This window comes from Phocoena phocoena, chromosome 5, assembly GCF_963924675.1.
Source record: "Phocoena phocoena chromosome 5, mPhoPho1.1, whole genome shotgun sequence".
Classification (NCBI taxonomy): Eukaryota; Metazoa; Chordata; class Mammalia; order Artiodactyla; family Phocoenidae; genus Phocoena; species Phocoena phocoena.
The window spans coordinates 117,099,380-117,168,313 of NC_089223.1; the positions used below are offsets into that span (position 1 = coordinate 117,099,380).

Consider the following 68,934-nt stretch of genomic DNA (forward strand, 5'->3'; position numbering starts at 1 on the left):
TTGTGATTAAAAGGAACTGTTTCCTTGTGGCGTATCCTACTAACTTTGTCTTGGACTTTTTGTCCTTTGTTTACTTTCTTTGGCCACACTGTTTTTTGTTTTGTTTTTATTGTTGGTGTTGTTGATTTTGTCCACCAGTGTATCAAGTTCATTGCTATGTCAGGCCTCTTGTACTTGCTACCCCCTCTTCAAAGAATGCCCTTCCTCTGGGTTTTCACAGGGCAACTCTTCAACTCTTAGATCTCAATCAAATCTACCTGCCCAGGTAGTCTCTGCCCTCCGTACCTAAAACACTCGCCGTCAACCTCCCCCCAGGTCACTTTTCATCCCATTAAACTGTTCTCCTTCCTCCATAGCACCTATTACTATCTTTATCTTTTACTATGTTTGTCATCTGACTCCACACGCTGGAAGGTAAGCTCCATATAAAGCAGGAACCTTGTCGCTTTTGCTCTCCACAAAATCCCTGGTGTTTCGCACAGTTCCCATAGAGGCTTCATGACTAATTTCTTGAAGGAATAGATGAACGAATCTATGACTGTCTTCATCCTCTTCTCCACCTATTTAATGTTGCCAATTAATCAAGGTCCAGGGACTTCCCTGGTGGCACAGTGGTTAAGAATCTGCCTGCCGAGGCACGGGACATGGGTTCGATTCCTGGTCGGGGAAGATCCCACATCCTGAGAAGCAACTAAGCCCGTGTGCCATAAGTACTGAGCCTGTGTGCCACAATGAATGAAGCCCGCACACCTGGAGCCCATGCTCTGCAAAAAGAGAAGCCAGCCCAATGAAAACATGTGCACTGCAATGAAGAGTAGCCCCGCTCGTGTCAACTAGAGAAAGCCCGCGCACAGCAACGAAGACCCAACGCAGCCGACAGTAAATAAATAAAATAAATAAATCTATTAAAAAAAAATCAAGGGGCTTCCCTGATGGCGCAGTGGTTGAGAGTCTGCCTGCCGATGCAGGGCACGCGGGTTCGTGCCCCAGTCCAGGAAGATCCCACATGCCGCCGAGCAGCTGGGCGCGTGAGCCATGGCCGCTGAGCCTGCGCGTCCGGAGCCCATGCTCCGCAATGGGAGAGGCCACAACAGTGAGAGGCCCGCATACCGCAAAAAAAAAAAAAATCACGGTCCATTTTTTTTCCCTATAAATATCCTTTCAGAGGACTCTCGTCCACAATGTTGATTAAAACAATGGCCTTCATTTAAAAAATATTAGACTACCTGTTAGAATTCCTCACGACTCTGCCCTAAGTTTCAATGGCTAGTCAACTCACCCGAATGATTGCCCTTGATTTAGGTTGGAATTGATCAGTTTTCATCCCAATCAGTTCTGGGAGACTGTTTGGTGAGTCTGTAACCCCTGAAGGCATTAGCCCAGGATTCTCAAGACTGCCCCCAGACACTATTCCTATTCCAGACAGTAAATTTTAGGAAGGAGAGCAGTGTAATCCCTACTTTTTCGTACCAGCCTGCTCAAGACAGTAAGGACCCCACTGAGGTCCATTCCAATCTTGGTTGTTAACTGACAGCAAACCAAGTTAAGCCCTATAGAAAATAGATAAGTTAAAAAGAAATAACTAAACCCTGTACTTCTTGTTTTACCATATTCTTCACTTTGGGCACTCTCTGCCCTCTGTAGGAGTATGCCTCCTGAACGGGATTCCGGGGCCTGCATTCCCAGGTCTGGCACTTTCCAGCCATTCGTACCCAGAGGTGTACAAGCTGCAAACTCTCCTCTCCCTGCAAGTCCCTTATCACAAAAACTGTCTTATGGACAACATCAGGCCCTCAGTGTTTGCCTGCTGTTGATTTGATACATTCCTTTGTGCTAGACTAAAAGAACCCTCGGGGCCTCTTCTCCACCTCCAGCAGTCTTAATTGTAGCTTTTTAAGATAACCATCCACTTTGGTGTGTCACCTAAAGGAATGAAAGAAGAGGTTAAAATTCTAGACCAGGTAAGGGGCGAAGGCAAGTAACAGGTTGAGACAGATGCTTCTGATGAGTAGTTTGTTGAACAGCTCAAATTCTGCTGGTTATGTGGTCAACGACTTTCTCTCACAGCCTTCCAGACCTGGATAAAGAATCAACTTGAGCACATTCTTCGGGGAAAAAATAAAATGATCCACTTGATGCTTTAGATTTTCTATAGTAATTTTTAAACATCTACATTCCCAATTGTTCTCCCCTCAGCCACTTTCCCCCTGAATGTTCTCTTTGCCTCTTCCCATGTCCATATCTGTGATATTTTTTTTCTCCATAGCTTACTCAGCCTGAAATTTTTCTATCCCTACACCGTTTGTATTTTCCTCGTTCCTATATAAGCTCTATCATTAAAAAAAAAAAAAATCCCTCTTTTGGGATCTGTTACATGTATAATGGACATACCAGCTCTGAAATTTTCCCCTCAGGAATGGAATAAAGGGAAAAACAGAGGAAGAAAGATGAAAGAAGCCTGGATCAGTTTCTCATCTTCCTCTGTGGGGCAAAGGGAAAAACAGAAACCAGGCCCTCCCTCTACAAAAAACCTTGGAGGTTTCTTCATCTCCCTTGATGGATTGAAACCTTAATTATCTGTCTCAAGTCATTAGGCTGCTAAATAATTATTTTGCCTTTTATTTATGCTCTACTCAATTAATATTATCATTATTAATATTGATCATAAGAAAAACAATGAAATTACCTATATTCTTTGTTATTTAACCTTCTCTAATATCTAAGTCGGTCATTAAGTTTTTGCTATCATTAAAATAGGGTAGTGTAAAATATCAACATATTAAAAGATTAAGAAAACTATTGCATCTTTCAATTAAGCATCCAGTGGATATTTTAACATAATAGAAGAGAAATATAAGATTTTCTATAAAATTAATTAATTACAGTATAACTTTTCACACAAACAAAATGAAATTTACAATTTCAGCTTTTTGAATGAAACAAAACCTCTCTGAGATTTAAATTATAAAATATGAGTGGTGTGACTATAAGATTTTATCTCGACTTTTCTAGAAAGCGTGAAAAAATGCAGCTACATTTTTTACCACAGTAACATTACATTCACTAGGTCTGTTGAAATTACAATCAGGAAGATGCCTTTTGTCTCTGTCTATAAATGAACTCTGTAGAGCTGCAGTGTATTTCTTCAAGCTACTGAGGATGGGCTTGTTGCTAAAGAGATTTAGGTTACTATTTAGGGAGCTTTAGTTAGTGTGATAATGAGGGCACAAGGGAGATTTTCAAAAAACGTTGGGTTTTAAATAGACAATGTGAAATTAGCTGGGAAGAGGCAGACATCAAAAAACAGGAGTTAGTACTGTGTTCTAACAGCACAGTGGTGAAAGGTAGCAAGAAATGAACAATGAACACAAATGTGGACCAATTCAACCCAGAGTGCCGAATCAGTACTCAAATTTCTCCGTTTAATTAAGGTGTCAACTAAAAAGATAGGGAATCACTTATTTTTTAGGCAAATGATGACTATGAATACATAAATAAATTCTAGTGGAGAAATCACATGCACTCTATTCTGACTTGTGGCTTTTTGTCTGCTTTTTGTTTTGTGCCATTTGGACAGTAACAGTTCCCATAACGTGATTAATTCTTAGCAATGATAAGTGAATTTAATATGCTATCTCAGTTTAATCAATCTGGCAACCCTTGCATGATAGCCATTTTACATGAGGATACCGAGGTTTGGTGAGGTTAAGTAATGTGCTGGACCTTAAGAGGTGACCCAGGTCTTACCAGATGCCAAAGCACTTGCCCTTCACCACTGCCCTGTGCAGCCTCTTGTGTTGGTAGCTTGCAGGCAGTGAGAAGGACACAAGATTTCTTCTGACTTTCAAACAGATATGTACAGTACTTTGTGAGCTCACTAGTGAAAAACTAAACCAAAGCAAAAATATGACAGCCCTAAGGTTTAAGAAAACCTAAACATAGCCCATGGATTTCAGAGTCTGAGCTTTGGTTTCTTTGATTGGTGATGAAATATGGTTGAACCTGTGAGCCTCTCAGTAAAATGGAGTTGTTCGTGGGAGAAGGTATGCAAAACATGATAATCCCTTGAATTGCTGTTCTTATAAAATATAGCCATCTCTTTCAGACAGCAACAAAATTAGTTCATGACTTACACGTTATTTTTAAAATATATGAGAGTCCATTTAAAGTTCCAAAATGTAGTACTCAGCACAGAAATATAATAACAGATGTTATAACCAAATTAAGGGCTCTTCTCAGACATCTTTTATGGATAGTAGATTGGTACAGAGGCACATTAAAGCCTTTGAATAACGTACTCCACTGTCAACCTAGAGGATTTGGTGGGAAATAACTTCTGGAATTGATGTTTCAACTTCAACGATTCAATCCAAATTGATGTTTCAAACAAGTGGCATTCTAGTTAGTGAATATGTTTACAGATACTTTAACTCTTGCTTAATGCCTTGTTTCCACTCTATTCTAGAATTGATCACATTCCTGAAATTATTTGCCTACTCTCTCTCCCTCACTAGACTGTGAGCCACTGAGGTGCAGGTGCTGTGTGTGAACCGTCTTTGCATACCCAGGGCCTTGATAATGCCTAGGAACAAAATCTTTACTTTTTAAAGCACATGCATAGAATGGAGTTTCTCAGCCTCAACACCATTGACATTTGGGGTCATATAATCCTTAATTGGGGGATGTGGACTATTCCATACATCAGTGGTCCCCAACCATTTTGGCACCAGGGGCCGGTTTCGTGGAAGACAGTTTTTCCACGAATGGGGTGGGGGGATGTCGGGGGAGGATGGTTCAGGTGGTAATGCGAGCGACGGGGAGGGCAGATGAAGCTTCGCTCCCTCGCCTGCCGCTCACCTCCTGCTCTGTGGCCTGGTCTGCCATCCGGGGATTGGGGACCCCTGCCACACATAGTAGGATATATAATAGCACTCCTGACATCTACTCACTAGATGCCGGTAGTCCCCACCCACCTACCCAAAATATCTCCAGACATTGTCAAATGTCCCCTGGGGAGGGGGGAATCACCCCCAGTTGAAAACCACTGACATGGAAGAATGCACACACATGCACAGATAAAAACATGATGCTTTTAATTTATTAATTCATTTTTTCAATTCTCTTTGTGTAGGCAACAAGTACACAGAACACAAGAATCAAAATTACAAAAGTATATATAGTAAAAGATAAATCTCTTTCCTTCTCCCATCTCCCACCCAGTTTTTTGTATATTATTCTAGACCCTAGATGTCCAATGGATGCCCCTAGATACATGTGACTATTGTAAACTTAAGATGTGGCTTGTTCTAACTGAGATGTGCTAAGTATAAAATACACAATGGATTTTGAAGACAATATAGAAAGTGTAAAATATATCATTAATAACTGTTTTACATTTACATGTAAGAATGACAATATCTTGGATATATTAGATGAAATAAAATATGTAATTAAAATTAATTAGTCCTTTAATAAAGCCATTTTACTATGGCTACTGGGAAATTCAAAATTACATCTTTGACTTACATTATATTTCTGTTGAACAGCACTTTATTTTATTTGTTTATTTTTCTTTTTGCGGTATGCGGGCCTCTCACTGTTGTGGCCTCTCCCGCTGCGGAGCACAGTCTCCGGACGCGCAGGCTCAGCGGCCATGGCTCACGGGCCCAGCCGCTCCGCGGCATGTGGGATCTTCCCAGACCGGGGCACGCACCCATGTCCCCTGCAACGGCAGGCGGGCTCTCAACCACTGTGCCACCAGGGAAGCCCTGAACAGCACTTTAAAAGAAATATTCCATGGGGTTATAAACATATAAATATGTATATATAATGTTAAACTTAATACATATATGTTGTTTTATTTTATACTTAGCATAAACATTGCGTATGGTACTTAGTAGATGCTCACCGATTGACTCAATAAGTAATCGAGTGATTATATGTATACATATACAGTTGACTCTTGAACAACGTGGGGATTTAGTCCGAAACTGTGTATAATTTATAGTTGGCCCTCCAACTATGCTGTTCCTCTGAATCCGAGGTTCCAGATCCCCAGATGAAACCAGCTTTGTATTGTGTAGTACTGTAGTATTTACTGTTGAAGAAAATCAGCATATGAGCGAACCCGAACAGTTCAAATCCATGTCGTTCAAGGGTCAACTGTATAAATATTCACATAAATAACTATCATATACATTTGTAGTGCTTTTTACATAGGACTTTCACATACTTCATTTTATATGATCCTCATAACCTCACGATACAAATATTTTATTATGATCCTCATTTATCTCATCTGTAAAATGGTTATAATAATCATATTGTTTGAAAATTAAATATATTTATATAAGAACTTAGAACAGTACCCATCGGATTACAATAACCATATATCATTATCCTTCTCTTCTTTGTTATCATTATTGTTTTTGTTGTTACTATTTTTTTTAAAGATGAGGAAGCCAAACATCAGAGAGGATAATGCCCCTAGGTTACACATCTGGCAACACAGCTGCTCAAAACTGGAAGCTTGTGCTTTGACTTACAAATTCATGCACTCATCTCCATCTTATGCCACGTCATTATATTCATTTAAAAAACACAAAAAAGGGGCTTCCCTGGTGGCGCGGTGGTCGGGAGTCCGCCTGCCGATGCAGGGGACACGGGTTCGTGCCCCGGTCCGGGAAGATCCCACGTGCCGCGGAGCGGCTGGGCCCGTGAGCCATGGCCGCTGAGCCTGCGCGTCCGGAGCCTGTGCTCTGCAACGGGAGAGGCCACAACAGTGAGAGGCCCGCGTACCGCAAAAAAAACAACAAAAAACACAAAAAAGAAAACATGTAGTGCCCAGATCCTGTTTTTAAATTCCATTACCTTATAAAAGGGACCAAGATCCTTGGAATATTGTCTATTTCAGGGTCAGGATTAGCAAAGTACAAGCCTGAAATACTTTGATGTGTCAGTAAGGAAGTGCTCAAAAACTGTAGGTATATGGGATGTTTGCATACATTTCTGAAACTTTTAGGTAAATTTCCAATTATTTCAAAATATAAAGTTTAAAAAATAACAAAACCAGGGCTTCCCTGGTGGCGCAGTGGTTGAAAGTCCGCCTGCCGATGCAGGGGACACGGGTTCGTGCCCTGGTCCGGGAAGATCCCACATGCCGCGGAGCGGCTGGGCGCGTGAGCCATGGCCGCTGAGCCTGCGCGTCCGGAGCCTGTGCTCTGCAACGGGAGAGGCCACAACAGTGAGAGGCCGCGTACAGCAAAAACAACAACAACAACAACAAAAAGATTGAGCAGTTTGTGGATCATTGTTCTCAAGTAACCTTGTCTCACCTGCAACGTAGTCTCCTTTCGTCCACCCCATTGCTACTCCAAGTGTCCTCTCCTGCTTGCCTGTCACCTTTCTATGCCTGCCCCATTGCTAGCGTCCATTAAATACTAATAAATCTAGACAGACATTGATGTCCTGATTCCAAATATAAATCATTACTACTACTACTACTAGTAAGTAGTCTCCAGATATTTTCCCTGAGTCTTCCCTACTCTTTGAAGGGCCATACAACTTATTATCTTTTATTCCTTCTTTCTGTATAAAAGAGGAGGTCTCACTATGTTCTAGAACTAATCTTACCTCTGGAGGCTGGAAAAGAAGTTCTTTCTTTTGAAAAATTTCAAAGCATTAATTCAGAGCTTTCCAGTTGGGTTGCTGGAGCACAAATATGTGTTAAGTGTGTAGGAAATAGCTCCCCCTTCAGCTTCAGGGTGGTGGGGCAAGACGTCCAGGGCAGGGCAGTTACCTCTGGCTACAAGCAGCTTCACAGGGCTTTCTCTGGGTGTTTTATAAATATTATCATATTTTATGTTGCCAGGGCATGAAAAACATTAGAAAGAAGAACATTAATATGCTCAGAACACTTGTACACTGATCCACTTTTCAGTGAGTTAGAAAAGAACATGAAATATTGAATAAGAATCACAAAATTCTGAAACAATAAGAAATATATATACATATATATAACATTATTAGGAATATTTTTGATAAGGTCCAAGACATTTTAGTAGAGATATTTAACTCTGATTAGAGAATATTGTTTAAAATATTAATAATGAAAATCATATTATTTCTAAAATGTGAAACAATCGTAGGAAAAGATGGTTATATTGAAAACTTTCTATTTAACCAAGAAAAACATCCATGAAAGCTTCTAAATGAGGTAGGACTATCAAAAAGAAGCGCTCTTTGAATATTACAGTCCATAGAATTTAACCTTCATTTCATTATATAGAGGACATGGCTATGATTTATTAAGTACAATGTGGACAGAAGTGACACTATATCCAGGAGACATTAAAGAATCTAAGATTAATACCAAGAATACCAAAGCAATTGAATAATGCAATATGCGAAGCATGACAGAGCAGCATCTACAAGCTATAATTTGTAGTATATTGTTCACACAAGAATAAATGATAGGGAAAATTTTATTATGAATAAAAGGTTTAGTCAATGAGTATGTGGAATGAGATAATACCATCAGAAGAAAACAAACTGATGCTTTTTAAACTACTACCTGACAGATTACATGAAACTCAACAAAAGGTGAACTTTTTACAGAGTATTTTGCATTTTCCAGTTTACAGAGCAATTCTCTTCGAATACTAAAAAAATCACATTTTCAAATTTCTACTCCTTTCCCAGACTGATTGCTGGAGGCAAATTTCAGATTAATTTCTAACACTTTTGATGGAGGAATATATTTAAAGCAAGAATTTATACTAATCGGATAGCCATCTGTCTTCTACATAAGACCACTCAAATCTTCCAAGAATCTGTTTTTAAACATGTGCATCCTTTTGCTTGGAACATTATTTATTCCTCTCCCAAATTAGGACAAATATGCTAATTATCCATGAGTCATGTGGCTCTCAAATACACAGATTTCATTTTCTGCTATTATAAGTCCATGCAACACCCTTCTCATTTTATTTCATTATTCTTTCCCCTTTGTCCTACCCATTCTCATTTACATTGTCCTTCCCATCAGAGATGTTTACAATAGTATATTCAATATATGTCCTTAGGCATCTGAAAATATAACCCTGAGAAATAATATATTATTTTCTATGCGTGTATTTTTTTTTTTTTTTTCCGATACGCGGGCCTCTCACTGTTGTGGCCTCTCCCGTTGCGGAGCAGAGGCTGCGGACGCGCAGGCTCATGCTTGCGCGGCCCAGCCGCTCCGCGGCATGTGGGATCTTCCCGGACCGGGGCACAAACCCGCGTCCCCTGCATCAGCAGGCGGACTCTCAACCACTGCGCCACCAGGGAAGCCCTATGCATGTATGTTTTGAATGTACATAAATTGTTTTGCCCTATAGAATTCATTCTATATTTCTAAGATCTATCTATATTGCTTAAAATGATTAACTACTTCTTATTGCTGTACTGTATTCCATTGCATGTATACACCACACATTCTTGTTATTCATTTCTCTAGGGACAGATATCAAGGCTTCTTGTAACTTCTTAATAACACAAATAATGCAATGATATTTACCTCATAAATGTCCCCTTAAAAACTTGTACACAGTATAAACCCAGATGAAGGAATGATGTATACTGAATATATGGCTAATTAATTTCACTCAGTGTTATGAGTTTGCTCTCCCACCAATAGTGCATAAAGTTTCTCATGCCTCCTCATTCTAGCCAACATTTGGTATTAGCTGACTTAAAAATTTTTCCCAATACTATGTTGACTTAATTTGAATTTCTCTGACTTCATGTGAAGTTGAGCATCTCTTCATACACATTTTGGCTAGATAGAATTCCTCTTCCATGAATTGTCTATTTTTACTCCTGTCCAATTATTGTTTCCCTGTAGATTTTAGTAGTTCCTTTTGTACTCTATTTGTTAATAATCAGTTTTAAGATTTAAATTCTGAAAACATCTTTTAATCTGCCACCAGCCTGTTAAATTTGTCTATCATATCCTCTTCATACAGAAATACTTAATTTTAATATGAACACATTCATCAATTTCTACCACCCACCCTTAAAGTTTATACTTTTTTAGTCTTGTTTAAACATCCTTTCCCATCCTAAGTTCACAAAGATAGCCTCATATATTTTATTACTTTATATACTGCCTTTTATAATTAGGTTTTTAATCTATTTGGAATTTATTTCTGTATTTGGAGTGAGGTAAGAATCTAAATTTACTTTTCAGCTGGTGGAAAGCAGCTGCATAGCACAGGGAGATCAGCTCGGTGCTTTGTGACCACCTAGAGGGGTGGGATAGGGAGGGTGGGAGGGAGACGCAAGAGGGAAGAGATGTGGGAACGTGTGTATATGTATGGCTGATTCACTTTGTTATGGAGCAGAAGCTGACACACCATTGTAAAGCAATTATACTCCAATAAAGATGTAAAATAAATAAATAAATTTACTTTTCCCTATGTATTGAGCCATATACTAAATAATCCCTCTTTTCCCCTCTGATTTGTGATGCTAATTTCTGCTACATTCCACATCCTCATATATAACAGGCACTGTCCATTGCTTTTGTATTCTGTTGCATCTATTTTTTTTTATCTGTTCCTATACTAGTACCATACTGTTTTTATTGCTATGGTTTTATAAGATGTCTTAATATATCCAATAAGACAAGTTCCCTTTCTTTAGTCCATTATTCTTCCATGCACAGAAACTATTTTTCTAGTTCCTCACAAAACCCTGCTAAAATTTTCATCAAAACTGCATTGAATTTATAAGTTCATTTATGGAGAATGATATTTCTACAGTGTAGTTTTTCCCGTCCATGAACATGTTATTTTTCTCTTCTTACCTAAATCTTATTTTATGTCATTTAATACAATTTGAAAAGTACTTTGTAAAGGATTAGTACTTCTTCACTAGGTTATATCTTATGTACATTGTAGTTTTTGTTGCTAATGTGAGTGAAGCCATATTCTCCATACTTATTTCTAGTTGGGTGCTGCTAATACAGGAGACTGTTTTGATATTTACATGAAACCTAAATACATTAGTATAAGTAAAATATTTATAAAGTTTCTTATATAGTACTTAGTAAGTGCTTACATGTTACTTTTGCTATTATTATTGTTGTTGCCTATTATTGATCCTGCATCTGCACAATCTTTCTGAACTCTATTAGTTCTTTTTTTTAAAATAAATTTTAATTAATTTAGTTTTGGTTGCACTGGGTCTTCGTTGCTGCGCACGGGCTTTCTCATCGAGCGGGGGTTACTCTTTGTTGCAGTGCATGGGCTTCTCATTGAGGTGGCTTCTCTTGTTGCAGAGCACGAGCTCTAGGAGAGTAGGCTTCAGTAGTTGTGGCACACGGGCTCAGTAGTTGTGGCCCACGGGCTGTAGAGTGCAGGCTCAGTATTTGTGGCGCATGGGCTTAGTTGCTCTGTGGCATGTGGAATCTTCCCAGACCAGGACTCAAACCCGTGTCCACTGCATTGGCAGGTGGATTCCCAACCACTGTGCCACCAGGGAAGTCCCTCTCCTATTAGTTCTAATAGTTTGCCTATTGATACAGTTAGGTCTTCTAATAGAAGATCACCCCATAATCTGCAGTGACAGACTTATCCATTCTATCCTATCCTTATACATCTACTACTTTTTTCTTGTCTTATTTTATTTGCTAAGAACTCCTCACTATGGGAGCTGTGATAACAAGCCTCTCTTCCCTGTTCATAATGTGTCATAATCTTTTCATAGGTTTTTGTTAAAAGCTTTTATCAAGTTAAGGAAAATATCTTTCATTCCTAATTTTTTAACACTTAAAAATATAAATAAGTTTTAAACTTTACCAAATATTCTTTCTGCGTATGCTGAAGTAATTTTTTCCCCTTTAGGTCATTCATGTACTAAATTGTATTGCTATCTTTCCTGGTGATGAACCTCCTTACGTTTCTAGAATGAAATTTACATCACCATGCTTTATTTATTAAAACACTGTTGAACTCAACTAATATTGATTTAGGGTCTCACATTTTGTTCATAAGTGAAATGGGCTAATAGATTATTTTCTTGTACTGATCTAATCTAGTATTGGTCTGAAGATTATAATTAATAAGTTAATTTGAATTGAGACCTAAAATGAGTTGCACAGCTTTTCCTCATTTTCTTTTTTCTGGAACACTTTATATCAGTTGGAATTATCTTTACTTTGAAAGTTTTGAAGAACTCAGAAAATTGTATGATCCTATGGATTAATTTTTCAATCTCATTCTAAACATTTTATAACATGCAGAAACTGAAAGTAAAATCTACATGTTTCAAATTCCCTGACAGTTAGAATTCTGAATGTGATTTAAGGTCTGGCAATAAGATTCACTTGTGGGAGATTTTTTTTTTTTTTTGCTGTACGCGGCCTCTCACTGTTGTGGCCTCTCCCGTTGCGGATCACAGGCTCTGGACGCGCAGGCTCAGTGGCCATGGCTCACGGGCCCAGCCACTCCACGGCATGTGGGATCTTCCCGGACTGGGACATGAACCCGTGTCCCATGCATCGGCAGGCGGACTCTCAACCACTGCGCCACCAGGGAAGCCCTTGTGGGAGATTTTGATTCAAGATTGAGTCACGTGGAAACAGGGTACAGTGCATTCATTTCTTTTTCTTCCAGTTTTGCTGGGATATAATTGACATACAGCACTGTAAGTTTAAGGTATACAGCATAATGATTCAACTTAAATACATCATGAAATGATTACCACATAGAAATCTCTTTCATGGTTAGCACATTATCCACGTTTTCTATTTCTTCTCAGGCAACTTTTTTGCCTGAAAATTATATTTTTATTTAGATTTTTGATATTATTGTTGTATAGTTTTTGTTGTTTTTAAAATCTCTATTATTTCTATAGTTAATTCTCTTTTGGGGGTTAAATTTAATTTATACTCTCTTTTATTTGGTTGATCAGCTTTGTCAGATATTTGTACTTTATCTCTTCAGAGAAATAGGTTTTGATTGTTTATCATCTCTATTGATTTCTTTCTTTCTTATTGATTTTTCCTCATTTGTATTATCTCCTCCCTTCTTATTTCTGTATGTTTTCTATTGTTTCCTTTTCCAGTTCTTTGAGCTTAATTCTTTCTTTATTTTTCTCAATCTTTCGTGTTTTCTGATAAATGTATTTAAAGTTATTCATTCACCTAAAAGAATTTTTAAATTTCCCTTAAATTTTTTCCTCTTCTTTTTAATCCAGGGGCTATTAATCATTTTTAGTTCCTAGAATTATAGGATTTTTTTCCAGACATCTTTTTAGTTTTTATTCCTAATTAAATTGTTAAATGATGAAAGAAAATAATCTATATTTCATGGATTCTTTGAAATACATAAAGCTATCTTTATGACTTAATCCCAGTTAATTTTTGTGGATGTTCCATATGTATTTGAAAATAATATGTATACTCTGTTAAGTGTAAGATTCTACATCTTCATTTCAGTTTATAAATCATGTTATAATTTTGTATAATTTTGATTTTTTTGAAAGCTTCTTCAATCAGTTTTTTTAGAGGGATGACAAAATCTCCAGCTTAAATTGATTTATGAATTTCTCTCAGTAGTGCTTTCTGCTTCCTTATATAATTCAAAGCCGTATTGTTTGTTGCTAATTTATTCATATCATTACAGTTTACTGGTATATGATTATTTAAAGATTAACTTTAGCCTTAAATTCTATTTTGCTATCATGGCTTCTTTTAAAGAGATTTGTTCATATTTACCTGATATCTCTTTTTCTATCCCTTAACATATGACCTTTATAAAATATCTCAGGTATGTTACTGAATTTTTTCTCACCACATAAAGCCACAGGAGGTCTTGCTTACAAAGACCTTAAGGTCTACCTTGTAAGTATATAGCTTCATGGAGAAAGATGAGATAACATAACAATACTGAGCCAGACACAAAATCTATATACTTCCAACACGTTCCAGATGCAAGCTTAGTTTCCAGTTTAGCAGTGGGCATATCAAAAGGTAAATGGGCAAAAGAGGTATTTATACTATCTTGGGCTGCCTGCTTTTAGAATAGCAGCAGAGGTCCTCCTCAGCTTAGTAATGCTTATCTAAGGAATTTTTGGTTTCTTTGTTGCCTGATTGTACTTGGCCAAGCACTTAGATTGGAAGAGGGATGGTCTTGTTTTGTCCATGTTGACAATAATAATATCTCAGTATCTATAGAATTATGGGAAACAATGAGAATTTACCTTTTGGACTGAACCAAATGCCACACCTGAAAAGACTCAGTTGCAGAGCTGATCTGGTTCACTGTGAGCAGAAGGCAATGGCATGGGACTTCCCTGGTGGCGCAGTGGTTAAGAATCTGCCTGCCAATGCAGGGACATGGGTTTGAGCCCTGATCTGGGAAGATGCCGTGGAGCAACTAAGCCCATGCGCCACAACTACTGAGCCTGTGCTCTAGAGCCCATGAGCCACAACTACTGAACCTCCGCTCTAGGGCCTGTGGGCCACAGCTACTGAGCCTTCGCTCTAGGGCCCATGTGCCACAACTACTGAGTCTGTGCTCTAGAGCCCGCGAGCCACAACTACTGAGACCATGTGCCACAACTACTGAAGCCCACGTGCCTAGAGCCCGTGCTCCACAAGAGAAGCCACCGCAGTGAGCAGCCCGTGCACTGCAACCAAGAGTAGGCCCCGCTAACCGCAGCTAGAGAAAAGCCCACGTGCAGCAGTGAAGACCCAATGCAGCCAAAAATAAATGAATAAATTTATTTAAAAAAAAAAAGAATGCAATGGCATGACTTCTCATCATAACCTTGGAAATTTGCTTTGGGTTTGTCACTATGAGATCAACTCCTACAACCTGGAAAACTGTATGCTGGGGAACTTCTTTCAAGTTTCCCAATCATCCTTGTCAAAAGGATGTTAAATACATAACAGCACTACACCACCAAATCATCCTTGATGAAAGACTTGTACATGTTTGATAACTAGTCAGATATGATATGCCAGCTAGAGTTAACAGAGGACTTGAAATCCAGGTGCTATTTCCAACCCTGGAAGAACCAGAGGTACTTTCATCTATGTCAGCGACTTTATCCATGTATGCAGCCTTTCCAATGATATTCTTTAGCAGCTCCAGGGCTTCACCATTCTCTAGGACATTTAGAGAAAACCCCCTATGCCCCGAATTGGCAGCATCTTTCCTTATTCCTCTTTGATGACATTCTTTTGTTTTGTTAGACCTCAGCTCTGGTGCATGTGGATTATCTGAAGTTTGCAGCACCGATAGGGAAGGATTATGAAATGCTGCATTGTGAGCTTGTTGCTGGTGTAAGATCCATTCTTGAGCACACTGAAAACTGGAACTGACTAGATGACATCTGAATGGCCAGATAAGTTGGTAATGAGATAGGAGAGGGAGTCCCTTTTTCAGCAGTTTCAGCCTTGACAGCAAGGGGAATGCCTAGTTTGACAATTTTTCTATTTAAATTCCTTCTCAGTGCCAATTTGTCATCAGTTTGTCAATCTCCTATTCATAAAACTCAGCCCCTTGTTTACTAGGCAGTCCCGATAGTTTCATTGATGTGTTTGACAGCTTTTGTGGCACTTTTCCTCATTGTTTCCCAGAGCTTGAGGGCCTTATATACACTGATTGACATGCTATTAGAAGAGCTCTGAAGAGAAATTTTCTGATGTAAAGCTTAACCTCAACACCAAGCTTTCTAGGAAGCTTTGGCAATGATCTTGAAAACAGATATGGTGAAGATCTGGCTGTAGGTTCTTGATGTCCAGTAATGAGGGAGGACAGTGCTGCCGATGCCAATGAGGATACAAAGCTCACCCATGTATCTCTCTGAGAAAAAAAAAAGTCTCTTTTACGAAATTTTTTTTTCAGAAATTGTTATATTTTTAATCCAATCTGAACATTTCTGCCTTGTAATCTGTAAATTTAACCCACTGACATTGATTTAAATTATTGTAATATTTGGAATCTTTTCTGATCCCTTACTTAGAGTTTTGCAATTGCCATATCCTTTTCTTCCTTTCCTACTTCCTGTAGGATAATGCATATTATCTTTTGCTAATTTAAAAGTTATGTATTGTGTTATTTTTGTTCTTTATTATCTCTTCCTAAAACCCAAAGGGTTAGAATCAATTTTTCCTGTAAATTGGTTAAGCTTATCAACAAATATGTCTCGCCTCAAACAAGATAAGGACCTTAGCATCAGCCCATTTCTTTTCTTTTTTTTTTTCTTTTTCTTTTTTGCGGTACACGGGCCTCTCACTGTTGTGGCCTCTCCCGTTGCGGAGCACAGGCTCCGGACGCGCAGGCTCAGTGGCCATGGCTCACGGGCCCAGCCGCTCCACAGCATGTGGGATCTTCCTGGACCGGGGCACGAACCCATGTCCCCTGCATCGGCAGGCGGACTCTCAACCACTGCGCCACCAGGGAAGCCCCAATCAGCCCATTTCTTTCTGTTCTGGCCCGGCCCTTCACCAGGCCATATTGGTGCCATCTAGCACTTTTGTTCCGAATTGGTATGAATATATTTTAAGTGTTTATTTTGTGTTCTTTTCCTTGAGTCAATGCTTAATTAACTTACTGTTCACCTTTAAATATAAATATATAGTTGTTTTCTCTAGGATTTATTTCTCTCTTGATGGAGTATTTCTTCCAAGAGTGCTCTCAAAGAAGAATTTTGAGGGATAAACTTTTGCCTCCTTGTATTATCAAGCCCTTACACACAAATGTAGTTTACCTACATTGTACAGCAGAAAGTAACATAACATTGTAAAGCAATTATACCCCAATAAATGTTAAAAAAAAAATCTCGGGAAAAAACAAACAAACAAAATATAGTTTACCTAGAAGTGAAAATCTAGGTTAAAAGTTGTTTTGCTAAAATCCTTTGAAAGAAAATATTACTACATTATCTTCCTGCATCTAGAGTTGATAATGAAAGGCTGATGTCAATCTGATTTTTGTTTCTTTTTTTTTTTTTTTTTTTTTTTTTGCGGTACGCGGGCCTCTTACTGCTGTGGTCTCTCCAGACGCACAGGCTCAGCAGCCATGGCTCACGGGCCCAGCCGCTCCGCGGCATGTGGGATCCTCCCGGACCGGGGCACGAACCCATGTCCCCTGCATTAGCAGGCAGACTCTCAATCACTGCGCCACCAGGGAAGCCCTGATTTTTGTTTCTTTATAGGTGATATGCATTGTCTCTCAGAAATCTTCTAAAATGTTTTCTTTGTCTTTGATGTTGCAATGTGGACTGACCACTCCCATTGCCACACTTTCCATGATCTACCAGGCAATCCTATCCCTTAGGAGACCTTCTAACAGGTTTACCAACCTGGGCACTGCTCTTTCCAGCAACTGTTTCCTTCAGCTGTAATTATCTGGCCGAAGAGTTGGGGTGAAGGGGATGAAGTGGTAGAATGAATGCTCAGGGCATAGCCAGCTTGCCTGCATTAGCTGTTATATGCTACCATGTCATTACCCTGGGCTGGCACTGAGCTGATGCCACTGTTTTTAGGCCCTGAAGAGGCAATGGGATGGGGAATAATTGGCCAGAACAATGTAAGAGAGAGAAAAGGGCAACTTTTCCTTCAACCAAACTTCCATTCCTAATGCCTAGCTCTCTTCATCTGTAGGTCACCATTCCCTGTCATCACCTCCTTCCTCTTCCAGGCACATACACACAGCCTTTGTATCTCAAAAGAGGTAGACACAGCCTTAGAATAAAACTTTTGTAAATATCCTCGGATGATTCTGAGACACAGAGAAGTGTTTAAACCTTTGGAGCATGGATCAAATTTACTTGCTTATGATTAAGCAAGTAATAATTGGGCTAGAGAGAGTGAGAGAATGCAGGCACAGGAGTATGAGAGACTGAGAGAAAATAAAATCAAGAGAGAGAGCAAGGTAGACCAAAATTCTGGGCAGGAAGTTTCCCAGAATGAGGTCCAAAGCATGTACCACTTGTGTATCCACTAGCTACTTTTATGGTGAAAGCAGGTGGACTTGCTGGGTCTACTTCCTTGAAGAACTGTAAAATTCTTGAGAAGGGGAATGGCTGGCTTAGCTACTTTTTTTTTTTTTTTCTTTTTGCGGTACGCGGGCATCTCACTGCTGTGGCGTCTCCCGTTGCGGAGCACAGGCTCCGGACGTGCAGGCTCAGCGGTCATGGCTCACGGGGCCAGCCGCTCCGTGGCATGTGGGATCTTCCTGGACCGGGGCATGAACCCGTGTCCCCTGCATCAGCAGGCTGACTCTCAACCACTGCACCACCAGGGAAGCCCCTGGCTTAGCTACTTTTGGTAGCTGTTCCCTGGCTCAGGTGTAAGGTCCCTAAATCATTAGAGAACAGGATCTAACCTTTAACCTCTCAGCCAGAGTGTCAGATGGAAAGAAACTCTCAAAATAAAACGAAGACTGGAATAACATCATTTTGAGGAGAGTTCCATTATGTCCTAATGGCACAGACAGATGAGGAGCAGGGTGTTTCTTCAATTCAGGGAAGAACAGATGATCAGAGATCTGATGATATAGGATCCAGGAGGTCATTATCACAGCAGCAGAAAGGGAGGCTGCTAAGAGAGGACTAAGAAGACTCAGACTGTAAATAGATCTAAGAGACATTTTGGGCACTTCTTGATCCTGAACAAAAGATTTAGGAGTTAGGTTCCCATGATTCTGCCGGTAGAATTGAATCAGAGAATTATTCTATTATTACTATTACTGTGACTGTACTTAGCCACTAACACTGTTCTAACTTTTCTCCTCTCCCACCAATCTACTTCTATCTTTCAGTTGAGAGAGACTCACAGAATTTCTGATTAAATTAATGTTATTCAGTATTTGTCATTTTACTGTCTACCTATTTAACTACCCATCTATATAGAGAGATTATTTAACTATTATCTAGCCTTAAGAAAATTCACCAAAAATAAATGTTTTAAAACAATGAAAGAATTATTCAATAATGAAAAGTAGTCTAATAAAGATAAAGGAATAAAAAGCTCTCATCACATCACTCTTCAGTGGTATGCTAAAGGGTGGCATAATTTCTATTCATTTTTCAAGCCATTCTCCAAAAAGTTATTATTACTCTTTGATATGAAAAATTCATTGCTATGATTTCAGATTTCACATAGCAACTAGGCTTTAAAAATGATCACATGTCAAGTTTCCATGCAGTATGAAGAAAAATATCCATAGTTATCTTAAAAGAATATTAAAGTTTTAAAGGCTTAAACCCTTTCCAAATATCTGCATGAGGCCAGATTTTCTTCATATGCTTTAGCCAAAACAACATATGACAGAAAAATTAATGCAGGAAAAAATATAAGAATCCAGCCATTCTTTAAGTCAGACATTAAACAATTTTTTTATAATGTAAAACAATGCCACTCTTCTCAAAAAAAATCTTTTGTTTTGGAAAATATAGTTATTTTTCATAAAATATATTGTTTATGCTAACATATAGTGAAATAGTTATTTAAAAATTCTTAAGTTTTTCTCAGTCTAATTTCTAATATTGTAAATAATGATTGATAAATCCTCACAAACATAAATTGAGCTCATTAAGGTCCTCAGTTTTAAGAGCGTAAAGGGGTCCTTGACCAAAATCTTTGAGAACCACTGAATTATTTCATTCCCTTTGAATTACAGTTGAGGAACCTGGGATACAAAATGGTTAGATCACTTGATCCAAGTCATAAAGCTAGTTCATCTTCATGGCTCCAGAATTTTAAAAGCCTACTTTACATTTATAAATAAAAATTCTACTTTTTTTTTTTTTTTAACATCTTTATTGGGGTATAATTGCTTTACAATGGTGTGTTAGCTTCTGATTTATAACAAAGTGAATCAGCTATACATATACATGTGCTCCCATGTGTCTTCCCTCTTGCGTCTCCCTCCCTCCCACTCTCCCCCTCCCACCCCTCCAGGCTGTCCCAAAGCCCCGAGCTAATATCCCTGTGCCTTGCGGCTGCTTCCCCCTAGCTATCTACCTTACTACGTTTGTTAGTGTGTATATGTCCATGACTCTCCCTCGCCCTGTCAAAACTCACCCTTCCCCCTCCCCATATCCTCAAGTCCGTTCTCCAGTAGGTCTGCGCCTCTATTCCTGTCTTATCCCTAGGTTCTTCATGACATTTTTTCCCCTTAAATTCCATATATATGTGTTAGCATACGGTATTTGTCTTTGTCTTTCTGACTTACTTCACTCTGTATGACAGACTCTAGGTCTATCCATCTCATTACAAATATCTCAATTTCATTTCTTTTTAAGGCTGAGTAATATTCCATTGTGTATATGTGCCACATCTTCTTTATCCATTCGTCCGATGATGGGCGCTTAGGTTCTTTTCATCTCCGGGCTATTGTAAATAGAGCTGCAATGAACATTTTGGTACATGACTCTTTTTGAAAAAAATTCTACTTTTATAAATTAAATTATATTTGTTATTTTGCTGAATTCTATTACAACATTACTGCTAGTTATATTAAGGTGACTAAAAGACTCTTGACATTTTAAAATTCTTTTAAAAATTCTACACAATGCATTTTATGAAACTGTAGAGTATATTTCAAGTTTCAGCTTCTTTGAAAATCCTTTCAGAATCAGACTTACATCTTGGATAAGTTGACAGTTTTTTTTTCTATCCCTGTGTTCTATTATCGTGTTGAGTTCCACAGGGTTTCAAGTAAATGAATACTAATAATATCAGAAAGTTTTTTCATTTCAAAATAAAGAGTGTGTCTTCAATGTTCTAATTATGTAATAAACACACACATAAACTTTATAAAATTATAAGTTTATAAGATATATTTCACTGATTTTCTACTAAAGTTTTGAGGCTATCCTGAGATAACTGAGTCTTATTCTAAAAACACAACTTAAAATGATCCGAGACAATTTTTCAGCCTAGCTAAATTCCAAATTTATCGTTAGATTTAGTTGCAACACAATCCCCAAAATTAATTTAACAGATGTAATATAATCCCACTAGTATCTCTAAGAATGTGGCATGCTTTGAGGCATAACTCTTTTGATGCCATTGTGTAATAAATGTGCTGTTCCACACAAATATAGACACAAAATCATACAGTACTTAGAATAAATAGAAACTGTTTTACATAGCATCTTGATGAGGTAAGCTTGTGTTATATCCTTTTAACACAGCAAGACACTAAGCAGTAAAGACCTGTTCAGACTTGCCTAGCTTAAATCATAGAATTACTGGTGAAGTCAAAGGATAAAAATTTCCATGTTTTCTGAAACTTGTGAAACACAATAACAGTATCCTGTCTTGCAGTTAGAATCAAGATAAGTTTGAGTTATATATTGTTCTACATTTTAAATTTACTTCATGAAACATGAATAAAGGACATGACTTAGTGGTAGATAGCGTGAGTTGAAATTATCAGAAACCAGAACTCACCTTCTTTGTTTCTGTAATTAATTAGAAACATTATATTATAAATAGTCCCTTCTGAGGACATACTGAATCTACCAATAGTTGAATACTCAAAAAGAAAATTGAAATATTAAACATTTAATAAATAGTATTTGAATGACCCCTATGTGCTTGGTGTTTGAGATGTGGTGAATATGAAAGGGAAGGCCACTGTTCTGATAAAGGTAGGCCACTGCCCACCTTTAAGTGGGGGTAGATGAAGTAAACAAATAACTTCACCTGGTCAAGTGCAAAAAGATAATAATAGTGAAACAGAGTAATAACACAAAGTGATAAAAGAAACACAGGCTTCATTCAATAAGGCCATCAGTGAAGGCACCTTGGAGCAGTTGACTGTGGAGAGACCTAATGAGGAAAAGCTAGTCCTACAAACATTGGAAGAGGGACCTGTAGATGCTGGGGCCAAAAGTAGGATGAAGCTTGTTGTATTTGAGAGACAAACAGAAAAGAGTTTGGCTGCAGTTTAGGGCACTAGGGTGAGGTGCAGGAAGATCAGAGGTTCATATACCGGGGTGAGGTCAGAGATGGGCAGGCCAGATGAGGTAAGTTCTCATAGGCTGTAGCAGAATTTGGATTTTACTCTAAGCCTAATGGGAAACTTTTGGAGAATTTTAAGTTAAGGAATCACATGATCTAATTTACAGTTTTAAAATAGGGAAGGAAGGGAAGAAGGAAAATAAATTGAGTGATGATGGTGATTTGAACCTGGGAGATAGTTGTAAAAATGGAGAAAAAGTAGACATATTTAGGTTATATTTTAGAATTGTTTCTAACAGGATGTGCCAATGATTTGGACAAGGGAAGTGAGGGAGAGGATGCTTATTTCCATGCAAAAAAATGTTACCTATTACTTTATACCACAAGTACGATCCATAAAAATAAAATTTAGACTTCATCAAAATTAAAACTTTCACTTTGTGAAAGACTCTAAGAGGACAAAAAGACAAGCTACAGATTGGGAGAAAAAATTTGAAAACTGTGTATGCAACAAAGGACTAATATCTAGAACATACAAAGAACTCTTAAAACACAACAATAAAAAGCAAACAATCCAGTTAATAAATGGGTAAGAGACATGAAGAGATATTTCACCAGAAAAGGTATATAATGGCAAATAAAGAAATAAAATGATGTTCAACATCATTATTCATTAGGGAAGTGCAAATTAAAACCATGAGATGCTTTTAGTAACATCAGAAAGTTTTTTCATTTCAAAACAAGGAATGTGTCTGCAATGTTCTATGCTTCATCAAATTGCTATGTAAGCCACACGTGTGTGTGTGTATGTATATAAAATATCAGAATAGGTAAAATAATAAATGCACACAAGGATGTGGAGAAACTGGATCACTTACACATTGCTTGTGGGAATATAAAATGATACATATGCTCTGGAAAAGTCTGGCAGTTAAAAAAACAAAAACAAAAAAAGTAAACATGCAACTACCACATGACACAGTAATTGCACTCTAGGCATTTATCCCAAAGAAATGAAGATATATTCACACAGAAGTTCTCTTGGACAGCACTGCCCCAAACATTGAGGAGACATGTAAAAATTTTGAGCAGAGTTGGAAGTGATAAAATTATAATTTTCCACAAATCTCTAGGAAGAATCTGATAGGCTGGAAACTGGTAGTGAAATTAGGATATGAATCAGGATATGTATCATCAGAAGTTGTATTTGCAGAAATGAAGACTGGTGTGTGTGTGTGTGTGTGTGTGTGTGAGGGTTGAGGTTAAGGGTGGAACTACAGGCACAGAGTAGATAAGGAGGCTGAAGAAGAGGTAGAGTGCTTTTTATTTAGGAAAATGGGTGGATACTGATCCCATTCACTGAAATAGGAAACACCTTAGGAGTAGAATTAAAAAATTATTTTTGAGAAGATGGGGGTGGCTGACAAATTCAGGTTATATCCATGTTAACTTTGAGATTGTGAAGGACACTCTAGTAAGATGGATAATACATAGATTTGAAAGAGTCGTTCTCAAGGAACTTAGGGGGAATGTATGGTCAGGCCACTCAAGATGGCTGTTCTCTTGCTCTCTGTGTGTCCCCTGCTCAACCAGCGCCTGCTGCATCTACAGCCTACTCACATGATTGACGTTCCTATGTACTTGCTCCAGGCCCCAGCTAGCCTTCTTATCAAAGGTGGGGAGGGGCATTCACCTCTACTGGTTTCCTTGGTAACTAATGAGCCCACCTGACATCTATTTCCCCTGTAACTGGTAATCTCCCTCCCTTCCCCACAGCAAAGACGGCCACCTTGTTCTGCCTGCCCTCCACCGCACCCGGTGGGGTTTTGCTCCAGGACTTTGCTTCAGACGTGTAGTCTCCCCCATGCATTGATGTCTCTGTTGCTGACTCTGGGCTCTTTCTTAGTCTTGAAGCTGGGCAAGCACAAGACTTGTAGGCCTACGGGATGCAGCTCAACAGGGGAGATGCATTCATTGTTACGTGGATCTCTCATTACTTCCTCAAAATAAGTGCCTAGAAGTTAAATTGCTTTTTCAAAGAATATGAATTATATGTGGGGACTTTCTAAATTTCTTCTCCCTCTTCTCCCCACCACACACATTCCCTAGTGGTCCTTATGTTGCTGTGATGAACCAATGTTACTGATAGGCATGTACAGTACTCCACAGGTGTGGTCTGGTATTTTAAAATTCATTGGTTGGGAGACAGATTTCAGAGTTATATCCCTTTCTTTGTGGAAACCGGGACAACCCTCTGCTGCATTCGAAAGACTTTGTAAATACTAAAGGTAGTTCACATTTGCATCTTCATCAGTACAGGTCCCAGGCAAGAAAACAGAAATCAAATAAGGAATTCTAAACAGACAGCATTTGCTATGGAGAAATGTTGACGGCTAAAAGAGCATAAAAGGGAAGGTGAGATTAAATCAGAAATTCCTAACTGCAGGAAGTGGCTACTAGTCCTAGAGCTGGTAGAACAGAGGGTGGAGGTGGTATTATCAGAGCCCAAGAGCAAATGCTCTTTTGGGGATGCCACGTGAGTGTAGGGAAAGGGAAAACAGGACCACCAAGGAGGGGTTGCTGCAGCTGGTGCTGGACTTTGTAAAGGGCACAGACACTGCCCTGGATACCAGAAACAGAGAGGAAGAGAACTAAGGAACAATAGCTTTCCCATGTTCCACCTTCTGATTTTCTGCCTGTGCAGAATTCTTACCAGAATCTTACAGGAAGCTGTCTGACAAGGAAAGCTGGGAACTACAGTTTGCAAACTCCCAGCCCAACCATCGTCACAGAGCAGAGTTCAGGTGAGTATGGGGCTTAAATACCACTAGCACCTGCACTACACTTTACCAGGAAAATTTTTTTCCCCTCCTTTAGGTAGTAAACTCCCTAAAGAAAAGCTGACTGATTTGGTTTTTGGTCTTTGATAGACTCAAGGGTCCATCACAGTGTCTGCCATATAAAATGCTCAATAAATATAATTTTTTTTTTTTGCGGTATGCGGGCCTCTCACTGTTGTGGCCTCTCATGTTGAGGAGCACAGGCTCCGGACGCGCAGGCTCGCGGCCATGGCTCACGGGCCCAGTCGCTCCGCGGCATGTGGGATCTTCCTGGACCAGGGCACGAACCCGTGTCCCCTGCATCGGCAGGTGGACTCTCAACCACTGCGCCACCAGGGAAGCCCTATAATAAATTTTTGAGTGAACAAAATGTCTATTCACATCACTGAAAAATGGTTCAAATCAGTACTCATCTTACCTGACTGGCAGGTGATGCAGCTGACTGTTAAAGAAACACACTTTAATTCATATGTACAAATTAGTATTGTCTTTTACAGTATAGGCCCCTTGGAAGTTAACATACTTTTTCAAACAGTGCTGCCATTACTCAAGGGATTTTTAGGACTCCTCTTTTGAAATTGCCTTTCAGAGCTAGTTCTTGAGAAAGACATGACAATTAGTAAGAGCCTAGTCTGCCCACTTTTGGCCTAGTCTGACCCACCTGCTTTTGATCTGGAGGATTTAGTACTATTTTCAAAAATTAAATCCTCTCTCAAAGAACAGACTTGTTACTAATCTTGGTAAGTATGTGCCACAACTTCCAATTAAACTTGGGGCAACATGACGTCTTAGTCTACTTCTGCTACTTTGAATTTGGAATAAGATGACAAATATGGTGTATAATGGTAATAACTTGAGACTTTGGTCCTGGGAGGGAGGGAGGGAGGGAGACGCGAGGGGGAAGGGGTATGGGAACATATGTGTGTGTGTGACTGATTCACTTTGTTATGAAGCAGAAACTAGCACACCATTGTAAAGCAATTATACTCCAATAAAGATGTAAAAAAAAAAAAACCAACTTTGGTCCTTGTTGCCTTCCTACGAAGAAAGGAGAATCATCACTGAGCCCCCCCGCCACAAGCATCAGTAGGCTATTTGTTTTCATATATCAGGGTTATTTCCAACTAAGACAAATGCACAAGCACAAAAAGGGCTCTAGTAGCCTCTGACCTCTAGGACATGAACCAAGACAAATTTTACTATCACCCTCCCACCTCTCTAAAGAATCCATAAAATGCATTATGGTAAAATAGGAAACTTCTCAAGGGCTAGTGAGTTGTGGAGAAGAGCACGGGCAGATGCAGTTGCCGTTCCCTGCCTCAAGTGGAAAGTAATAATAAAAAGCTTGATGAACACTTGCATGGTGGGATGTGTTTGGCTCTGTTTATTCTTTCAATCTTCACAACTCTGTGAGGTAGGCACTCTTATCCCTCCCATTTTACAAATGAGAAAACTAAAGGCTCACAGAGGTTGATTATCCAGACAAGGCCACTCAACTAGTAAACGACAGTCCAGGGTTCAAACCCCGAAATCTGACCCGCGTTAGTGCTTTCACGAAAAAACGGGTATCTGGCAATGATTAAAACGTCAGAACTGGCAACTGGGGAACTAACGGAAAAGGGAATCAACAAAACGGCCCACCACGAGGCAACAGTGCTGAAAGACCAAGGGAGCCTCAAGTCCCAGGAAGGGGAAAGTGAGGGGTCAGCGATTCGCCACCACAGCTCCAACAGCCCTAGCTCTGGACCGCCGAAGCCTCCACGGACGCCTCTGGCGCCGGCGTCGCAGGACCCTCATTGGGCCTCTTGTAGGCAGCGTCAAATCGCAGGCGTCCATAAGGAGGCGGGACTTCCGGGAGCGGTGGAGCCAAATTCCGGCCGCGCCGGAAACACCTATTGAGGAAAAAACACTGGGTACACGCTGCTAGAAGCTCCTGGAGAATTTTGTGTTCCACAGTCTCCGAAGAAAAATTGGGCGGGGGTCCGTCCGCTCGTTGCCAAGTTTTCGAGGCAGTGGAAAACAAGAGTTGGGACATGGACAGCCGCTTGCAGGAGATCCGGGAGCGGCAGAAGTTACGGCGACAGCTTCTCGCGCAGCAGGTCCGGGGCCCAGGGAGGGATCGCGAATGCGCGTGCGCGGCCGGCCTGTTACCTCCTCCTCCCTTTTCTGTCTCCTTACTGGCCACCGTGCAGTCCTTTCTGGTCCCGCGACCTTAATCCCTGCGCCCACCTACCCTCTTGTTCTCAACCCCCGGGGTACCCCGAATCTTTTCCTGTTTTACCTCGCGGTCATTGTGGTGCTGAAGCGAACGCCACGCTTGGTCTTCAGCAACCGCTAGGGAATGGCCGCCGAGTGGTGCTCAATGATGAGAATACAGTGGTCTTTCTGTATAAGTTACCGCAGTTCACGCAAAGAAAAGTGACTTGTTATCCTCCAGAATTTCTGTTCACTTTTATTTATTTATTTTTTTGCGGTACGCGGGCCTCTCACTGTTGTGGCCTCTCTCCCGTTGCGCAGCACAGGCTCTGGACGCGCAGGCTCAGCGGCCATGGCTCACGGGACCAGCCGCTCCGCGGCATGTGGGGTCTTCCCGGCCCGGGGCACGAACCCGTGTCCCCTGCATCGGCAGGCGGACTCTCAACCACTGCGCCACCAGGGAAACCCCCCTCTGTTCACTTTTTAAATGGTCGTTTGTGTCTTGCCTTTCTTTGTAGTCAGCTCCCGATTCTTGAGATTGGGGCTTCATTGTGGGTCAGGTTTACGGTATTTTCTCTGGGATAGTGACTAACGACTGCATTGGTAGAAGCCTGAGTGTAAATTTTAGATTCTGCATGATGCGTATTGCTGTCGACCCTGCCGTGTACGGTATCCTCGTCCTTACTCGCAGCTAATGTTTGAATTCTTAATCTGTATCGATCACAGCAAATCTCTGAAATAGGTAATATTGTCTTCATTTATCGGATAATGAAACATTGGCTCCAGAGGTTAATTTTTGCCCCGGCTCCTTCACCTCTGGGCAAGAAAGTTAAACCCAGGTTTGTCTCTCCAGATCTTGGTCTCACTCCTTCTTGTGTATGAATAAGTTAACGCTTGATTAGTAGAGTACACATGCAGAAAACGCAGATGCACACCTCTGCTTAATTAAAGTTAGAGGCTGTGTTTTACTTTCTACCACTCAGACCGGTAAAAGAGATGGGGGAAATGCTCACAGGTTTTGATGGGGCATCTTACTGTTATTTTTTTCAGTAATAAGTTTTCGTTTTAGTACACGGAAATCTGAGACCTATCCTCTTTTATGATTGGATGAAAAGATTTATGGTACAGTGTTAAAAGTGTGGGCGTTTAGGGAGTTCCCTGGTGGTCCAGTGGTTAGGACTCAGCGCTTTCACTGCTGTGGCCGGGGTTCAATCCGTGGTTGGCAACTAAGATCCCACAAACGCGTGGCCAAAAACAAAGGGGGCGTTTGGAATCAGATCTGTTACTGGCATAGTGATTTTGGACAAATCAGGTATCTTTTCCAAGCCTTCCTTTTCCCAGTTTCTATTATGTTATCTTCAAAAATGTTCAGCAGCTCTGTTACCACCAAGATTCTTACTCTTTAGTTTTGAATTCAGACGTCTGTTTGACTGAAAATAGTTGTAAACAGTGATTGGTTGAGTGTCTTACTATGTGCCAGGAGCTTTTGTAGACATTGGCAATTCAGCTATGAATAATAATAGGTGGTCCTACCCTCAGAGAGCTTACATACTGCACAGAATTTAATAATGGCTGCCATTTATTAAGTCCTTTCTGTGTGTCAAGACTCTGCCAAGCTTGTACATACATTATATTTGATCATACCAGTCAGATGCTATCTGTGTCTTATAGATGAAGAAAATAAAGCTCAGGAAATTTGTTACATGCTGAAGGCCACAAACCTTTTACATTTGCAAGCTGCAGTTTTAGGCCTTTGCAATACACCTGGCTGCCCCCTAGTACAGTTGGATAGGAACCTTTCCACCTAAGTAAGGATGTACAATATAATCAATGACAGACTTCCACTTTAGCAGCCTTTCTTTCACTTACTTTTCTCTGTATGAACAAGACAGACTGGTTTATTACTCTCCAGAACGTGATTTGTGCAGTACATACTTTATGATTTTTAAAAGTTGTCCTTTCTTTCTGATTTCTGTCTGTCCTCTGTGACAGCCCAGGTCAGAATTTTGTGATGAAACCTATTGTGATCTCCCTGGCTTAGACTCTTCTTCCTCTGAGCATCCATTTTCCTTACTGTTGGGCCCACTACTGTATATTATTAACCATCATACAGAATATAAACAGTTTGCGTGCAGCGTCTTTGCATTTAATCCCTGTTGACTTAATCTTCTATCCTAACTTTGTTTCTTGCCCTAAGTAAGTTTATAATAAATTTTTGTTGATTGATGATCTGTCAGAGTAGAGCACAACTCAAGTGTGTATAATTTGCTTGACTGACTTGGCTGCTGGATGAAGATATCGGATGCAGTATATAGGCCCAGACCACGATTGTGGCAATTGATGCTATCATCAACGGTTTACACCTGTTTTTATTTAACTTGTAGCTTTGTTTCAAAAAATTATACATGCTTTCAAATGATTCCAAATTGTCATAGTTATTCAAATAATGTATTTAGTGCTACCACAATGGGAAGTCTATTACTCCAGTCATTCCACAATTTTTAAAAAATGTTGGAGCATGAGAAGACAATTATATATGTAAGCACAATTTGATTTAAAGCATTCCTCTTGTAAAACATTGTATTCTAATTTACACCTTGGTAGAAAATCTCATTGGTTCATTCACATATTTATAAGCATGTACTATAAGTCAGATGTTATAGTAGCTGCTGAACATACAGATATCAACAGGACAGAGTTCTTCCCCTCAGTGAGCTAACATTTCAGTGGGGGAGAAGTAAACAAAAGTAAACTGATAAAGTAATTGAATTGTACAAATAAAAAATTGGAAGTTGTGATAGCGACTATGAAACAAATAAAACAAAAAGGGTGTATTAAGTGCTATGATCGGAATGAGGAAATGAGGAGGTAAAAATAATGGAAAGGAGGCTACCTATTCTGTATATAGTGTTCATGGAAGGACCCTCAGAAGAAATGTACTCATCTGAGATTTGAAGGGAGTCCGACTCAGTCTTGGGAAGAAGGTTATAAAGCATTCCACCTATGGGAATAAATGTGTTTTCTGACTAAAGAGAATAGGGGTCAGGAAGATTTTATGGAAGAGTTAAAATATCAGGAACAGTTGATATATTGGAAGAGATTTATCATTGGGGAAACCTTAGGGCAGTCATGAAGTGGGTAGTCTAAAGAGGCAGTGGTAATTGTTTAAGATCAAGGCTGGGGACTTGCAGCTCTAATATTGTAGTGTGCCTTCTCACCTTTCTTGAGCTAAGGGATTATTTAATGCAGATTTCCTCATGCCCTTCGTGTGCTTAAAAATATTAAGTGGTTCCTCATGGCCTGTAAATTGCATTCTATACTTCTTGGTTTGGCTTTTAAAGTTTTCCATGAATTGATCCCACACTATGTAGCCAGGCCTATTTCAACTAGTGATTTGTTTACATTTGTTGTATTTTGCAAAATTTCCCGAACTGCCAACCCGAATTTGCATCACTATTTTTCAGGTTTTTGTAAAAGTTTAGTATTGTGCCTATAATCATTATAAAGACTTGGCTTGAATAAAACTAAAAAGGTATTTATTACGGCATGGAATAAATAAGGTACAATACGTGAGCTGATGGATGCAGAGTGTTTAACAGTACATATCACACTATAAACACTATGTTAGCTGCTTTTTTTGTTGTTTTGTTATTGCTACTGCTGCTAAATTGTGTTTTATTATTTGCTTTAAAAGTAGAGGATTGGCTCAAGTTAATTGTAATTTCAAAATAACTGAAAGCATAAAATACTTTTCAGCTGGCAAAATCATTCTTAATTAACATGGTTTTTGCTCCAAGGTGTTTTCTGTTTTTCCTGCAAGGTAATTTGTCCATTTGCCTGCTGCAGTAGTTATGGGTTTTTTTTTTTTAATACTTGATGTATTAAATGCTGCTACAAATGACTAGGAAGGCTATTCAGTACACTGTCATCTAATTTTTGGTTTTTGCCTTTTCTCAGTTGGGAGCTGAAAGTGCTGACAGTATTGGTGCTGTGTTAAATAGCAAAGATGAGCAGAGAGAAATTGCTGAAACAAGAGAAACTTGCAGGTCAGTTGAATATTTTTTTAGTGACATGTTAGTATTTGTGAAAGGATCACTGTTTTAATAAACAATGATCCTAGGTATGAAGTGTGTTGTTATAAGTATCAGCATACAGATTTAGGAAACATTGGTTTTTATTGTTAGCTCATGAATTATGAAATACTTATTATCTGAATACAGTAAGTTTTCATTTATAAAGTAGTTAGAAAATGGAATGTTAGGCTAGGAGTTAGCTTATATACCATATATAATTTTATTTAAAAAATCCTTATTAAAAAAAACACACTTTGCCCTAAAAGTGGTATTGACTTGATAGTTCATAAAGCATTTAGAATTTTTCAGTATTGTAGTTATCAGTTTTTTTTTATTGGAGTATAATTATTTCACAATGTTGTGTTAATTTCTGCTGTACAGTGAAGTGAATCAGCTATATGTATACATATATCCCCTCCCTCTTGGATCTCCCTCCTACCCCCTGCTATCCCACCCATCTAGGTCATCACAGAGCACCAAGCTGAACTCCCTGTGCTATACAGCAGGTTCCCACTAGCTATTTTACACATGGTGGTGAATATATGTCAGTCCTACTCTCCCAGTTCATCCCACCCTCCCCTTCCCTCTGCCCCCTGTGTCCACTCATCTGTTCTCTACTACTTTGTCTCTATTCCTGCCCTGCAAATAGGTTCATCTGTACCATTTTCTAGATTTCACATATATGTGTTAATATATGATATTTGTTTTTCTCTTTCTGACTTACTTCACTCTGTATGACAGACTCTAAGTCGACCCACATCTCTGCAAGTGACCCAATTTCGTTCCTTTTTATGGCTGAGTAATATTCCATTGTATACATATACCACATCTTCTTTATCCATTCCTCTGTCGTTGGACATTTAGGTTGCTTCCATGTCCTGGCTATTGTAAATAGTGCTGTAATGAACATTGGGGTACATGTGTCTTTTTGAATTATGGTTTTCTCAGGGTATATGCCCAGTAGTGGGATTGCTGGGTCATATGGTAGTTCTATTTGTAGTTTTTTAATGAATGTCCATACTGTTCTCCATAGTGGCTGTATCAAATTACATTTCTACCAACAGTGCCAGAGGGTTCCCTTTTCTCCACACGCTCTCCAGCATTTACTGTTCATAAGTTTTTTTGATGGTGACCTTTCTGACTGGTGTGAGGTGATACCTCATTGTTGTTTTGATTTGCATTTCTCTAATAATTAGTGATGCTGAGCATCTTTTCATGTGCCTCTTGGCCACCTGTATGTCTTCTTTGGTGAAATGTCTATTTAGGTCTTCCACCCATTTTTCGATTGGGTTATCTGTTTTTTTGATATTGAGCTGCATGAGCTGTTTGTATATTTTGGAGATTAATCCTTTGTCAGTTGCTTCATTTGCAAATATTTTCTCCCATTCTGAGGGTTGTCTTTTCATCTTGTTTATGGTTTCCTTTGCTGTGCAAAAGCTTTAAAGTTTCATTAGGTCCCATTTGTCCGTTTTTATTTTTATTACTCTAGGAGGTGGGTCAAAAAAGATTTTGCTGTGATTTATGTCAAAGAGTGTTTTTCCTACATTTTCCTCTAAGAGTTTTTTGGTGTCCGGTCTTACATTTAGGTCTTTAATCCATTTTGAGTTTATTTTTGTGTGTGGTGTTAGGTAGTGTTCTGATTTCATTCTTTTCTATGTAGCTGTCCAGTTTTCCCAGCACCACTTAGTGAAGAGGCTGACTTTTCTCCATTGTATATTCTTGCCTCCTTTATCAAAGATAAGGTGACCATAGGTGTGGGGGGTTTATCTCTGGGCTTTATATCCTGTTCCACTGATCTATATTTCTTTTTTTGTGTCAGTACCATACTGTCTTGATTACTATAGCTTTGTAGTAGAGTCTGAAGTTGGGAGCCTGGTTCCTCCAGCTCTGTTTTTCTTTCTCAATATTGCTTTGGCTGTATGGCGCCATTTCTGTTTCCATATAAATTGTAAAATTCTTTGTTTTGATTCTGTGAAAAATGCCTTTAGTAATTTGATAGGGATTGCATTGAATCTGTAGATTGCTTTGGGCAATATAGTCATTTTCACAATATTGATTCTTCAGATACAAGAACATGGTATATCTCTCCATCTGTTAGTGTCATATTTGTTTTCTTTCATCAGTGTTTTATAGTTTTCTGAGTACAGGTCTTTTGCCTCCTTAGGTAGGTTTATTCCTAGGTATTTTATTCTTTTTGTTGCATTGGTAAATGGGATTGTTCCCTTAATTTATTTTTCTTATCTCCTGTAGTTAGTGTATAGGAATGCAAGAGATTTCTGTGCATTAATTTGGTATCCTGTACCAAATTCATTGATTAGCTCTAGCAGTTTTCTGGTGGCATCTGTAGGATTTTTCTGTGTGTATCATGTCATCTGCAAGCAGCAATGGTTTTACTTCTTCTTTTCCAATTTGTATTCCTTTTTTAAAAAAAATATTTATTTTTCACTGTGTTGGGTCTTTGTTGCTGTGCACAGGCTTTCTCTAGTTGCAGCGAGCAGGGGCTACTCTTCATTGCGGTGAGTGGGCTTCTCATTGCGGTGGCTTCTCTTGTTGCGGAGCATGGGCTCTAGGCATGTGGGCTTCATTAGTTGTGGCTCGTGGGCTCTAGAGCGCAGGCTCAGTAGTTGTGGCACATGGGCCTAGTTGCTCTGCGGCATGTGGGATCTTCCCGGCCCAGGGCTCGAACCCGTGTCCCCTGCATTGGCAGGTGGATTCTTAACCACTGTGCCACCAGGGAAGTCCTTCCAATTTGTATTCCTTTTATTTCTTTTTCTTTTCTGATTGCCGTGGCTAGGACTTCCACAACTATGTTGAGTAATAGTGGTGAGAGTGGACATCCTTGTCTTGTTCCTGATCTTAGAGGAAATGCTTTCAGCTTTTCACCATTGAGAATGATGTTTGTTGTGGGTTTGTCATATATGTCCTTTATTATGTTGAGGTAGGTGCCCTATATGCCCATTTTCTGGAGAGTTTTTATCTTAAATGGGTGTTAATTTTGTCAAATTTTTGTCGAAGTTTTTCTGCATCTATTGAGATGATCATATGGTTTTTATTCTTTAATTTGTTGATATGGTGTATCACATTGATTGATTTGCATATATTGAAGAATCCTTGCATTACTGGGATAAATCCCACTTGATCATGGTGTATGATCCTTTTAATAGAGATTAATAGAGTTTCGGAGTGTTCCTCTGTCTGTAGTTTTTGGAAGAGCTTGAGAAGGATAGGTGTTAGCTCGTCTCTAAATGTTTGATAGAATTCACCTGTGAAGTCATCTGTTCCTGGACTTTTGTTTGATGGAAGATTTTTAATTACAGTTTCAATTTTATTACTTGTGATTGGTCTGTTTATATTTTCTGTTTCTTCCTGGTTCAGTCTGGGAATTTTTTACCTTTCTAAAAATGTGTCCATTTCTTCCGGGTTGTCCATTTTATTGGCATATAGTTGCTTGTAGTAGTCTTTTATGATCCTTTATAGAACATCAGTTTTGCTCAAGACACATTAGAATGATACATAATGTAGAAGTTTCTTTTTGCCATGCATACCTTATAAAAGCTTAGTTTCTTATTTGTTTGCTTTCTCAAAAAAAAAGTACAGATTATTCGTCAGGTTGTGTTACTTTTAAGATTTATAAACTGGGTGAATAGATACTGTTTAGTCAGGAAAAATTTGCCTTGTTCTGTTTTTATAACCGGTTCTTTAATATTATTAATGGACACATTTATACATCTTGTATGTATTTGTGAGTGATATTTCAGTTTTAATTTTCAGGGCTTCCTATGATACCTCTGCTCCAAATGCAAAACGTAAGTATCAGGATGAAGGAGAGACAGATGAAGACAAAATGGAAGAATATAAGGCAAGTAGAGAATGGGACAATTTTATGGTCAAGAAGAAAATAAGTCCTTACAATCCGTAGAGTCTTACCCAGGAAAACAAAATTTGACAAGCTGAATTTTGACAGAATACTGAATAATTGTTGATGTAATTAGGTAAATTTAAGACATTTATATCAGTTTAACACACAAAGTATGTGGATTAAATTAGGTGATGTATATGAAGCACTTAGCATAATGCCTAGTAAGCACTAGGCAATAGCATTCTTAAATAAGAGTAAGGAGGTAGATGTATCAGAAACTTTGGATAATTCAATCATATTTCGAGAGGCTACAATACTGTCTTCTTTGAGTTGCATTATTCCATGTTAACAATATAGGGTAGTACAATTAAAATATTTAGAGAACTCATGGGCTAGACAGCAGTGTAGAACCATTTCTGACAGAGGCCCAAGGCAAAAACCCAGCTTCTCAACTTGTAATTACAATATGTAGTTGAAAAGAAAGTTAAGGACAAAAAAACCTACCTCCATTTTTTTCAAATTAATTGTCATACAGCTATATTCAATAGAGAAGAGAATAGTTTCAGTAAATCTTTAGGTATAATTATCTAATTTCATAGATATTCTCTTGTGTATTGGTTGCATTTGATATATCCTCTTATATAACTTAACTATTTGTGATTATATTAGGTCAAACCATATACAGTTTCTCATATTTTAACATTTTTGACTTATAAAATAGCAGTTTCGTATGGTTTGATCTAGTAGTAATAAAATTGCCCCATTGGTGGTCATATCTTTCATGATTTGAGCTAAATTCTAATATTTAAGGTATTATATCAGAGATAAATAATCCTAGATAACTTAGTCAACAAAATTAGTAGTTATAGACAATTATTACTGAAGAGAGTGAAAAAGAAATATTTATTTTATATATTATAAGCATAACTAGTTACAGCTAATGATGAGAAAGCAAAAACTTCAAGTTTTTTTTAGATTAAAAAAAATTTTTTTTAATTTGTATTTTATATATTTATTTATTTGGCTGCATCAGGCCTTAGTTGTGGCATGTGGGCTCTTCATTGCCATCTGTGGGCTTCTCTCTAGCTGTCGGCCGCGTGCATGGGCTTACTTGCCCCGCGGCACGTGGGATCTTAGTTCCCCCACGGCATGTGGGATCTTAGTTCCCTGACCAGGGATCCAACCCGTGTCCCCTGTGTTGGAAGGCAGATTCTTAACCACTGGACCACCAGGGAAGTCCTGACTTCAATATTAGACTTTTAACAGTAATTTGAAAACTTTATTGTGTCTTAGGGAAAGAAAATATTTATATGAGTCTTAATACTCGAGATACCATAATATGTAAGATACTCCTCTTATATATAAAATGTATACTTCCTTTTCCAAGGATGAATTAGAACTGCAACAGGAGGAAGAGAATTTGCCATATGAAGAAGAGATTTACAAAGATTCTAGTACTTTTCTTAAGGTAAAAAAATAATTTTCACGTCCATAAGTTCACATTTCAGCTCTATGCCTGAAAAGATTTTAAATACTTATTTGTTTTCAAGATTTTTTCAGTTATTGAGGGATCATTATTATAAAATAAAGGTCATTTAAAATTATTCATGAAATATTCTTCTGATGCTTGCCCATTTAGGATGAGATAATGCTTTATTAATGTCTGTAGATACTGAATTATAATACTATTATTTTAATAGTGATGTTTTCTGTTTTTTTTTAATGTCAATTAACTTATATTTTGTATGGCCTCATAATAAAAAATAAAGTACAGAGTTAGTGTATCTGCCCTCAGAGCGAATGCTGTTTATTTAATTTTGATGTTTTCTTTAGGGAACACAGAGTTTAAATCCGCATAATGATTACTGCCAACATTTTGTAGACACCGGACATAGACCTCAAAATTTCATCAGAGATGTAGGTATGTCAGATTTGTTGGGAATATGCTATTGCTAGCTGTTGATTACATGCATGTAGTTTATCCATTTTGTGGTTTATTTCTAACAAAATTATTTTTCCTGGCTTGGCTTCCCCTTTCCATTCTTAGTACTTCTAGTACACTCTCTTTTTCCATCAAGCAGTGTTACTTTTTTCCTTCCTCCTTCCATTTTTCCTTCATTTTGGTTCTGTAACTATCCCTCATTTTTATTTTGCCTTCATTCACTCCTTCGATGCTCTTCCTTTCTTAATGTAAATCTGATTCTCTGACTTATATTATTTTCCTTTTGTCTAAAGAATTTCTTTTAACATTTCTTGCAAGGCAGGCCTGTTGGCAACAAATCCCCTCAATTTTTGTTTGCCTGAGAAAGTCTTTATTTTTCCTTTACTTTTGAAAGATTAATTTTGCAAAGTACAGAATTCTAGATTGGTGTTTTCTTTCTTTCAACACTTTAAGTATTTTACTTCACCCTGTTCTTGCTTGTTTCTGAGAAGTTGGGTATAGTTCTTAACTTTGTTCCTCAATAGGTTTGGTGTTTTTTTTTCTGGTTTCTTTCAGAATTTTTTCGTTAGCTTTGATTTTCTGTAGTTTGAAAATGATATGTGTAGGTATAGCTGGGTTTTGTTTGCTTTGGGGTTTTTTTGCATTTATCCTCTTTGGTACTCTCTGAGCTTCCTGTGTCTGGGGTTTGATGTCTGACATTATTTTGGGAAAATTCTCAGTCATTATTATTTCAAATATTTCTTGTGTTCCTCTTTCTGTTTTTTCTCCTTCTTATATTTCCATTACTCATGTTACCTTTTGTAGTTGTCCCACATTCCTTAGATAGTCTGGCTTTCTTTTTCCAATTTTTGTTCTATTTACTTTTCAGTTTTTGAGGTTTCTATTGAGATATCGTCAAGCTCAGAATCTTTTCTAAGCTGTGTCCAGTCTACCGATAAGCTTACCAAAGGCATTATCCCTACATTTTTAAAAACAGCTTGACTGAGAGAATTCATGTACCATACAGTGCACCCATTTAAAGAATATAATTGAGTTTTTTAAGAATATTTATAGATTTGTGCAACCATCGCCACAGTCTAATTTTAGAACTTTTTTAAAAAATTGAGGTATCGTTGATTTACAATATTATATAAGTTTTAGGTGTACAAATAGTGGTTTACAATTTTTAAAGATTATATTTCATTTATAGTTATTATAAAATATTGGCTGTATTTTCTCTGCTGTACAATATATCCTTGTAGCTTATTTATTATATGCGTAGAAGTTTGTACTTCTTAATCCCCTCCCCCTATTTTGCTCTCCCTACTTCCTTCTCCCCCCGGTAACCACTAGATTGTTCTCTTTATCTGTGAGTCTGTTTCTTTTTTGTTATATTCACTAGTTTTATTTTTTAGATTCCACGTATAAGTGATAATATACAGTATTTGTCTTTCTCTGTCTGACTTATTTCACTAAGCATAATACCCTCCAATCCATCCATGTTGTTGCAAAAGGCAAAATTTCACATTTTTCTTATGGCTGAGTAATAAGTGTGTGTGTGTGTGTGTATGTGTGTGTACACCACATTGTGTGTGTGTGTGTGTGTGTGTGTGTGTATGGCACATTGTCTTTATCCATTTACCTTTGCTGGACGCTTAGGTTGCTTCCATTTCTTGGCTATTGTAAATAATGCTGCTAAGAACACTGGGGTGCGTGTATCTTTTTGAATTAGTGTTTTCATTTTCTTCAGATATATACCCAGAAATGGAGTTGCTGGATCATGTGGTAGTTCTATTTTTAGATTTTTGAGAAACCTCCATACTGTTTTCCACAATGGCTGCACTGATTTACATTCCTACCAACAGTGTACAAGTCCCCTTTCTCCACATCCTTAGAACATTTTCATCTCCCCTAAGGAAATTCAGTACTCATTAGCAGTCAGTTCCCATTCCTTCTCCCACAGTTGCCCCTCAGCCTTAAGTAATCATTAATTGACTATTGTCTATCAGTTTGCCTATTCTAGACATTTCATATAATTGGACTCATACAACATGTGATATTTCGTGACTGGGCTTTTTTCACTTAACATAATGTTTTCAGGGGCCATTGATGTTGCAGCATATTATCAGTACTTCATTTCTTTTTATTGCCAAATATTCCATTGTATGTACATACCACATTTCATTTATTCATTTGTGTTGTTTCCACTTTTTGATTGTTATAAACTCTGCTGCTATGAATATTCATGTAAAGTTTTTGTGTAAATGTATGCTTTCATTTCTCTTCGGTATATACCTGGGAGTGGAATTGCTGTGTCATGTGGTAATTCTATGTTTAACTTTTTGAGGAACTGCCCAAATGTTTTTCAGAGCAGTTGTACCATTTACATTCCTACCAACAATATGTGAGGCTTCCAGTTTCTTACCAACCTTGACATTTTATTATCTGTCTTTTTTTTTTTTTTATCTGTCTTTTTAATTATAGCAGTCCTAGTGGTATAAAGTAGTATTTCATTGTGGTTTTGATCTACATTGCCTTAGTGACTAATGATATTAAGAATCTTTTCCTATGCATATTTTTCCACTTAAATTTAGAGAGGTGTCTAAACCCTGCTTATTTTTTAATTGGTAATTTGTCTTTTTATTATTACATTGTAAGAGTTCTTCATATATTCTCAGTACAAGTCCCTTATCAGATGTATGATCTGCAAATATTTTCCCCCATTCTGTGGGTTGTCTTTCTTTTGGCCACACTGCGGCTTGCAGGATCTTAGCTCCCCGACCAGAGATTGAACCCATGCCCTTGGCAGTGAGAGCGCAGAGTCCTAACCACCGGACCGCCAGGGAATTCCCGTCTTTACACTTCTTGTTGGTACCATTTGCAACACAAAAATTTTAATTTTGATGTAATCCAATTTATTTTTTCCTTTCTTGTTTGTAAGCAACATGTAGAAACTGATTTTAATGTTTTCACAAAATTTAGATGTAGCACAAAAAGTTATGATAATGGTAAGTGAAATAGGCCAGTCATAGGATGACAAATATGCATGCACTTACAGAGGTACCTAAAATAGTATGTGTACATAAATACATACACTTTTATGAGGTACCTGGAGTAGTCAGTCTCATAGAAGCAGAGAATGCAGGAGTGATTGTCAGGGTCTAGAGAGAGAGGAAAATGGGGAGTTGTTGTTCAATTGGTATAAAATTTCAGTTATGCAAGATAAATTTTTTCTGTAGATCTGTTGTGTAGCAAATTGTCTGTAGTCAGCAGTACTGTTGACTATAGTCAGCAATACTTAAAAAAATTTAAGAGGGTAGATTTCATCTTACTTAAGTGTTCTTACCACACACACATACACATGCACACACACTAAAACCAGAGGAACACAAAGAAACTTTTGGAGGTTATTGATATGTCTTACCTTGATTGTGGTGATGGTTTCACAGGTGTATGCATATGTTCAAACTCATCGAATTGCATACGTTAAATATAGGTTTAATATATAAGGTTTTTATTTATCAATTATACTTGCAAAAGCTGTTTTTCTCCTCAAAGTTATGATAAGTTATATTGATATAACCAGATTTCATTATCAGACTTTCTGCTTTTAAGATACTTATTTCTCCAAGGCAAAGAAAATGTACTTAGGAAACTATTATGGATTGAGAAAAAGGTGTACCTGTTTTGTAGATGATTGAGAGCTGACTGTATTGTGATTGAAACCTGACTGTACTAAAATCTTCAAACTTGTTTCATTTGAAATTTGATCTGTAACCACTGATTGAGGAGGCTTTATAAAATCTTTCACTTTTTTACTCTTTGATATTAAAGTTATTAAAATGTACTTCTGGTTTTCAACTTAAGATGTTTATCTAATTTATATTGTCATGAATATGCTTCTTGTAGGGAAGAAAGAAAAAACAAAATAAAAACTTTTAGGAATCTTTGATATTCAAGCCCTACTTACTCCTACAGTTGTTTAAACAGTTATTATGTTGTTTTACCTAAAATCTCTTCTGAGGCTCAGAGATTTAAATATTTTTGAGGACATGGGAACAAGTCTCCTGTTTTTAACCTTTATGGAACTTGGAGATGTTTTTCAAGGTCCTAAGCTTGAAAATGTATCTGAGGATTTGGTTTATAATAATGTGGAGTGAGATCTTTAAAACTATAAATATTGATATAGGAAATATTCTTAGAGAAAGTGACTTATCTTGGAATTGGTAGTACAATTTAGATAAGTAATCAGAGTGAAGGAGGTGTGCACTAATGACTGTTAGGGACTCATTATCTTTTTAACTAGATTTGTTCTGGGATTGTGTCCATAAAGTGTAGCCACTTAATTTAAGATCATCAGTAGTAAAGAAGAGAAATCCTCATTTTCTCTGCTTTGGATAACTGTCTAAGAAACTAAGTAAAAATTTTAACAATCACTAGATTCTTTGGGAGAAAGACTTTTTTGAGTAAAAAGAAAATGCAAAAAGCATGATTGAAAGAAAAATTTTTCCTGAGAACAGAATGGCAAAATTTGATGCTATAAGCAGGTTAGTTAATTTAATAAATTTGAGAAATTAAATGGTTAATTGACTTGATCTGGGCTTTAGAACATCTGGGAGTTTGCCTGCCTGTGGAATTAGGGTCATTAGGTATATAAAATGTATATATGAATTGTTTAAAAGTCCTCAGACTTTTTTAAAAGGATATGAGGATGAAGAGGCGGTTGTGTATTGTTTTGTTCTGAGCAGGCTCGTCACGTTTGAATGCATTGATACTCATTTGTTTTGAAATTTGGAATTTACTATGTTTCCTCTTCAGGTTTGGCTGACAGATTTGAAGAATACCCTAAACTGAGGGAGCTCATCAGGCTGAAGGATGAGTTAATAGCTAAATCTAACACTCCTCCTATGTAAGTGGGGTTTTTTGTTCCCAACTCAGGCTTAAAATATTAGTCTTTTCAAACCCCTTTTCTGTTTGAAAAAAATTCACTATCTTTGTAAGGTTAACACATTCTCTTTCTTCTGTATAGTAAAATATATTAGTTTGAAACTCCAGTGCTGAGTACACAGTAGGATCTCATTTAATTTATTTTCAGTTTTCTAGACAATTTACTTTAAATTACTAATTTAAATTTTTTTCTTAGAAAATCATATTTGTTGTATTCCTGATTATCTTTAAATGTTTTTAAATGACTGTTCTTCTCAAAAATTATTTATTGAAGAAAGTTAGAAAACTTAGAGAAGGAAAGTAAGAAAATGAAAGTTAATTATAACTCAGCAACCAGAGATGCTATTAACATTTTGGAATACAAAAATTCATTTTAACCTTTGCTAAACAGACTAATGCTGCCCTAAAAAAATGTGTTTAAGGTCTTTGAAATTGGAGACTCTCTTTATTTCACATTTAGCTTACTTTGAACATTTTGTACATTTAACAGTTTGCTAAAATGTATACTGTTAATGATTAGAAGAACCACAAAGACGTCTGAGTTTGTGGCAAAAATTTTAGCAGACTAATATTCATCCTGTTTAAAAACACTCTTATATTTAAAGTATTTTATATTTATATTTAAAATACTTTCATACTATGTGGAAATAACCATTAAGTAAAGGCTAGTAGTAATTTATACTAAGTAGCTAGAAAAAACTGTTAAACAATATTACTAAGGCACAAACTAAGGAAAGAAAATTATGTCCATTTTTAGAAACTTTTTTAGAGGGAGGAATTTAAAACTTACTAACAAATAGTTTTTCTAACTTAACGATTGTGGAAAAAGTAATATGGTATTCTTTGGAATATTAAGATGATAATGGAAAGGGGCTCAGACACTCATCTGAGTATGGATTTTCAATATAAGAAATGAGAGAAGTTTGTATTTTGGATGTTTGTGTGGGACTGTGATTTTACTTTGTGGTGTGAGTGTATCCATGTCCTCTGGAAGAGCACTGGTAGATGGTTTACTGTCTGTACTGAGGAAGGATACTCCTCCATAAAAAGGTATTCAGTAATTAGCTTATGGTGACTTTGTAAATAGTGTTTAGGAAATATTTAAGAAATTTCTTTCATTACCACTGTAAAGTATTTGAAAATCTCTTACATTTTATGCTTTAATCAAATAGGTACTTACAGGCAGATATAGAAGCCTTTGACATCAGAGAACTAACACCCAAATTTGATGTGATTCTTCTTGAACCCCCTTTAGAAGAATATTACAGAGAGACTGGCATCACTGCTAATGAAAAATGCTGGACTTGGGATGATGTATGATCAAACTTTCTACATTGTAATGAATCATTTATTTTTCAAATAAATATATGTCTGATCAGAAAGTAATATTATAAATATCCCTACTTTTTTAGGAATTGTAAATATAGATTTATAGTATATATTATGGATGAAGGTCTAAGGTACATTAACATATCTTTAGTCTGATTTGTCTTTTTTTTTTTTTTTTTTTTTTTTTTGGTATGCTGGCCTCTCACTGTTGTGGCCTCTCCTGTTGCGGAGCACAGGCTCCAGACGCTCAGGCTCAGCGGCCATGGCTCACGGGCCCAGCCGCTCCGCGGCATGTGGGATCTTTCCAGACGGGGGCACGAACCTGTGTCCCCTGCATCGGCAGGTGGACTCTCAACCACTGCGCCACCAGGGAAGCCCTGATTTGTCTTTTTGAGGCAGAAGTTGAGCAGGTAGTGAGTAAATCGTCTGTGGAAGACTCAAAATTCCAGTCTTAGAGTCCTTGAATGTATAGCTAGAAATAAGTCTAAAAACAGATTGGTTGATAACATTCCGTATTTGGTTAGTTTTAGTAAACATCAGAGTATACGTGTACACACACACACACACAGACACACACATATGAACATAATTTCTACTCTTTAAAGAACTTACAGTATAATAGATTTAAGGGACATATGTATTATATAATTGTGATATAATTCAGTATTATATAATTGTGATGTTATATTTTCCTGAATAAAATTGAACAAGCTGATCGCTTCAGTTAGTTACATAAAGTAACCTGTTTCTACTGATCAATAACAAAAATAACAAATATTTATTCAGCACCACTTTGTACTAGGCAACTAGGTACTGGAGATTGAAAGATGAATAAGACTTAGTATTTGGCCTTAAGGGGCACACAGTTTAATGGGATAAAATAAACAATGACCTAAACAGATAATTGCGTTATCATATTGTTAGTTCAATAATAGAGGACTGCATAAGGTGATCTGAGAAAAACTGACCAAGCTGAGGAAGCTGGGGGACATAAACAAAGGGGAGATGACACATGAACAGTATGTATGGGTAGATTAGCTGGAATTGGCCAGCTGAAGAAAAGGGTGGATTTGGGATTCCAAGCAGAAGGAACAGCAAGAGCAGGAGGGATGGAGGCAAAGAGACGGGTGAGGGAGGTCTGTATGTAGGTTGATGTTGGAACACAGATTGGGACTGTCTTGAGATGATGTCTTCTTAGAAGCTTGGACTTGTCTTCTTAGAAGCTTAGCTTAATGCCTAAAGGCATTAAGGAGTCTTTGAAGGGCTTTAACCAGTTTAGTAAAATGGTCAGATTAGTGTGTAGAGGAGGATAGACTAGAGAAAATGAAGTCTGGAGAGGGGAGAGCAGATAGAAGACTGTTGCAGTAGTCTAGTTAGGAGATGAAGGGACCCTGATTTAGGGTGATGGTAATAAGACTAGAAAGGAGGTGATAAATTCAGTAATGTTTTGTAGATACTTCTGGCGAGATCTAGTGATTGGGAAGAGGGGAAGAGTAAAGGATGACTCAAGAGTTTGAATCTTGGGATAAATGGGTTGAGATCACCAGCTGAGAGAGTCAATTTAAGAATAGTAGGATTAGAGCGATTAGATTATACTGAATGTGTTGATTTAGAGGTGTATGTGAGACATTCAAGTAGAGGTTGTAATAAGATTATGAAACTTAAAAGACAGATTTGATCATCTCAAAATACAGATTTTAAAGGGTTAGCACATTAGACCTATGAGAATAAATGAATTTGTCTTGAGATAGTGTCTCAATTAAGATACAGTGTGGATTTACTGTAAATCCTCAGGAAACTTACATTTAAGAGGCACATTATAAAAGAGATGTGAAAAGAATGGGTGACAGATGAATGAGGTGAACCAAGAGAGTATGAATGTCACGGAAACCAAGGGAATAGGCAATTTCGAGGAGGAGAGTGTGATCAGGAGCACTGAACACAGAAGAGAGGTAGGGAAGGGAAAGGACTGAAATTCTAGACTGGTGTTTCATAGAGAACTGCTTTGAATCCTTGCACATCTTCCGAGTTAATAATTATTAACTTGTTAATATTACTTATTTTTCAAGATGTAATAACTTCAGTTTTTCTTCCTTGAAGCTTTCCCTTTCAGCTTCAGTACCTCTGGCAATTTTATTTATTTTGTTTTTATTTTATTTTACTTTACAAAAGTTTTTCCTCTCCTCTGATAAGTGTAATCTGTGTTTATTGTTGAAACAGAAAAGTATACTGTATATAGTATCCCCAAAACTTAAGGTTAAAGATGTAATGCTCTTGATATTGCTGAGAATTTCTCCAGATAGGTTGCACAAATTTACATTCCTTCCAGTAGTGTTTAAGAAATATCTATTTCACCATATCCTCATCAAAATTGATTAATAATGTAAAACAATCTTTGTCAATTTAGTCAAAAGAAAATTGAAAAATTAATCTTATGTCTATGATTAGTGGTTAGGTTGAACTTTATTTTCTCTAGCGAATCTCTAAGGTTTGGTCAGTGAAGGTACAGGAGCTTCAATTATATATGATAAACTAACAGAGTTTTTGAAATAAAGGAATTCCATTTTATATGTATATTGAAAAGTTTTGTCTGGCCCCAGAGCCCTAAGCTCTTAACGTTTATGTGATAATACCTTAAAGAAAGTGCCAGTAGCTAATATAAATAAAGTATAAATAATAAAAGCATTCAGGTTTCACAGGTATTCTTTTTCACATTAGAGAGTCAGTAGAGGCCAGTGTGTTTTGTTTAAGAATATAAGCATTTTCAGGCTTCCCTGGTGGCGCAGTGGTTGAGAGTCTGCTTGCCGATGCAGGGGACATGGGTTTGTGCCCCGGTCTGGTAAGATCCCACATGCCGCGGAGCGGCTGGGCCCGTGAGCCATGGCCGCTGAACCTGCGCGTCTGGAGCCTGTGCTCCGCTACGGGAGAGGCCACAACAGTGAGAGGCCCGCGTACCGCAAAAACAAAAAACAAAAACAAAAAGAATATAAGCACTTTCTTAAAATACCAACATTTAGCATTTATAATTGTAATGTCAAGAGAGTAATTTGCTTAATGTTCTTCACTGATGTGTGCCATCACTTATCTTTAGCTATACCATGTATAGACGTTTGTAGGAATATTATGTGTGTGTGCGTATTACATGTTTATTTTAATTCATATTCCTATGAGAATATTAGATGAGATATATCAAGACTTAAAGTCGGAAGTATAAAACTGAATAGGTTTATGCCTATTGTAATTTTTTTTCCATTATCACTGTCAAATAATGTATTTTTACCTAGATAAATTATAGATTATGTGGTTATGATCCACTCAGGTAGAAGTTAAGATTTTCTTAATACATGAAACTAATAAATATTTGCTTGAACCGTTGTCTCTGGAACTTCTTAACTGTGACAGGAAGCTAAAAGAAAAGGAATACCATATAACATGGTTGCTTTTATAGTCATTTATAAAAGTATATGGTATTTCCCCAATTTAGAGATTTAATTATTGCAGAACTTTTTAAAAAATTGACACACTTAACAAATACAAAGCAAACAATTAAGTCTATTGTTTGTGACATTTCAGACTTAGTCATTATACTGAAATGTGTATATTGATTTATTTTATTTAGAACTGGAAACCAAGTCCTCCCCCAAACATTTGTGGTTATGTTTTAATTTTGCCCCTATCTTTGGGGTAATTTAATCCCTTTTCAGTTTTTCTGTAAATGGTAACAGGTTACTCTCAAGCCATAACTTATAAAATTCTGTAATTCTATAAATATGGTTTCCTGTAAACTCTTTCCATAGAAAATCAAGTGTATGTATGTGCATGTGTGCATCTGTGTTATCTTAATAGGGAATAAAAAACGAGAAGAACAAGTTTTAAGAAAATTTATTTATTTATTTAATTTAATAAATTAAAATTAATTTATATGTTCGTATTTCTTAATGAAAATTAGTACATTTAAAGAACACATTTACTGTAAGTCCTGATAAATCGCAATGGTTGTTCTTTTGGATTTAGGATGAATGGGAAACAATGCTTCTATGCAATATTGATTTGGTTTCTTACAGATCATGAAGTTAGAAATTGATGAGATTGCAGCACCTCGATCATTTATTTTTCTCTGGTGTGGTTCTGGGGAGGGATTGGACCTTGGAAGAGTGGTAAGATGGTGTTTTTTTAAGTGGTTTTTTAAATTCGTAAGAAAAAAATAACACACTATGTTGCATAAGAAGTTTGAAGAATAATGTTATTTTCTCCTTTGTTTCTTGAACAGTATTAAAATATTCAGAAGAAAAAGATGTTTAAAAAAGAATGTGCAAAAGGCAGTATCCCTTAGTTAACTAGCATTAGGGGTGAATAAATCAAAATATGATTTATTAAAACTGCAGGAAGAGAACAGTTCAGAGATTTGAAACTGAATTGCAGCTCAAAAGCAAGCTGCTTAGTGTCATTTACTGTTCATTATTAGTAGCTAAAAAGTATTCTTCTGGATAGCATTAACTCCTGAATTCCAAATGAAAGCCAAATCAAATTGGAAAAATAACACAGCATCTGGAGCACATAGTTTGAATAAATTCATGAGAGTGAGAAAGAAGTTATAACATCTCAATTTAAGTACCTTATATTTATTGTATTTCAGAACTTTTTTTGGTTTTTTGATTGGAGTATTTTGGATTTCTAAATGGAAACAAAATAATAAAGCTTTTTTATGATGGAAGCATTGTGACTAGTTCTGGTCTCAATTCTGATGTCCAACAGTGAAACTTTGGGTAAAGAGATATTTACTCTGTGTGTTTCGGTTACCTCACTTGTTATTGGATAATACTTTCCATTTTTAGGAAATATTACTTGATCTACTGCCTATGACCTCATTTAAATCCTGGTAATTTTAGGAGGTGTCCATTTGACAGGTGAAGAATTTAAGTAGGATTATATTGAGATAAATTGGTTCTCAAATCCTGAAATTCTGCAATTGCTTGTGTATTCTTTGTATAAATAGCAAGTTTGAGACTGTTGGATAACATCATTGCTTCTGTCATTTATTAAATCCATGGTAAGACTATAACTGTATATAGGGTATCTATTTCATTGCTGGCACCTCCCTAAGATGCTATAGAAAATCTAAGAAAATAGAGACATACTGTATGTTTTTATAGGTATATTGGTATTTACCTTTTTTAGCTCTGATGTCTGGCTTTGGACTTTTCTCCCACCCCCCAAATTAGGTTGAAATTGATTAGGAGGTTTTATCTTATTTGTTTATGCAGCAATTTATCATATTGGTGAAAGCAGCTTTTGGCTCCAGATGATTACAAAAATAATTCAGCATGATAAATACTCATGAGTTGTGCTAAGTTGATTAGGAAATGTTGGATTTAGTCCCTTGTGATATTTAATGCAGTGCGAAACAAATACTTGGCAACAGGAACAGATACTGATCTTGATTTTTGAGATTTTAAATTAAAAATCTAAGTTTCATTTTGTGGTGTATCTCAGTTTATACAATAAGAGCATTCCTGAAAAGTGTGTATATTTTATGTTCCACTACATCTCTATTTGTACTTGATCATAGTACCAACAATATTGTACTGCACAATTTACTTATTTCCCCCTACTTTGCTCTTAATCAACTAGGGGTAAGGACTGTATCTTATTCATGTTTTTTTTCCCAGCAGCTAGCCAACACCTACATATTGTGGGCCTGAAAATGCCACTCTGAGTACTCACTTAGCTAGTATTTGTTATATGTTCATATAGAACATATTCTAGGACACTAAGGTTCAAATCTCTCTACTGTCTAGATTGCATAAAGATGAAAGTAAAGTTTTACTCAATAAAGAAATATAGCAATTTTAAGTCTTTGAATTTTTGAGGTTTAGTATTAAATCATAAAAATAACATAAGACTCTCATTTGGAAAGAAGTTATCAGTTAGAACATTTTCAATAGTTTTTAGCTTTGTCAGAGGATAGAAAGTTGAGGTGGAAGGAACAAAATTTTCTTTTGTTTTTTTTTCTGATTTTAAGACATTTTATTTCAAAATAACTTCAGTCTTACAGGAAAGTTCTAAAAATTATGCAACAATCCACATTTACCATTCACCCAGAAACTCAAATGTTCACATTTACTTTTTTATTCTCCTCTCCCCCTCACTCTCTCTTTTACTCTTTTTCATTCTTTCCATTTTTCCCTCCCCTATTTCAGAGTAAATTCTAGACATAATGTCCCTTTCCCCCTAAGTGCTTCAGTTATATTTCTGAAAGATAAGGTCATTTTCTTATATAATAATAGCACAATTATTAGCATCATAAAATTAACACTGTTTTGATACTGTTCTCAATAAGACAGTTTTTGCAGTTGTCCCACTTATAACATCTATATAGTATAAATAATTTTTTTCTGGTCTTAGGATCACTTAGTGTCATCAGTTTTCATGTCTCTTCAATCTTCTTTTATCTGGAAGACTTTCTTAGTTTTTCTTATCTTTCATGACCTTAACATTTTGAAGAGTGTGGCCCATTTATTCAAAATTATCTTTTGAATTATTTTCTGATTAAAGAGGGACTGAGTTTTCTTATGATTTAAAACTTTCTATTGATGACAGTAGAAGGTAGTATTAAAGAATCAGAGTATTATGTAATCCTTTCTATGTTTTGATATCAACTGTATATTAATATTCAGAAGGTATATGTATTCTGTATAATGGCTGTATATTTAAAGACTAGTATTTCTTTTTTTCTATTTCTGCACAAAGACAAAATTACTGTGACACCTTGGAATTTAATGTCTCAAACCTCTAGGAAGTTTTTAATGCTGGTTGGTTATTTTAAGTATTGTTTATTTCTTTTAGCTAAGGATTTTTTAAAAAATTCTTTCATTTCTAGTGTTTGCGCAAGTGGGGTTACAGAAGATGTGAAGATATTTGTTGGATTAAAACCAATAAAAACAATCCTGGGAAGACTAAGACTTTAGATCCAAAGGCTGTCTTCCAGAGAACAAAGGTATTGCCTTTACTGTTTTGTTTTCTTTATTTTCATTATTTTCTCTCAAGCTTTTCCAAATGACTGTATACTGTTTAATTAATTTTGGTGGAAAGATCCTTCTCTTTGACTTGTACAAATGGCATTGAGCATTAAAGTAATACGTCCAAGTTAATTTAAAAATATTTTATTCACTCAGATCAACCTATACTGAGCTGAAGAAGGTATTCCTGTATATCCTAAACTGCTCTAATTCTAAGTCAGATATGGGCTTTTAGTACTTCTGACCCCGAGCTTTTTTTTCCTTTCTCTTTGCTGAGAAAAAAGAAATGGCAGTAAGACTCATAGCTGGCCAGCTTAGATGAATATTTCTTTCCCCTTCCTTTCTTTTTTCTACGTAAGAACCTGAACAAGAACCACTGAGAACCTCTGCTTCAGAGGACTGCCCAGCTAGTTATCAGGGTTTTAACAGTTTGTCCTCCAGTCTTTCACTAGTCAGGGAGACTCAGGTGGAGGGTCTTTTTAAAGTCTTTCTTGGACTAGAAATTCTGTTTGAAGGGAATCTAAGCCATCCTTGCTATTATTGGTTCATGGAGTCAAGTGAGATTAAATTTATTTAAACCATACTCTGTCATCCAGATTAAATAGAGGTCAAAAAACAAACAACAAAAAAGGAAATCATTTGATTTTCACATTTACTTATGTTGAGTATTTATAAGTCTGTATCCATGCTTGAAGTCCTCTCCATATGAAAAGGCTTATACCTTATATGTAGTTTTGATCTTGGATCATGTGAAGCCCAGTATAACATCATTTTAAGATTCTACGGTCAAGTGCCATGCCCATAACTGCTGAAGAGAAGTTATTATCAAGGGTTGCAGAGGAAAAGATTCTACGGTTGTTTGACTCAATTCTAAAATGTCATGGCCCCAAGTTTAATACTGTAATGTCTAGTTTCCCTGGCAGTCTTCTCAGATCCAGAGATCCAGGTTTTTCCTTTTGTGTTTTTGCCCAGAGACCTGTATCCCAGAGATTCAGAGAAATGAGGATTGTTTTGGAATTGAGGAACGTCAGAAATGTAAAATGTTGTGAAATATGACTGTTGATGAAAAGAGATTAATTGTTCTGCTCTTATTATTATTTAGGAACACTGCCTTATGGGGATCAAAGGAACTGTTAAGCGTAGCACAGACGGGGACTTCATTCATGCTAATGTTGACATTGACTTGATTATCACAGAAGAACCTGAAATTGGCAATATAGAAAAGCCTGTAGAAATTTTTCATATAATTGAACATTTTTGTCTTGGTAGAAGACGCCTTCATTTATTTGGAAGAGATAGTACAATTCGACCAGGTAAGACCTCAGGAGGAAAAAAAAACTTTGATAGTTCCTTGGGATATAGATGTTAAGAAAGAACACACAGTGTTATGTAAAATAAAATTCTTATATATTTGATTCCTCTTCTTGCTATACTTCAAATATGCTAAGCTCAGTCTTGTCTCAGTACTCTTCCATGGACTTTTCTCCTATCATTCAAATACCTGATGGATCTTTTCTCACAACCCTGTCTAAATTAGCCACCTTGCCACTCCACTCCCTTCCTCCCACTGCTGTCTTTCCCTTTAATCTATTTTCTTTTTCTTCATAGCACTACTTATCGTTATCTGAATTATAGATTCATTTGGGCATATGTTTATAGTCAGTCTCTTTAGTATGCAGTCTCATAGAAATCAGAGATTGTCTTATTCTCTCTACCCAACATCCAGGTTATTGAGTAAATATTGTGTTGAGTGAAGAAATGCATAAAGGACATTTGATCCTGTCCAAAACGTCTGTAAGATATTTGGTCCACACCAAAATGTCCTTGATATATGGCCCTGTCCAAAACCATTTGGCATGGACCAAATTTGCTCATGGATGTTTTGGATAGGACTAAATTTCTAGTATCTTTTGGCATGAACCAAATGTCTTACTGACTTTTTGGACAGGACTAAATGTCTGCTAATAAAATGATCCTGCAGAAAATAACCATACCTTTGTGAAATAGAGATCTTGGCTTTATTAGAAACTAAAGTACCTGGCTTCTTTCCTTAAATGTATCATGATGTTGTTTCATCAAAATTTTAACACTTTACTAAATCGGTATAATGTGAATTTACTATTCTGAAAAAAAAATGAGTAGAAAATAATAATCTTATCGACTAGGATTTTCTTTTATAGAGGGCACAGCTTTTCTTTACAAAGTATTGTTGAAATAATAGTGCATCTGTTTCTTCTCAGAAAATATAGAAGTAACTTTTAAGAACATTGCATCGCTTCAGTCACAATATATAAAATCAACCTGTTTGGCCGTACCATGCTAGAAATGCTGTTTAAAGCTGAAAGGAAAAAAAAAAAAAAGCTGAAACGAGCCAGGATCTTATTTGTCTTAAACAGTCTACATTTTATAAAAAGTAAAAATTGAAGAAGTTACAGTGGAATAATTGGCCTTAAAAGTACCTAAGAATTTAGAAGAAACGAAACTCTGATGTTCATTCTAAAAAAAAAGTAATCCTTAAAGTTGCCTTATGTATGTATGACATAATCCATCACTCCTCTACCCCCTCCTCAGCCCTGTCAGCTATTTCTTTGTGAGTGTGCGTTGGCGAACACAGTATCTTAAAACTATTTCAGTTGTCGAAACTGATGGCCTTACATTTCATAAAGTTGTGTAAAATGATAAAGAGAAAAGTAAAAAACTACATTCTCTTTACAAAGAAATATTTTGCATGTGAAATGTTTACTCTGGGGCTTGGCTATAGAGAAAATGTTTCCTATATTTAAAAGTAAATTTTTGCTTCTGGCAGGTTATTCAGTATTGTGTTGCTTAAGTTATCATTTTGTCATTGCTTTTTGGATTAATATTGTCAAATAACATATACCATAAGATTTCACTTGTTTGTAATTTGTTAAGATTTGCTTTTGACCCAATTTAGATAAATATTCTAAGTTTGATTGAAAAGAATGTAACAATATGTTGTTTTTTTGATTGGTTGTAGTATTTGTTGTTGCTGTTTATATCAGCCATGTCTTTACTGATTTTTTTTAAAACTACTTATTTTATGAGAAAGGTATGTTAAAATCTATTAGGATTATGGGTTTGTGGTTTTGTTTAGTTGTTAGTTTATATCTGAGATTCTGTTATTAGGTGTATCTAAAAGGTAAAAAATTTTATGCCTTCCTAGTAGATTGACCCTCTTAGTAATATGAAATGTCCTTCTTCATCCAGGGTTTCTCAACTTTAAATTCTACTTCATCTGACATTATTATAGCTATTTTAGCTTCATTTTGGTTTGTGTTTGCTTGGCATATTATTTCCAGCCTTCTACTTTCGATCTTCCATATCCTTACATTTAAGGTGTATCTCTTGTGAGCAAACACATAGTTCTCATCCATTTTATCTTTATCTTTTAATTGAATTGTTTAGTCAGTTTATATTTAATGTAATTCCTGATATATTGGGGCATAAATTACCATCTAACTGTTTGCTTTACATTGGTACCACCTGTTCTGTGTTCCCTTTTCTCTCGTTTCTTTTGGATTAAGTATTCTTGTATTATTCAGTTTTTCTTTTTTTAATTAGCTTGTTTAGATATTCTTTTATTGTTCCTTCACTGTTTATCTTGGAAATTGCAGCATGCATCCTTGAATTATTCTAAGTTAAAATGTTATATTGATTTTTAAAGGGTGGGAATGCTATGGTTTAAATTTAATCTTTTTAAACCAGTTTTTCACAATACACATATGGTTCATGCATAAGTCACTACATACATAGTATATATACAGCTATAGAATGAAATTTGAGTTGTTTAGACTTCCATTGAACATATACATGAAATCTTGTTTGGAAATTTTGTGGATGATTTTACTCTCTTATCAAAGTAAAATATTTTGGCAGCAGAGCTTGTGGCAAGCAAATGTTTCCTCTTCACTGGCTTAAAAGAAAGTAACATCACTAGATACTCAACTGGAGTGGTGTGTTTTTCAGAAAGTATAGATGTCCATATGTATTGAATATCAAGATTATGGCTCTAGTGTTTGAGGAAATAAGGAACAGATTTTTCTCTTGCATCATTGACCTGTTCTACCCAAAAACAGCTCCTGAATCTGGGAACAATCTCCAGTGGCAACTGCTGTTTAAAGGAAGTAGAAAACTTTAAAGAAAAAGCAAAACTATTTGAAGAGTAATAGCAACATCAAACAGATGGATATCTTTTAATAATTGAAAATCAGTGTAACAACATTAAAGAAAATTTTGAAGAGGGAAAGAGATTCAATCTCACTACTTCCAAGAATTATTTTCATTTTTTTTACATAATACTTTCCACTCCTCTTGTGCATACAAATTTTTATATAACTGTAGTCATCATTTTGTATTTTTCTCAATATTATGTCAAATATATTTCTACATTTTAAATAATTAGTTACAATGCTTTTAATGGCCATATAGCATTATTTTAATTAGTGGGTTTTTTTTTAAACATGAGTAGAAGAACTTAAGGAGTAGAGAGAATAATTGTTACGTATATTGTAGGTATAAGCATAAACAGCAACTAAAATAGAAATTTTACTTGATGCCAATTTTTATTTATAACTATAATATTCCAAAACTAACATAATGGGGGTTTTCTCCATCCATGTAGCTGTGGCCACTTTATCCACTTTAGATTATACATTATATCTTTCATATACGATATACTTCTATCTGTATCTCTACCAGTTGAAAAAAGTCTTAGAGGTACAAATTTTATTTTTTGCTTCGAACTACTATCCAATTCTTTATCTTTGCCCATTCTTTGCCCATGCAAAAGTTATTTTATTTTATTCTATTTGTTTATTTGGTTGCATTGGGTCTTAGTTGTGGCAGGTGGGTTCCTTTGTTGTGGCTTGCCAGCTCTTTAGTTGTGGCAGGTGGGCTCCTTAGTTGTGGCTTGTGGGCTCCTTAGTTGTGGCATGTGAAATCTTAGTTGTGGCGTGCATGTGGGATCTAGTTCCCTGACTAGGGATCAAACCCAGGCCCCCTGCATTGGGAGTGCGGAATCTTAACCACTGCGCCACCAGGGAAGTCCCATAAAAATTATTTTAGTATTAGCTTTAGTAAAACAAAATTAAGAAGGAATATCTGCTTGGGGAAATTGTAGGTAGTTGGAGGTTAACCATGTAAATAATAGTAGGAGCAATTGAGGGAAGTCTGTTCAAGGGGCCTTAATTTATTTGGGTTGAATCCTCAAATGCACTTCTTCCTCAAGGAGGTAGTCAAAGGTATATATCACATATACCATAGGAGTACTCTTTACTGTTGCTTTAAAAGGTTTAAAAGTTGCTATATGTGTCGTATATGCTGAAGCCAGGCTAATTTAAACTAACTTGGGTCTTAGTAATTCCTTTAGAAGTTGTAATAAAATGCTATTGCAATGAAGAATTTGTGGGTGTGAGGCGGAGTCCCTTGCAGTTTACTCTGTGAAGATTTACATGTCTTATTTATGTAAGGGGCAATATAGCATGAAAGAGGCAATATGAACTATTTTTATTAAATCTTTAAATTTTCTCCTTTCTTTCCTCTTGCTTGTGTGTTGTGTTCCACAACACAACATACATGCCAAAAAACAAACCAGAAGGGAGCAAGTAAAAGTCTCATAAATTCAGTTGTCAATAAGAGAGAATTGGAAAAAAGAAAAAGAAAGGATAATCACTTTTCCCTCCATTTCAGGCTGGCTTACAGTTGGACCAACTCTTACAAATAGCAACTACAATGCAGAAACGTATGCATCCTACTTCAGTACCCCGAATTCCTACTTGACTGGATGTACAGAAGAAATTGAGAGACTTCGACCAAAATCACCTCCTCCCAAATCTAAATCTGATCGGGGAGGTGGAGCTCCCAGAGGAGGAGGAAGAGGTGGGACTTCTGCTGGCCGCGGGCGAGAAAGAAATCGATCTAACTTCCGAGGAGAAAGAGGTGGTTTCAGGGGGGGCCGTGGAGGAGCACACAGAGGTGGCTTTCCACCTCGATAGTTTTTAGGACAGTGATCCTATTAATGCCTCTTCACCTTCTTTCTGATAGTATGAATTTCAACTGGGAGACGTTTAGAACTCTGTTCCAACTTGCACTTTGCTTTAGTTTCTCCAAGCTGCAGGAATATTTTAGGCAACCTCCCTTGCAGTTGTCACTGTCTGGTTTTGTCCAGAATAAATGAGTCATCCTGTCTTTTGTCATGTGCATGTAACCGAACAGAATGGAACAACACAAATACTTTCACTTTCAGAGACGGAATTTATTCTGATAGATTTCAACTAATTACAAAGGCTTTTGCTTTTTAGAAATAAAGTGAGCAGCGAAGAAGACCCAATCTGGTATATCATACTAGTGCTGACAGTAGTTGATAATGGGCATCCTGCCACTGCTGTCACAGCAAAAGGGAAACTGTTTGACAGCCTTGTTGGAATGGAGTTGGGACAGATGGTAAACTTCTCTTAGGCTTTTAATATTTTCTTGTTGAAACAATAAAAAGAGACTTTTTTCCTTTCTTTATGAAAAATCTTAAACTCATATAATTTGACCACAGAAGAAATTGAGAGACTTGGAACAAAATCACGTCCTCCCAAATCTAAATCTGATTGGGGAGGTGGAGCTCCCAGGGGTCAGAAGGGAAGAGGTAGAACCTAGTAGGCAGACTTTACAAAGAGAAAAAAAAAAACTCATTATAATCTCAGTTGTGCAGCTATTGATGACTGTTAACAATACTTCCAAAAAAACAAGGACAAATATCCAAGTGCTAGAACTTTGGTATGGACTTGATCTTGGATTGACTTTCAAAGCAGTTTCAAATTCCTTAACAAAATAAAAGAATTGGACGCAACAGAGACACCTGTTTATCAGGTACTTGGTTTAAACATTTTGGGGAATAAAGTACGTGGTGATGAGGAAATGACATGCATCTTTAAACTTGTGGAGAAAACTTAATGTAAAACCCAATTACAGAAGACCCTCAACTTAAGAAGAGAGCTTGGAAAATGGAACTGCAGTTGCCTTTTAAGGGACTGGTTTCCCAGATCAGTTAGTTATGTGAGACTTTATGTTGTCATTTCTCTTTCTGTACTGTAACCCATGTTTTAAATGAATTTGCTGAATGAAATAATGCCATTATTGTTCTTGATAAATGTATTTTTTATTTTATGTATGATTTTCCTAATGAAACTTTAAACCTTTGGAATTTGGGAGTCTCTTTTCTGTGAGTGGAATTGTCATTGTTACCAAATGAAAAAGGACTGACCTAAGATGAGACTATTCTCTTGGTCTGTGAGTAGCTGTTCTGTGCTTTTCATTGGCTCATAAAACGAGGTTTTGTTATATCCACTAAAGACTCAGTTTGAAGATAGGAACTGAATTACAGAAATAGGCTTGAGATCCTTAAAAGCCTGATGAATTTAACTTGTTCAGCATGTTAGTGCTTTCTAGTACAGATAGCATTTGACTAACGCTTTTCTTGATGTAGATATGATATGGAACTGTTGGTTAGAATTTTTACTGAAATGATGCTACATTTTCAATTTTAGTGATTAAAACTTACCTAGAGATAGAACTGTATTTCTCAGAGTTGACCTGGGAATGAAGAAGACAGAGATGCTGGTCTTGAGACTGAACCAAGATGGCAGAGAAGAAGGATGTGCTTTCACTCCCTCTTGTGAGAACACCAGAATCACAACTAGCTGCTGGACAGTCATCGACAGGAAGACACTGGAACTCACCAAAAAAGACACCCCACATCCAAAGACAAAGGAGAAGCCACAGTGAGACGGTAGGAGGGGCGCAATCACAGCAAAATCAAATCCCATAACTGCTGGGTGGGTGACTCACAGACTGGAGAACAGTTATACCACAGAAGTCCACGCACTGGAGTGAAGGTTCTGAGCCCCACATCAGGCTTCCCAACCTGGGGGTCTGGCAATGGGAGGAGGAATTCCTAGAGAATCAGACTTCGAAGGCTAGTGGGATTTGATTGCAGGACTTCGACAGGACTGGGGGAAACAGACTTCACTCTTGGAGGGCACACACAAAGTAGTGTGTGCATCGGGACCCAGGGGAAGGAGCAGTGAACCCAGGGAAGAATGAACCAGACCTACCTGCTAGTGTGGGAGGGTCTCCTACAGAGGCGGGGGGTGGCTCTCTTTCACTGTGGGGACAAGGACACTGGCAGCAGAAGTTCTGGGAAGTACTCCTTGGTGTGAGCCCTCCCAGAGTCCACCATTAGCCCCACCGAAGAGCTGGGTAGGATCCAGTGTTGGGTCACCTCAGGCCAAACAACCAACAGGGAGGGAACCCAGCCCCACCTGTCAGCAGACAAGCAGATTAAAGTTTTACTGAGCTCTGCCCACCAGAGCAACACCCAGCTCTACCCACCACCAGTCCCTCCCATCAGTAAACCTGCACAAGCCTCTTAGATAGCCTCATCCACCAGAGGACAGCAGAAGCAAGAAGAACTGCAATCCTGCAGCCTGTGGAACAAAAACCACATTCACAGAAAGATAGACAAGGTGAAAAGGCAGAGGGCTATGTACCAGATGAAGGAACAAGATAAAACCTCAGAAAAATAACTAAATGAAGTAGAGATACGCAACCTTCCAGAAAAAGAATTCAGAATAATGACAGTGAAGATGATCCAGGACCTCAGAAAAACAATGGAGGCAAAGATGGAGAAGATGCAAGAACTGTTTAACAAAGACCTAGAAGAATTAAAGAACAAACAGATGGACAATACAGTAACTGAAATGAAAACTACATTAGAAGGAAGCAATAGCAGAATAACTGAGGCAGAAGAACGGATAAGTGACCTGGAAGACAGAATGCTGGAATTCACTGCTGCAGAACAGAATAAAGAAAAAAGAATGAAAAGAAATGAAGACAGCCTAAGAGACCTCTGGGACAACATTAAACGCAACAATGTTTGCATTATTGGGGTCCCAGAAGGAGAAGAGAGAGAGAAAGGACCCGAGAAAATATTTGAAAAGACTATAGTCGAAAACTTCCCTAACATGGGAAAGGAAATAGCCACCCAAGTCCAGGAAGTGCAGCAAGTCCCATACAGGATAAACCCAAGGAGAAACACGCTGAGACACATAGTAATCAAATTGGCAAAAACTAAAGACAGAGAAAAATTATTGAAAGCAGCAAGGGAAAAACAACAAATAACATACAAGGGAACTCCCATAAGGTTAACAGCTGATTTCTCAGCAGAAACTCTACAAGCCAGAAGGGAGTGGCATGATATAAAAGTGATGAAGGGGAAGAACCTACAACCATGATTACTCTACCTGGCAAGGGTCTCATTCAGATTCGATGGAGAAATCAAAAGCTTTACAGACAAGCAAAAGCTAAGAGAATTCAGCACCACCAAACCAGCTCTACAACAAATGCTAAAGTAACTTCTCTAAGTGGGAAACACAAGAGAAGAAAAGAACCTGAAAAAACCCAAAACAAGTAAATGGTCATAGGAACATACATATTGATAATTACCTTAAATGTGAATGGATTAAATGCTCCAACCAAAACACATAGACTGGCTGAAAGGATACAAAAACAAGATCCATCTATATGCTGTCTACAAGAGACCCACTTCAGACCTAGGGACACATACAGACTGAAAGCGAGGGGATGGAAAAAGATATTCCATGGAAATCAAAGCTGGAGTAGCAGTACTCATATCAGATAAAATAGACTTTAAAGAAGGTTACAAGAGACAAGGAAAGACACTACATAATGATCAAGGGATCAATCCAAGAAGAAGATATAACAATTATATATGCACCCAACATAGGGAGCACCTCAATACATACGGCAACTGCTAACAGCTGTAAAAGAGGAAATCGACAGTAACACAATAATAGTGGGGGACTTTAACACCTCACTTATACCAATGGACAGATCATCCAAAATGAAAATAAATAAGGAAACACAAGCTTTAAATGACACAAAAGACCAAATAGATTTAATTGATATTTATAGGACATTCCATCCAAAAACAGCAGATTACACTTTCTTCTCAAGTGCACACGGAATATTCTCCAGGATAGGTCACATCTTGGGTCACAAATCAAGCCTCAGTAAATTTAAGAAAATTGAAATCATATCAAGCATCTTTTCTGACCACAACGCTATGAGATTAGAAATGAATTACAGGGGAAAGAACACATGGAGGCTAAACACATGGAGGCTAAACAATACATTACTAAATGACCAAGAGATCACAGAAGAAATCAAAGAGGAAATCAAAAAATACCTAGAGACAAATGACAATGAAAACACGACAATCCAAAACCTATGGGATGCAGCAAAAGCAGTTCTAAGGGAAGTTTATAGCTATACAAGCCTACCTGAAGAAACAAGAAAAATCTCAAATAATCTAACCTTACACCTAAGGGAACTAGAGAAACAAAAACAAACAAAACCCAGTTATCAGAAGGAAAGAAATCACAAAGATCAGAGCAGAAATAAAAACAAAGAAAACAGTAGCAAAGATCAATAAGACTAAAAGTTGGTTCTTTGAGAACATAAACACAATTGATAAACCATTAGCCAGACTCATCAAGATAAAGAGGATTCAAATCAATAAAACTAGAAATAAAGAAGTTACCACAGACACCACAGAAATGCAAAGCATCCTAAGAGACTACTACAAGCAACTCTATGCCAATAAAACAGACAACCTGGAAGAAATGGACACATTCTTAGAAAGGTATAACCTTGCAAGACTGACCCAGGAAGAAACAGAAAATATGAACAGACCAATCACAAGTAATGAAATTGAAACTGTGATTGAAAGTCTTCCAACAAACAAAAGTCCAGGACCAGATGGCTTCACAGGTGAATTCTATTAAACATTTAGAGAAGAGCTAACACCCATCCTTCTCAAACTCTTCCAAAAAATTGCAGAGGAAGGAACACTCCCAAACTCATTCTGTGAGGCCACCATCATCCTGATACCAAAACCAAAGATACTACAAAAAGAAAATTACAGACCAATATCTTTGATGAATATAGATGCAAAAATCCTCAACAAAATACTAGGAAACAGAATCCAACAACACATTAAAAGGACCATACACCATGATCAAGTGGGATTTATCCCAGGGATGCAAGGATTCTTCAATATATGCAAATCAATCAGTGTGATACACCGTATTAACAAATTGAAGAATCAAAACCATATGATCATCTCAATAGATGCAGAAAAAGCTTTTGACAAAACTCAACACCCATTTATGGTAAAAACTCTCCAGAAAGTGGGTATAGAGGGGACCTACCTCAACATAATAAAGGCCATATATGACAAACCCACAGCAAACATCATTTTCAATGGTGAAAAACTGAAAGCATTTCCTCTAAGATCAGGAACAAGACAAGGATGTCCACTCTCACTGCTATTATTCAACGTAGTTTTGGAAGTCCTAGCCATGGCAATCAGAGAAGAAAAAGAAATAAAAGGAATCCAAATTGGAAAAGAAGAAGTAAAACTGTCCCTGTTTGCAGATGACATGATACTATACATAGAGAATCCTAAAGATGCCACCAGAAAACTACTAGAGTTAATCAATGAATTTGGTAAAGTTGCAGGATACAAAAGTAATGCACAGAAACCTCTTGTATTCCTATACACTAATGATGAAATATCTGAAAGTGAAATTAAGGAAACACTCCCATTTACCATTGCAACAAAAAGAATAAAATACCTAGGAATAAACTTACCTAGGGAGACAAAAACCTGTATGCAGAAAACTATAAGACAGTGATGAAGGAAATTAAAGCTGATACGAACAGATGGAGAGATATACCATGTTCTTGGATTGGAAGAATCAATATTGTGAAAATGACTATACTGCCCAAAGCAATCTGCAGATTCAATGCAATCCGTATCAAATTACCAATGTCATTTTTTACGGAACTAGAACAAAAAATCTTAAAATTTGTATGGAGACACAAAGGACCCCGAATAGCCAAAGCAGTCTTGAGGGCAAACAATGGAGCTGGAGGAATCAGACTCCCTTACTTCAGACTATACTGCAAAGCTACAGTAATGAAGACAATATGGTACTGACACAAAAACAGAAACATAGATCACTGGTACAAGATAGAAAGCCCAGAGTTAAACCCATGCACCTATGGTCAACTTATCTATGACAAAGGAGGCAAGGATTTACAATGGAGAAAAGACAGTCTGTTCAATACGTGGTGCTGGGAAAACTGGACAGCTACATGTAAAAGAATGAAATTAGAACACTCCCTAGCACCATACACAAAAATAAACTCAAAATGAATTCGAGACCTAAATGTAAGACGACACTATAAAACCGTTAGAGGAAAACATAGGAAGAACACTCTTTGACATAAATCACAGCAAGATCTTTTTTGACCCACCTCTGAGAGAAATGGAAAAAGAAGCAACAGTAAACAAATGGGACCAAATGAAGCTTAAAAGCTTTTGCACAGCAAAGGAAACCCTAAACAAGACGAAAAGACAACCCTCAGAATGGGAGAAAATATTTGCAAACGAATCAACGGACAAAGGATTAATCTCCAAAATATATAAACAGCTCATGCAGCTTGATATTAAAAAAACAAACAACCCAAACCAAAAATGGGCAGAAGACTTAAATAGACATTTCTCCAAAGAAGTCATACAGATGGCCAAGAAGCACATGAAAAGCTGCTCAACATCACTAATTACTAGAGAAATGCAAACAAAAAGTACAGTGAGGTATCACCTCACACCAGTTAGAATGGGCATCACCAGAAAATCTACAAACAACAAGTGCTGGAGAGGATGTGGAGAAAAGGGAACCCTCTTGCACTGTTGGTGGGAATGTAAACTGATGCAGCCACTATGGAGAACAGTATGGACGTTCCGTAAAAACCTAAAAATAGAATTTCCATACAATCCAGCAATCCCACTACTGGGCATATACCCAGAGAAAACCACAATTCAAACACGTGCACCCCAGTGTTCATTGCAGCACTATTTACAGTAGCCAGGTCATGGAAGCAACTTAAATGCCCACCGACAGATGAATGGATTAAGAAGATGTGGTACATATATGCAATGGAATATTACTCAGTCCTAAAAAGGAACGAAATTGGGTCATTTTTTGAGACGTGGATGGATCTAGAGACTGTCATATGGAGTGAAGTAAGTCAGAGAAAAACAAGTATCCTGTATTAACGCACATATGTGGAATCTAGAAAAATGGTACAGATGAACTGGTTTTCAGGACAGAAATTGAGAGACAGATGTAGAGAACAAACGTGTGGATACAAAGGGGGAGAACGTGGGAGTGGTGGTGGTGGTGTGATGAATTGGGAGATTGGGATTGACGTGTATACACTGATGTGTATAAAATTGATTACTAATAAGAACCTGCTGTATAAAAAAAAAAAAAAGATGCTCCAGTTGCCCAGTGTAGGTCCTTAGAAATATCAGCTAGGGAGTGACTCTGTTTTTTAAACAGCACTGTAGTCTGGTCCATGCCCTGGGCCTAGTCAAGAGACGCAGCATTTCTGGTACTTAGCTGGTCTAGTCATCTGTGAGATCTGTATCGTAATGTCATCTTACAGAGAGTTAGGAATGGCTTTTTTGTAGATTGAAAGTTAAAAGGAGCCACAGCCCACCATATTTAGAATAGAGTAAATAAGAAAAGAGTAGGTGTTAGGAAAAAAAAAGTAAGGCCAAGAATTTCTCTTTGACAATGTAATGATCATTTTTATAACAGGATGGAATTGACCTAGTTTTGCTACCCTTCACTTTCAGTAAAGGTTGTGGTATCAGTTTTACAATAGATCTGCATTCATTGAGGAAAGGTTTCCAATGAAGACTCAGTTACTCTGACCTCTTCTGACTTTTGGTCATCTATTTATGTTGATCATTTTTATATGTCACAGAATCATCTAGGGATCACCAAAAATGATTTTTAGTTGCTTTATTTACTAATTCCTTATGGAAGATTGAAACCAGTAACTGTAATAACCCTAAACTTTTTTAGTTTAAAAATTTTAAGATCAGCATTCCTAGTATTATACATAATTACAATTCTAGGTATTTTAAGCTAAATGTTGATGTTTATTTTCCTTGGCAACAGTTTTCCCTGTTACCTGTCTCCTTTCAGAGGATGGAGATTAGGAGGCCCAAAGTACTGTTTGACTTTTCCTCACTGTGTAGAATAGAAAAGGGAAGCAGGTTGATGATGTCAGATAGGGTAGAGTTCGTGGTGGGGAATATCATACCCAAATACTGCTGCACCAGATTAGACCAAGGAATTGTAGAGATGTCAGTCAAAGTGTGGAATGAGACAGCACAGTGCAAGAGGTGTCAAGCTGGGGAGCGGGGGATCAAGTCTGGCTTGGCAGCCAGGTCACATATCCAGAGTTGGAGTGGATCAGTACTGTACCAGCAGTATACTGCTGATACTTCGGTAAGTAGAAGAGCCACCTACGAGTGCGTAGCTCATAAATGTAGAAATTTAAACTGTCAATACATGTCTCTCCTATTCAAAAACCGAGTAAGCGTTATGCCAGTTTCATTTTAAGTTGACGGAGTCGTAATGGTAGGATGCTTGTGAGTTTGAGTGTGCTGTTGATAGCTGAGAGTCTTGTGTCATGGCTGTTACTAGGAATGATTGTTTTTCATGTCTCTTAAAATACTTTCTACCCACCTTAATTGATAAATTACAATGTTCTGAATAGTTACAGCAGCTTATTTTAAAACATGTACTGTTTTCATCCTGAATTTGAGAACATAAGATCTGGTCTTTGAAGTATAGTTCCAGATTTACCGATTTAATGTAATTTTTATTAACTTGACAAAATGATGGCCCAGTTGGGATTCATTCTGAATAGTAGTCCTTGATATGAAAGTGTTTCATCTTTGTGTGAGCTATTAAAAACATAAGACTTTGCTTATAAGAAAGGCGTTTCTTAGAACAATCCTGAATCTTGGAGTCCATGTAGGACTTTTAGCATTATCCTGTCTTTGATGTTTAGTGATAGGGATTGAATTGTCCAGCTTGGGTCTCAAGTATCTGCCATCAGTTTTGAAGCTCTAAATTTGGGACTCACCAGAATGTTAGAACATTAATCCAGCAAACTGAGCCCATCAAAGACTCCATTTCTGAAAAAGTCACATTGCTTCTGCTCTCAGAGTCCCCAGTCAATTACTCAAATATAAACATTACTAGCTACAGTGCACAGAGAAAATACTACCTCATTTAATCTAGATGTTCATTTACAGTAAGCCCTTTTTCTAGAATTAGGCAAAATGTCAAAATAATCAGTTTAAGTATGTGCTACAGTTCTTGCCTCTAACTGGAGGTGCTAATAAACAGTGAAATCAGATAAGGTAGGTTTTTTCCAAAAATACTTCTAAAAAATTGAAATCAAAGTCAATGATGTAAAACACATATAGGAACTAAGCATGTAATATAAATCAGTGAAACAAGCCATGAGTTTGTTTTATAGTGGAATAATTCTTTTTTAGAGACATTTTATTTGCATACTTAATGTGGGAATATTTACTTACATTCATTTACTTTCTCCCTTTTGTCTGTGCTGTTTTCCCACATTGGTGGGTTTTCTCAGCTCCTCTCTAAGAAAAGCGGAGCAGCCCAGAGCCCCTTAATAAACAGCCACTGACTTGATCTCAGGGCCATGGAGACCTAAGAGGGAGATGGGGAGAGACCTCATTCCCTAGGTAAGGCAGACATCACTACTCAACTGCAACTAATTGTCACCACAGAGGGAAGACGGTAAGTCTGAAATGTTCATGTGAAATCTCCCTTGATGTTGGCAATTAAAATAGTTTGGTGGGGGCTTCCCTGGTGGCGCAGTGGTTGAGAGTCTGCCTGCCAACGCAGGGGACATGGGTTTGTGCCCCGGTCTAGGAAGATCCCACATGCTGCGGAGCGACTGGGCCCGTGAGCCATGGCCGCTGAGCCTGCGCGTCGGGAGCCTGTGCTCCGCAATGGGAGAGGCCACAACAGTGAGAGGCCCGCGTACAGCAAAAAATAAATAAAATAGTTTGGTGTCCTTGCTTATGTTTTCCTTTCATAGAACTAAAATTTTAAAAAATTAATTTGGCTAGCTAAATACTGCATGCATATTTTAAATTCAGGCTTCTAAATACTGTGACCACATTTACTTGAAGAAAAATATTTACTTGAAGAAAAAAATTGATTAGGACAGAAACCATCACCTTTGAAAACAAGTTATGTAGTTGGTATACTCTGGAACACACAAATAAGTGCAGACATGGACTAATACTTTAAAGTTGAATACAGTGATGTTACTGCAGCCATTCATGCATCTGTCCAGTGGAGAAAATGTGGAGCTATAGGCCTGTGTTGTCACACCTTTTATAGAATTCCACATCTGCACAAGTCTTTATAATTACAGTTGTTAATATCATAAAAGAATACATCATTATTCTACCTTTTTTGCATGTTCTTTTTGTTTTCTTTGTCTTTTTAAAGCAGAGGACAAAACGTCAAACACAGTTTTGTTCAGAGATGCCCAGTTTAGTAGTTTATGCTGGTTAAAATTCCAAGGTAATTGCTTAAATGTCTTACAGAATTTGCCATCATTTTATAGATTTATGCTTTTCAAGACAACTGGGTAGGTACATACTTTCATATTAAGTAAAGGATTGGTTTGTTGTTTTTTTTTTAAGAAGATGTTGGGGTAGGAGTTTATTAATTTATTTTTGCTGTGTTGGGTCTTCGTTTCTGTGCGAGGGCTTTCTCTAGTGGCAAGCGGGGGCCACTTTTCATCGCAGTGCACGGGCCTCTATCGCGGCCTCTCTTGTTGCGGAGCACAGGCTCCAGACGCGCAGGCTCAGTAGTTGTGGCTCACGGGCCTAGTTGCTCTGTGGCATGTGGGATCTTCCCAGACCAGGGCTCGAACCCGTGTCCCCTGCATTAGCAGGCAGATTCTCAACCACTGCGCCACCAGGGAAGCCCCAAGGATTGGTTTTTGATGTAATCATGTTGACTATGATTCAGATAAGCTGCATAGGTGGAGGGATTATTTGGCCGTGTTCAAAAAGCAAGGCATATATATATATGCATGGTAAATAGGAGCTCAAGATTATAGCTTACTTTTCTACTGCTATGTCTTATTGAAATAAAAATGTTAAAGCATATAAGCATGATTAAGAATATTGTATTTATAGGGGCTTCCCTGGTGGCGCAGTGGTTGGGAGTCCGCCTGCCGATGCAGGGGACGCGGGTTCGTGCCCCGGTCTGGGGGGATCCCACGTGCCGCGGAGCGGCTGGGCCCGTGAGCCATGGCCGCTGGGCCTGCGCGTCCGGAGCCTGTCCTCCGCGGCGGGAGAGGCCACAGCAGTGAGAGGCCCGCGTAACGCATAAAAAAAAAAAAAAAAAAAAAAAAGAATATTGTATTTATAAAAATAATTCCAAAGCAAAATTTAAGAAAATATAAGCACATGTAAGCTTGTCAGCCAACTGACTCCCTAAATTTTAAATCCCACCCACCTCCTTGAGATGATACTGACAGGAGATTGGGTCAGAATGGCATTAGAACCTCTTTGGGGAACATTCCCAGTTCTGATTGCTTTCGAGTGTTTGCTTCTTAAGTGAAAGATTCCCATTCCATCTGATAACCTGTCTTTGGGGGCTCATTTAGTTCTGAGTTAATAACCCTGCTGCTCATGCTCTTAGCAACTGGTCTGTGTCATTGACTTTATAAAGGCAGCGGGATGCTTTCTCAGCCTCTACTGTGTGACACATAGTAAGTGCTCAATAAATAAATAATCCTTTACTCTTTGCTTGACTAATAATAGTAAGCAATTCCCAGAGGATTTTTTAATAACCTTCTCTTTTCACTTCTTTTCCCTTCTGTTGTTACTTTCTTGCTGCATAAGAGGAATGTGTTTCTCTAGTAAGGATTTTTTTTCTCTCAAATAACAGAATATCATCTTTGAGGCTGAGGAAACAAAGTAATTTCCACTGACTTACTACTTATCAGTGGACTTACAGAATCAATTTACTTTGGTCTGACTTTAAAGGCATCTGACTCTTTCCCCAGGAACAAATTTTTAAAATACTTGTGCCAGATGCAACCTATTTAAAAAGTAAGACAAATTATTTAACCACATCTGTATCACCTTGTTAATAATGGCTTAAGTAAAAAGTTGGACTGTATGCCTCCTATATGTAATAGTGGACCCAAGGGAGAGTAGATTGCCTGAGAGTGAGGAGAGTACAGGATGGTTGAGGACAGGCACAGGGTGGCTCCCAGGAGTCTTGGGAAACTGCTGCTGGTCGGTAATATTGCCTCGGGGAGAGATGACCTCACCGGGAGGTAGCTGAGATGCGCACATAGGAAAGTGTCGTCCCCAGGCTATACATTTATTTCCCCAAAACACAACGTGGAAGCAGAGGAGCCCTGGACTTCAGGAGACTGTGGGGCTTTGACACTAGTCATCAGTATGGACCAAAGATAGGAAATCTTACCTGCCAGTCCTATGAAATAGAGATTCTGATTCAATTAGGTTGATTTTTAAAAAAAAATATTTATTTATTTATTTTTGGCAGCGTTGGGTCTTTGTTGCTGTGCGTGGGCTTTCTCTAGTTGCGGAGAGCGGGGGCTACTCTTCGTTGCTGTGCGCGGGCTTCTCGTGGTGGCTTCTCTTGTTGTAGAGCATGGGCTCTAGCCGCATGGGCTTTAGTAGTTGTGGCTCGCGGGCTCTAGAGCACAGGCTCGGTAGTTGTGGTGCATGGG

At 37.4% G+C, this 68,934-nt stretch overlaps 1 protein-coding gene across 1 annotated transcript; it reads left to right on the forward strand.

Moving 5' to 3' along the window:
* Nucleotides 1–26,843: 26,843 nt before the first annotated feature.
* Nucleotides 26,844–56,168, forward strand: METTL14 (methyltransferase 14, N6-adenosine-methyltransferase non-catalytic subunit). Its single transcript, XM_065877970.1, has 11 exons — nucleotides 26,844–26,909; nucleotides 30,964–31,052; nucleotides 34,851–34,938; nucleotides 36,326–36,406; nucleotides 36,772–36,859; nucleotides 41,678–41,768; nucleotides 42,979–43,120; nucleotides 47,200–47,292; nucleotides 50,016–50,132; nucleotides 51,257–51,467; nucleotides 55,864–56,168. Exons 1-11 carry the CDS (start codon nucleotides 26,844–26,846, stop codon nucleotides 56,166–56,168), a joined length of 1,371 nt encoding a protein of 456 aa, XP_065734042.1.
* The last annotated feature ends 12,766 nt before the right edge of the window (nucleotides 56,169–68,934 follow it).

Bases quoted from the DNA above. Each gene is read 5' to 3' on its own strand.
- METTL14 (XM_065877970.1), top strand. From the start codon at position 26,844: ATGGACAGCCGCTTGCAGGAGATCCGGGAGCGGCAGAAGTTACGGCGA. The intron at 31,053-34,850 runs GTCAGTTGAATA...TTTAATTTTCAG, and splicing joins GAAACAAGAGAAACTTGCAG to GGCTTCCTATGATACCTCTG. The intron at 43,121-47,199 runs GTATGATCAAAC...GGTTTCTTACAG, and splicing joins AATGCTGGACTTGGGATGAT to ATCATGAAGTTAGAAATTGA.